Source organism: Mirounga angustirostris, unplaced genomic scaffold (genome assembly GCF_029215605.1).
Source record: "Mirounga angustirostris isolate CCGP_5_RB_7025 unplaced genomic scaffold, mMirAng1.0.hap1 SCAF_3, whole genome shotgun sequence".
NCBI lineage: Eukaryota > Metazoa > Chordata > Mammalia > Carnivora > Phocidae > Mirounga > Mirounga angustirostris.
The window spans coordinates 49,901,441-49,973,529 of NW_026991711.1; positions in this window are offsets into that span (position 1 = coordinate 49,901,441).

Genomic DNA, 72,089 nt, shown 5'->3' on the forward strand with positions numbered 1-72,089 from the left:
AAACCGATGAGGCCAACAACTTTATTGCCTAGTGAGCCAACTAAATGAAATAGGCTATATATTTAATAAGGAGTACCCAGGAGCCCACAGGTGCACTTCTTAAGGACAAGATGAGATGGCACTTTTGCAAAAAAAAAAAAAAAAAAAAAAAAAGATTGTTAGTTCTGTGTTACTAGATAGAACACTTAGTTTCTTTATGTTTGAATTGTCCAAACCACCTTCAATTCACCTCCAAGAAAGAAACAGATACAAGAAAAGCTATTAACAATGGTGTTCAGTGTTTAACATTGTTTCTGTCTAAATCTGTATCTCTGCTAAGATGTATGGCAAGAGTTCATGCATCTCTAGTACTGAGCACATAGTAGGCATTGAATCTGTGGAAGAAAGGAAGTCAATATGTTACTGATTTCAAAAGCATCTACTTTTTTTAGGATTCAGAAAATTAGCATAGAAGTCATTCATTATTTGACATGAAAAATGTTTGCTTAATGTTAGACAATTAATGGAAAGAGTGAAATTATGTTTGTTTGTTTTTTTTTTTTATTTGAGAGAGAGAATGAGATAGAGCATGAGAGAGGGGAGGGCCAGAGGGAGAAGCAGAGCAGGGAGCCCGATGCGGGACTCGATCCCGGGACTCCAGGATCATGACCTGAGCCGAAGGCAGTCGCCCAACCAACTGAGCCACCCAGGCACCCTGAAATTATGTTTTTGAAAAAATATAGTATATGCTTCATTTTTTTAAGAAACCATCTCCAGAAATAGTTTTCTAAAATTAATACCTACTTTCTCAAAGTCCAGATTTGTATTCAGATTCCAGTAACCATCACCACCATGCCATGTAATATTGGCTATAAATAATTATTGTTACTGATCATCTGATTTGTTTCAGAATCCTGGTGAACCAAATAATTTTTCAGGGTTTCTAAGTAAGAAGCACTTTTATCTTCTATTTATTTCCGTTCTTTAAATATGTGCTTCCATTTTTAAATTTAAAGGTGAAACTTTCTCAATTTGATATAGGTTTTCAATGTAAACAATTATGCAAATTTTATAGAATATTTAGAAAGAAGTACATGTCAGAGAGGACAGTGGGGAAAAGACGAGATAACAAGCAACCATGCTCAGAATTTAGAACAAAGAATACTGAACATCGTTAAAAATGCTCCATTATTACTCAAAATTGGTCATTTTTGTCCTTCCACATATCCATTACAGGGGAGATTTTCCACAAGATAAAATAAGGACAGAAAGAATTTTTGATGAAAAGTCAGGGCACACACTCCTTAAAGGTGCTCTTGGAAAAATGCTCATTTGAACAGGCAGAGAGTAAATGATTGACACTCTGCATAAGGGCTTTGAAAGTCAAGGCTTTGACGTGTCATTTGTTAGAAACCCTATTATAACAACTGACAGCCATACCCAGCAGATGCACCATAGAGATGTTGTGCCAATTTCTTCCCTAAGAAACATTAAATATTGTGAATTTTAATATGAAATATTCAACAGCAGAAACCAGTACTGCTATTTCTTGTTGACAAGGTAAGGACTAAGCATCATGCACAAAATTCTAAAAGGTGTAAAGGTTACGAGTGGTGAAAATCATATCAAAGAGTTACAAGAGCTCCACTAAGCCAGATGAGTTGAAAAGTGGACAGAATGAAAGATTTAAAAGCGCAGATATTCCTTTGATGCATAAGAACTTCTGTTTGAGGGACGAACCTTTAAATCAGCATTTAGAATTTACATAAGACTACGAGCTAATACAAAATATTTCATGACACAAGATTAGGGGTTCTGAGGAATGGGCACATGTTAAATATTCCCAGTTCCCTGCTTAAAATGAGAAAGTGACCATAGAGAAGAAATGAGACTAAATGTTTATAAAGGAGACCTGGGCAGCCGCCCCCATGACCCTTTAACATGTCCAAAACTTATACTCTCTACTTAAGCAGTTCATGCAGATTTGAAAGGGAAGAGGAGGGTGTGAGAAGATAGTTTATAAAATCCCGCTGACCACTAATCTTATCGTTGAAATGGGAAATGTGGGCATGCAGGCATGTACAGAAGGAGTCAGAAGAGGGCTGTGATTCTCTGCATGTCCTGGGTACAAATGTAAAAGCTTATTAGAACGCACCTGCTGTCCTCTTCCTTGCTCTATTTGCTCTAACTAGAGTGTCAAGAGCAGCATTTGGCATAAGGGAACATAGTACTTTGCTGCAAGATGGCATCACTGCCTTCCATGGCATAACTCAGGGATATTTTCCGCATTGTCAATTTGGAAACTGAGTCACATGATACTTAGGTTAGTGCTGGGACATGCTGGGATAACATATCCTGCTGGGCCTTGCCCCCGACTGTTTCTTTTTCTTTATCTAGAAGACTTTCTTACCCCACCACTTGGTTTATATTTGGGAACATAAACATCTGATTTACCATTAATTTCCTTTTGTTAATATCAATGCACTGAATCACTATCTGGGAGGTCAGCCACTTGCGTTCGATAAGACCACAAGACTGCTAAAAGGTAGAAATAATTCTTGCCCATCTGATAGCAGCAATTTAAATTGATACCTCGGATATTGGGAGGAGGGAATTTCCTAAGGATGACAGCTAGCCTCTGATCTAATTTCAAAACTTTTTTAAATGCTTCACTGTGGTTTCCACCTAATGGCTTCCTGAAGCCATTATGCTCAGCAGAAGAATCCTTAGACACTGGCACCCAGAATGCAAGTCTAAAAGGCATGTCTCCTATTGATTAACTAATGAATTAATTAATCCAAAGAGCCTGTGTTCCGTACCAAAGATCTATGTGTCTCAGGCTCAGGTGGCGTGGGGAGGGGGAAACAGACTATGAATACCTGAAAACATATGATCAGTACAAAGATTCAACTTTTTTTTTTCTTTTTTTTTGAAAAGCCTAACCTATGAAGATGACAGCATAACCTCTTTGCTGTGAAAGTGTTAGAGGTGATTTTGAGAACTTTATTAGCAGTCCTTGTGCTCCTCCCATCTGCATGTAACTTCCCCATTAGGGAATTACCTTACGATACCCCTAATTAATGCTAATTTATGCCCGTTTAGTGACCATAAAAATGTGTCACCAAATTTTAATTGCATGGGGAGGGTAGATAGATAAAAGTACTAAAGAATTAGTGTGTCATTTACTAAAGAGACCTTTAGGAACAATAAAGACCATCTGCCCTGTCAATCTTCATGCTCTGGAGACAACACTACACCTTACAACCCAATGATAAATAAAATTGCCTGCCGTAGCGATGAGGGTAAATGTTGCCCTTCTTCATTATTTGTGTCAAACCAGGATAGGTGGAACTTTGAGAGAGACAGCTTGTTGCAAATGCTGACTGTTCATTTTAAAATTAAGTTTTACGGGTAGCAAAGCATTTTTATAGAACAAAGGTGACATCTATTATCCACTTAGGTCTCAAGAGTATATTTTTCATAGGTTGTTAATTAAATAGTTCAGAAGGCAGTTTTTGAAAAGTATCAGGTGAATTCTTTATTTATGTATGCCCCAGATTCCCAATATTCATGTACTTAAATGAGAATTTCATGTCAGTAGGTTTTGCAGACTGCAGCAATGCTATTTCTAGATATATCCTAAACTTTCCTTTATATTTAACACTTTTGGCTTCACTAGCAACTGACTTCAATGCGTAACAACGCGCACTTGCTATTTCAAGTTTCAAGGAGATTCAGCAGGCAATACGATGCACCTTCGATTCCTTGTGCCTAGTAAAGAGTCTGCCGCATGGTATACGCTCACTAAGTATTTGAATGAATGGACGGATGGACGATTTCAATCATCTGCCCATGTGGCCTCTATTCTCCATAATAGTTCCTGACAACGTGACAATTCTTTCTGCCAGGTCCCTCTAAATGGAGAAAGAAAAATCAATGAATATGTTCAAAGTAATGGTAAGTACCCCTAAGACTCTGGCACAGACTCCTATTAGGCGATACAAGGCTAATAATATAATTGCTGAAACCTCTGGTACTCCCACACCCAAGCCTTTTTAACTGGAAGGATTCCAGATGTCTCAGCAGCTCTTCTGGCTTTAGCTATTCACAGAGAACCAGTCATCTCTCCATTCATTGCCACACAGGCTACTCTCCCACGTACAACTGTTCCTGAAGCACTCTTTTCTATGTCCCCCTGACACAGCCACTGCCTGCAGAGCCTGGACTCAGAGCCCTATGCTAGGACAATGCTCCAATCCCTGGTCATACTAAGAGCTAACATTTCTGTCCCATCCAGGATGACCACAGGTAAGCCTGTGAGTCTCTCGATCTTGGGATATAGCTCTGAAAGGCAGAATTATCTTTTTGATGAGTGGGGAAGAACTGTTCTAAGCTAATGCACATTTGTATTGAGGTCTGGTCACAGTATCAAAGCAGCTGGTAAGCAAAGAGACTCACAGAGCATGACCAGGCAGGGAGTCCCAGAGAAACAGGACAGGGACCAGGGTGGCAAGAGCACTGTATTTTTCTAATGGGAAGATCTGCAAATAGTGATTCAGAAAGACAGTATATATATATATATATATATATATATTTTAAATCAGCTAAAAGAGTATGCTTAATGTGAGCACAGTTTTGTCAAAAATAATATGCACAGGTGCAAATGTAAATATTTTCCTATCTTATCTATCCATCTACCTACCTACGGCATGTATAAGAATATGCAACCAAATTATAAAATGGTTACTTCTGGGTCTTAGAAATATAGATAAATTTTATTGTACTTACTGAACTTACTGTATTTACTGAAATTTTATTTTTACAACTAGCAAGTGTAACATTCCTCCAAAGAAGTTATTACCACATAGTTTCTTTGTATCACTTGAAACCAACATTTTATCGAATCAGTCATCAAACATGCATTTCATTCAGGTTATTTCTGAGACTGTTCTGGTTTGGAAACCATGAAAAACTTCTGTGTTAACGCAGAAGGGGGAATGTCAGCTCTCTCTGCCAGCACTGCTAAAACGGGAATGCCGGGAACAACTGAGGGCAAGTTCAGCCATTTCCCCCAAGTTCCCAAAACCAGTGTGTCTTCCCCGAGTTCATTCATAAAATGTGCTCTCTTTCCCCAGCATTAAGTTCTGGAAACAACTTGTCACCATCAACTCTGTATAGGAATGACATCAGAACGATTTTCTCTTGATTTTAAGGAGAGCCTTTTTTCCTGCGAGTTGAAGTTACAAAATGGCACAACTTGCCATCAGGAATTTTAAGGCCATTTAGTCCATTGTATTTATTCCCATGCGACTCTAGGGCTGGATCAAAGACACGACAGAAACAGAAAATGAAAAAGGTGAAACACATGAGCAAGGTAATCTCAAAAACAGAAAAGGAGAAGAAAACAAAAGGAAGATTTTCTTCCTCCTTTTAAACCATTATCTCTTGGGGATGTCTTTAATGCTCTAAAAGGTCTTAGGAAGGAGGAAAGGTTACCTTAGTGGCATCGGGAATGCTATCCTGGGGATTTTATTACCGGGGAAGTGAAAAGGAAGCCCTGATTCTCTGTCTGGCTCAGGGTCACCTCTGTCTGTGATGTGCCTTATGACTGGTTGGAAAGATAAACATATGGCACCTCAAACTATTTTCATTTGATAAGGACACAAATAAAACTGGGACTTCACAAAAATAAGTTACACTTAATTAGGAGGACTATTTAGAGGACATTTCACTGATTGGTCTCTTGCCTAAAAAATATTTTCTTCTTGCCCATAAAAATTGTTGATCTGTATTCTCTATGCTTATTTTCATTCTTTCTTTTCCAGCACAAGGTCAGTTTTATACAGACACTATATTGTTTCTCATAAAAATGAAACGGCCCTTCCTCATGTACGCAGGCTATAATTAAAATACATCCAGATCTGTAGCAGCGAACTTTAAGACACTCAAATGCTGCCAGTAACAACTTCCATCAACCCGTGAAGAGACTGTCGAGCAGAATCCCGCAGTGGCTGGCGTTTAGAGATTGTGCTGAGATATGTGTGAGGATGTGTGTCATAATGGAGTGATACGGAAGCTGAGTTGTGCAGCAGAGATATCCAGCTACCTTTCAGTTATGTGGGCAGGAACCACATTTGCTAAACTTGTTTATGGCTCTTAAAGGATTATTTGGGCATTTGGTACCTAATGATTACATTGGTTATCACACAGAGTCATTAAGGATAGATTGATGAAATAATATCACAAAATAGCCTGATAAGCACGGAGATATTTATGACTGTGAATACGCTGAAATTTGCTTTTTGGCTTGGTTGGAATTAAAGGAAACACCACTAAGGAAACTTAAAAAAGGAAACGAAATCGCATGTTTCAAGTACAAGGAAGAAAACAAGGGTATACATATGTAAACCATGGGCTTTTACCTAGTCGTGTATTTCATTCTTGATGGAGTGAAGATGGTTGAAGGAAAACTAGGAAACACTTCAATAGAAAACCTTAGTTGATTAGAATGCCAATGGCAGAAAGAGACAACTGGAAGAATTGAGTAGGATGAGATACACGCTATTGCAAAAAATAAATAATTTTAAATAATGTAGCACAGGCATCAGTAAAATGGTAACAGCTAAGAGCCCGCTGTTAAGTGTATATGGTTAGCTATTCCGTGTTTTCTCTCTTTCTCTCTCTCACACACACACACGCATCAAAATTACCATCTTGTCCTTCAAGCTACTGTTGTTGTGAATCACAAATACTATCCCTAGCCAACAAAAAAGAGACAGCAATGAAGTCCTAAAAATGTATTACACCCCTAGCATAGACACTTCTCTAAATAAAACTTTTGAAAGAGTTAGAAAGTTTATTTTTAGTTACCATAATAATTTCAACTCTTGTCCATGCACATGGTGGAATTATGGGATAGTCCAAAATATTAATTTTATTTTTTTCTATTAGATCTTAGCATGCATTCTGCATTTAGGTCTGAAAAACCAGAACAGAACCCTGATAATAAACATGCTTCAGTAACATAACACTAGACTTAGAAGGAGCATGGAAAGTGTTTACTTTTACTGCCAGGCCTTTCTACAACTTAATCTATATAAGAAAACAAAAGATCACCTCTTGGATGACTGTCACACATCATCTTAAGAAGATCTGCCTTTTCTCTTTCTCCAACTTTTCCTGGAAGAGGCATAACATGTTTACATTTCAAAGATTTTTTTCCTACTAGGAGATAGGCAAATAAATAGTAAAGGTGGGAGGGCTAAGCAATGAGTGAGGCAGAATACATGATAATGTCAATCCAAAAAGCATTTTTAAATGCCTACTAAGTACCAGCAACAGAAGAGCCCCAATAACAAATATGGTCTGGGTTCTCAAAAAAACCCCCAAAAAACAAAAATGAAAAACCTAGTAAAGGGGAAAAAAAAAAAAAAAAACCTAGTAAAGGGATAAGAAACATATAGTAATCATATGGAAAAGAAAGGAAAATAAGCACATAAAATAAGTTCAGATAGCAGACCTGGAATTTGTCTTACAAGATGAAGTCGATTCCCAGAGGTCAAACCTAAAAGAGGAAAATTACAAACACAAGGAAATCACGGGTTGCGGGAAGCATGGAAATGACTGGGTAATAGTTGGAAGAGCACTGGCATAAATATAGAAAATATAAAGAGGAAAAAGAAGATAGATAAAAAAGCAGGCTGAAAACTACAGAAGGTTTGGTCACACTGAGGATGTGCGTGCTAAAAATCATTTTTGCTTTTTCCATAGTTTTCTGACCGTTTTCAGTCTCCATACTGGGCTGTTATCATTCTGATATTCCCCAGGGTTATATCTTTGACCCAAGATTCATGACATTCTTTATGGGTTGCAGGGACTAGCCTCCTTTATGTACAATGCCAACCATCACTGACCCCCTGATGACTCTCAAATGTGTTTCTCCAGTTTCAATGTCTGAACCCCTCTTCTATGCCTCCAATCCACATTTCCATCTAACTTATGGGTTATTCATCTCAAATAGCCCTAAACCACCTCAAAATCAACATGTTGCCACTTGGTCCTTCTCTAGATTTTGTAAATGACACTATCATTTTCCTTTGATGAAAAGCAGTTTCCCTATTAAGTATACCATTTGCCCATTAGAAAAAAAAAAGAAGAAGAAGAAGATAGAAGGAGGGGAAGAATGAAGGGGGGGAAATTGGAGGGGGAGAAGAACCATGGGAGACGATGGACTCTGAAAAACAAACTGAGGGTTCTAGAGGGGAGGCGGGTGGGAGGATGGGTTAGCCTGATGATGGGTATTAAAGAGGGCACGTACTGCATGGAGCACTGGGTGTTATACGCAAACAATGAATCATGGAACACTACATCAAAAACTAATGATGTAATGCATAGTGATTAACATAACAATAATAAAAAATAACATACTGAAAAAAAAAGAAAGAAATGGAGGGAGGGAAGGAGGGTGGGAAGGAAGGAAGGAAGGAAGGAAGGAAGGAAGGAAGGAAGGAAGGAAGGAAGGAACGAACGGACCTGCTAAAGAAGCAGCCTGGGACAATTTATTCAGGACAGAGGCCCACTGAGTGAATCCTGCAAACCTCTCCCATTTTAACGAGAGATTAAACTAGAGGCCATCTGCCAAAGGGCAGCTCTTCTATATGCTGGGCAGTGGCCTAAGAGGGAGGCTGGTACAAAGCAAGTAAAGGAAATACTGAGCAGTTCATTCAGATAATCTCTAATCAAAATGGGATTTGAAATGTGAAAAAGTATTAAGCAAGTGACAATGTTAGCAAAAGTGTAAAAGACACTAAAAGGCAATGAAAATAGGATGGTTGAGTTAAATTAATGGTGATGCACTGGAGTAAAGACAAAGCAGCTCTTATGGTCGATCCTTCTCTAAGTCCAGAACAGTGCCTGGTATTAAGTAGGTATTCAGTAAATTACATGTTGACTTTTTCATTTTGCTTGAGATTATACAGCCACTAGAACTTTCTGACTCTCTAGATCCATTCATCTGAGAGAGAGGAGGAAAACTAAGAAGGAATTGACAAGATAGGAGATAAAAGGTAATTAGGATCTGGAATGGTCAAATAATCAAAAAAGAAGGATACATAAGAGACAAATAGGGGAATAGAATCCCAAGATTTACACGATATAGTTAAAGGAAAATGCAAAGCTGGCTCCAAGTGATTAGCTTGAGTATCCTGAGAAAATGCAAAATTGCTACTAACATCATGAAAATTTAGAGGACGAGCTGGTTTGGAGATGATGTGGATGAATTTGGTTTTGGACGTCAAGGATAAGACAAGGCTTAGGGGAACATGCCTCAAGAAGGAAAGGAGTATTAGTTGAATGACAGTATTCTTTATGATACTTCATTCTTAAGTATCATATCCAAGGTCTGATAAATACTAGTATTAGTAATAGTATGTAGTTTTTATTTAACAAGGTATTAAAAAAGCATATATTGCCTTTCATATCATTTCCTATATATTCCCAAGCAGAGAATCTAGGATTACTATTTGTGAAATAAAATATTGTTACAAATTCCACAATGCAGATTTTCTCCAGTAAATTCAGTTTCCTGACTGAATCCTATATGGCAATGCCCCACCATTGAGCAGTTTCCTTATCTAGATAACACTGTCAATTATTTATTGTCTCAGCTTAGTTGATCATCAGTTAGTAGTATTTCCTAAAATAAATGATTTTATGATTTGCTGAAATAATTCATATTTACTATTTATTAATTTGCTACCATATGTTCAATAATCATGATTATGAATCATCTTCTCAAATATTCTCCCCTCCTGCACACACCCCAGGGCTTCTTATTTCTACAGCTAGTTTGATTAGAGAGCTATTTATAGGTATTTTTTTATCATCTATATAAAATATGATTATGTATTTCTAATTTCTCTCATTTATTAGAATAGGCTTCTTTTAGGCACTGGTTCTTTGCTATGAAGTACATTTCTGAAATTAGCCTGTTGCCTTCATGTTTGTAATTATTACTTGTTTAAAAATTATTTCATAATTTTCCCTTGGGTTCCAGGTTCCTAACCTATGAAATGAGGCAGTGGTCTTAAGGTCTCTTCAGGTCTAATGTCAGTGAATTCTCTGACTCTTATCTAAGACATTTGTCTATGTCTAATAATAACGCTGCATAATTACATGATTCTCCTGGCTCATTCTATCACATTTGTAATGTCATTAATATTAAATATTGAGGCAGCTTGTATAAATAGCATAGCACTATGACCTACAGCACATGCATGAAAAACATTTGTTATGGATATTTCTATTTCTTCTTTTTTAATATGTGTAATGTTTGTATATATTGAAAATGCAGGTAAGAGACAGAGTAGGTAGAAAAGACTAGGGACAGGAGCATTGCTTTGAAGTAATAAGGATGTCCCTTATGAAGATGTAATAAATACATCATAATTTTATTTTTATTGCATTTTCATCTATTTTCAGTCATAGAGCAAATCACGTAATTTTGCTGGCAACTATTGCCCTCTGGAATGATTTCTATTGCAGAAAGAATGACATGCTCTCCATGGATATGTTATGTTTTTCTTTATGCACCATTCTTGAGCAGTTGAATGATGCTGCAGCTGTATAGTTATTAGGGGGTTATATCTAAACTCCAACTGAAGAAAAAACTAACTCAAATCTTCCTTTTCAGTCAATATTATAGAAGACTTTTAGATTCCTCTGGAAGCTTACTGTACTGCCAACCTTTGCCATTTTTATTCCCCTTCCATTTCCCAAAATAATGTATTTTTCATTTGTAGATTTATAAATTTGGTCCTAGCTTCAGGCAATGAAATGACATGTTTTTGATTTCTATTTTATAATGCCCATTCTGCAGGATTAGGAGATGGGAATAGGATGAGAGAGAATTAGGGGTTATAGGTGACAGAAGATAGTGACCTGAATGAGGGAAACTAAAGTAGGGTAAAAAGATTTAAATGGGTTTAGAAATTATTTAGATGACATATCAATAGAATGGAGGAAAGAACAAATTAAAGGTAATTCCATGTTTCTCACTTATGCAATCTCTTCTCACACCGTATCAACATTGGTCTGTGTGACTAATAGAATATGGCAGATTATATGTCACTTCAGAAGCTAGTTCATAAAAAAGCATCATAGCCTCTCTCCATATTCTGTTTTCAGTTACTTACACCAAAAGAAAATAGCAGCCATGTTTTAAGAAAAGAGGCAGCACTGAGGACAGCTCCACAGACAAGGAACTGACACCTTCTGAAAACAGTCATGTGAGCCATCTTGGAAGAAGATCCCCTCCAGCCCCAGTCAAGTCTTCCAATAACTGAAGCCCCTATCAACAAATTTCTTGTAATATTTTAAGACACTTTGAGCCTTAACATCCAGCTAAGCTGCTGCCAGATTCCTGATCCTCAGAAACTGTGTGAGACTATACATTCTTGCTGTTTTAAGCTTCCAAGTTTTGGGGTAATTTGTCATGCAATGATAGATAACTAATACAGGTCTCAATAAAGAGACCTAAACCAGAAATAAAGATGAGAATTACTGGCATCGATTCCATAGTTTTGGATGAGTTTCATTGATACATGTACAGGAAGAATAAAGGACAGGATTTCAAATACAGCAATATTTAAGGGCTAGGAATCATAGCGGAAAGATCCAAATGAGACTAGGAAGTGGCTAAGAAGGCATAAGGAAAATAAAAAAGGGCAATGTCATAGAAGCCATAGGAAGAGCATATTTTGAGATGGAGGTGGAGGAGGGGTTATGGAACTAACAAATTCTGTTAAGAGGTTAAGTCAAAGAAAGACAAAGTGACAGGAGGTCATCTGTACTGAAAGCAGTTTCAGAGAAGCATTAAAAATGGAAACAAACAAACAAAACAAACAAAAAAAAAAGAGCTGAAACTAGACCTTGTATTATTCTGAGGACAAATGCCTATTAGGATCACTACTACAGCTCACTGCTAAATTTTGGTACAGCAGCAAGTTTTAATTTTGGAAGGGAACTAAAAGTAGTCTCTCACATGCAATGTATTCTTCACTTACAACAGAAGAAAAATCTGTCTTCAGATTTCCAATGGGAAAGGTGTCCTAGCTATGAGCTCAAGTGAAAGAATCAACAAATACACAAGGATTAATCACCATGAATGAGCATTAGGGGAAGAAAACTGAATAAGACTCTCCAGAAATTCAGATATTAATATTTTTAGAAAGAATATAAAATGATATCTAAAAACATAGGGGCACTTGGAAGTCTCAGTCAGTTAAGCATCCAACTCTTGATTTTGGCTCAGGTCATGCTCTCAGGGTCATAAGATCAAGCCCCGCATCAGGTTCTGTGCTCAGTGGGAAGTCTGCTTGAGATTCTCTCTCTCCCTCTCCCTCTACCCCTTCCCCCACTCTCTCTCTCTAAATAAATAAAATCTTTTTAAAAAAATAATAAAAGCATAAAAATATGAATTCACAAAATGATAATGATCAAGCATCAACATAATTTCAGAAAGGAATGGGCAAAATTGGAAAAGCATAAAACAGAACTTAAAAATAATTAAAATTATTCAATGAACAAGTTAAACAGCCAACTGGATATGGGTAATAAAAGAATTAGTTAACTGCAGTAGGCTCTTTCAGTAAAATATTGAAAATTGTGACCAAAAGGCAGGGGATTGGTGGAATCTTGAAATGAATGCAGGTTAAAAAAAATTGAAAAAGTTCTTTAGAAATGATTCAGGGTTTAGGGTGCCTGGGTGGCTCAGTTGGTTAAGCGACTGCCTTCAGCTCAGGTCATGATCCCGGAGTCCCGGGATCGAGTCCCGCATCGGGCTCCCTGCTCAGCAGGGAGTCTGCTTCTCCCTCTGACCCTCCTCCCTCTCATGCTCTCTCTCTCATTCTCTCTCTCAAATAAATAAATAAAATCTTAAAAGAAAAAAAGAAATGATTCAGGGTTTAGCACAGAGAGATACAAATATGGGAAATATATCTTTTTTCAAAAAAAAAAAAAGAGACATGGATAATAGAATGAGACCAGTGAAAAAGAATGAAAAGGAGACCAACCTATATATGAAGGAAAATAATATATGACACGAGTGACTTTGCAGATCACTCAGGACAATTCCATAAATGATACTGGGACAAATTATGTTCACACGGGAAAAAATAAAATTATATTGTTACCTCAAACTATTCAAGATACAGTCAACAAACTCTTACCGAGCAATTACATGCCAGGCAATGCATTTATTATTAGGCATTCAACAATGATAGGTACAGTATTTCCATTCATAAATATATTATACCCATGACTTTTTCTCTCTCCCTCCCTCCCTTCTCTCTTTCTCTCTTTTTTTGCCGCCTCCCCCCCACTCTCCCCCTCTCGCTCCCCTTCTGTCTTTGGAGTATTGAGCCATTCTTCAGGATGGTATTTCTCTTTCACTGTGGCTTTGATCTCTACACTTCTTCAGAACAATCTTCATATACTGTAGATCTGATTATGTCTGTCTTGCTTTAATGACTTCTACTCTCTTTGGAATAAAATAAACACTCCATAGCATGGCATGCCAAGAGCTTTTTCATTTTTATCTACCCAGCTTCCTGATGTATCATTAAAATGTGTATACAAGGTCTTGAGTATTCTACTATTTTTAAGCTCTCTGAACACAATGTTCTCATCTTCTCTCATCCCTCTATGCACCCATCAAGAGATGTACCACTACATAGAGCTTTGTTCCTAAGCAGAAGTTTTTCTCATTTTTATTAGTCACCGTCTCTTCTACAAGGTAAGGAGGGACTACTTCCCCTCACTGTCTGTACAGCTTTCTGTATAACACTTAAAACATTAATTTATAGTATTTGCTTACTTTTCTAAGTCCCCACTAAAATATAAGTTCACTGAGGATAGGAAATTATATACATCCTTAAGGTTTAGAGCAATGACTACATATTTTTAGATGGAATTTAAAGGCAGCAAAAAATCACCAGAGCCAAACACAAACTTATTAAATGATTCTTTTTGAAATTATTTTAAATCATAGACATTCTGGACTTGTTAAATAGTACTGTATCAGAGGAAACTATAGAAACATAAAAGACCAGAATACCAGAAGAGTAATATGTAAGAAATTATTATAATGAGAACCTTTGACTTCGGCTTGGTCATGTGATTTGCTTTGATAATATGTGCTGGAATGGTGGGTGTGCCTTCTTGTGCTAAATCTGTAACCACTAGAAGAAAATGTCCTGTCTAGCTCACTGGTGGTTTTTTATTTTTTCGTTCTTGTCCTTTGAAAATGCAAGTGCATATGTAATAATTCCTTTGCAGGTAATAGGATTCTGATTAAAAGGCTCTACTGAACTGTGACTTATCTCTCTACTTGGAATTTGCAAATGCTAATGAACTTACATATTTTTCTTATATGCCATACAGACATCCTGTTCACTTTGCTCCCACCTGATTTCCTGAAAAAGTAACAGTCTAGATCCATAATTGTTCCAATGTAGGGCTTATTTACTTAGCCAAAAATGTTCACCTCTGACAGTCACATATAAATCCCAAACTGAAGCCATGCCAATCAAGATTCTAACTCAGCGGTAGACTATGCCTCCAAGACTAGCACCAGATTTGCTTTTTTATTGAGCAGAATTCTATAGACAGGCAGAACTCACTGAAGCCATTTAAATCAGCCTGTAAAAAAAAAAAAATTGGAAAAGTTGTCTAACTCACTGGAGCAGCATAAGGAAAAAGACAGCCCTGAGTGGGGAAAAAAAAAAAAAAATGAGGTCACAGCAAGAAAGGAGTACTCTCGGGTTACTCAAAAATCTCAAATACCATAAAAAGTAAATCAAAGAGCCATAACAGGATTTCTGGAGACACCGGAGCCTCAGCAACTTGACAGCTCAGTTTATTAGAGTGGAGTGATAATGAAGCCATGCTTGAGGATCCTGAGTGGACCACTTACTCTGGTCGTGCTCCAAGCCCATGGACTTCACCCCTAACCCAAATCAGAATCCGTGAAACATCTGCTGTCAGTTACAATGGGACCTGGGTGAAAGAGTTTTGATGGAACACTGCAAATCTATCACCACCCACTGAAAAGGCAGGTCAAAGTACAGGTCCTATTGATGGAGCAGGTGTTAGGTTGAATAGACTCATCTCAGGACAGAAATACAATGTTATAAAGCTGAAGATTTATCAACTGTCCATTTTCCTCATGTTCTTTGTTCATGTTGTTGTCTTTCATAATTCATTTAGCTACAAAAGGGCAAAGGGTCACTCATGGTGGCAGGTTACCTGGAGTCCTTAGTTCCGACGATACCTGAGGTCTGACTAACCCACAGGAAGAAAATGAGCCTTTCTAACATAAAATAAGTATACATTCTTGGAATTCTAGCAACACTGTCATAGCTATATTTGAGGCTATCAGCTAAATAAAAAGACATTACATGGGAGAAACACAGGAAAATAGTTTTAAATTTATTTTTAAAAGTTAGGTCTTATTGATACATCACTGTGGCTGCAATAAGTTTCCTAAGAAAGGTGGTCATTCATATTCCATATGAAAGGTCTCAGAAATGGCTGTTTAACAGAAAATACTATATTGGTGAGGATGTTATAATGAGAAATGTTACTAACAAAGAGACAGATATTCATTTCATATATCAATCAAATATTTACACACCAAGTCTTTTTTTTTTTTTTAAAGATTTTATCCATTCATCTGAGAGAGAGAAAGAGGGCACGAGGGGGGATGGGGGTGGGGGGAGAGGGAGAACCACAGTCCCCGCTGAGCAGAGAGCCCAACATGGGGCTTGATCCGAGGACCCTGAGATCATGACCTGAGCTGAAGGCAGACACTCAACCATCTGAGCCACCCAGGCGCCCCACATACCAATTCTAAGTATTCTTCTACTTTGCTAATTTTATGCATAACCCCATAAAAAAGATATTACCTATGGTAAAATAGCCCTTCATTTTAAGAAATGGGGTATCACTAAATGTGAAGTAAAACATGATATAACCAGGTAATACCACTTGGTAACTTTTGGAAATGTTGGTTGTTCTTTACAAAACTAGCAGTTCTATGACTGAGACTTCAGTGGAAAAAAATGAATTTACACTAGGAATTCATGATTCCATATTTTAAAAAAATAAGGGTATTACATAAAACAGTACTACAAAAAGAAAGAGAAATTGTAAGAGTTTTAATACCAGTGAAGATAAAGAACTCAAATTGCTTTCTCAAATAGTCTTCCTCCAAAGTGGTACTGGCCTGACAATCATGATACCCTACACCCAGGAAATACATACATGTATTCAAGCAGACAACACACATTTTCAAGCATTCAGTGAGCAAAATGCCCCAAGGAAAGTGAGCCAATAAGAAGGAAAATGAAATTGACACAAATTAGCATTATCAAGCTTCATAATTATGAGTAGTTATGAAATCAAAAATTGTTAACTCATGATTATAAATTAGGAAATGGAGATAAATTCTAGATAGAGACAAATAATGGCTGTTAAAGAATGAATAGAAGTTATCATGAGCACCTGAAAGGTTAAAATCCTAATGGACATATTTACATCAAAGACACCTGTACCAGAAGAATACATAATAGGTAAACATTAGAAACATGTTCATGTGTCATAGTCAGATTTATCTCATTCTTTACATTCCTAATTTGCTTTCAGTTAGAGCAAAGTGGTAACAAGAGAACAAATAAGGCAGGAAATATTCTCATCGTTAGAAACTTAGAAAACTTCCAAACTATAGTAAAAAAAAAAATTTTTTTTTTAATTTAAAAACATAAAAATCACAACTTCTAAGTACCAGTGTAGACATTTAATAAGCACTGGTTAGGGGATATATAGAACATATATGCCTGAAAAAGAAAGGATTTTTTTAAATCCCATATATATAAAAAGACATGATTTTTTATTTAATATAAAAACAAGAAATGATCTAGACTGAATAATTGCCCAGGTAATTAATCTCCATAGACTTCCATGAAAATAAGTTAATGAAATTATACCAACAAATTAAAAACACATTCAAAACAATTAGAGAAAATAAAAGCCATGACAAGAAAAGTGGCTTCTCAGTCATAAAACAATAGTGGGAGACTTTTCATGGTAAGACATAGAGTACTTATAACTCAAAAAACATTTGGGGGTTCTAAGTGTATTTCAAATGAGAGACATAAGACAAATATAGAATAACTGTACAAATATGAAATATGTAGGGGTAGAATTATAGTGTCAATTTTTAAGAATATTTTAATGGAGGGGCACCTGGGTGGCTCAGTTGGTTAAGCGACTGCCTTTGGCTCAGGTCATGATCCTGGAGTCCCGGAATCGAGTCCCACTTCGGGCTCCCTGCTCAGCAGGGAGTCTGCTTCTCCCTCTGACCCTCCCCCTCTCATGCTCTCTCTCTCCCTCTCTCATTCTCTCTCTCAAATAAATAAATAAAATCTTTTAAAAAAAAGAATGTTTTAATGGAAATATTTTACTCACATTTTTGAGACTATATTTTCATAAGAATATAAAACCAGTTCATGAAAAATTCCATGAAAGATTTGAAAAGGTATAACTTTCTATTTTAAAAGGACTTCAGCATCTAGTTAATAGAAAAGAACAAGAAAAAGAATAAAAAGGAACAATTTTGAAGATTGTTCTCTTCTCTCATTGATCCGTGAAGCCAAGCAATGACTTGGGCAGATTTTTTTCTTCTTTACATGATTATTCTCATTTCTATAGAAAGATGTGTCTTGACCTTCTTCACAGGAGTTTTGTGTAGACAAAGTTAGGAGCATCATTTATTGTGGTTGTTCTCAAAGATTTTGAGGTCACAGTCAGGCCTGTGCAGTCTCCCTGCCAGGCTTGTTGACTCCTAGGACTGTGCTCTGCCTCCCCATCCAGAAATATCCCCCATATGCTTCTCTTACAAAGAGGGACTCAGAACTTCAGAGGGTGTTATGAATCTAGCCATATGCTGCCTCCAATCTGAATGACCCCCTTACAAACAGAGCTGAATGTTATTATGGAAGGACAGGAGTCTAAGTCAAGGCCAGAGACTGCGTGCATTGAATAGCTTTTAATAAGTCTGGAGAGAAGGAGTCAAACCAGATGGGTGCTGCTAAAAACAAGTGTGCAAGAGGAGGTGCCCATTCAGTCGTTTTAAGATAAAAGAATAATTTGCCTAGGGCGGTCACAGCCGCATTTTTAGAATAGTGTATCTACACCAATTCAGAAGATTGTATTGTTTGGCTTCATTATAGATGATTTCTCTGCAAATCAAGTGAAAGCAACCACTCTGCTTTATCCTATACTTTATAATTCTTCTCCTCACTCTGTCCTTTTGGAGAATATTAAAACACAATTCACTCTCCTTCAATTTGTGTGGAGATGAGACTGGATAGAAGTGCCACAGAGCTGACAGGTCATACTTTAAATTAAGTTTCCCAAATAAGAATTTAATCTAGTTTCAATAAAAGAGTTATTAACCACTTTTAATTAGGAAAAGCAGGCCTGAATCTGAGGTACTTTCTTCAGCTCCCAATGCAAGGATTGATCATTAGTCACTGATGGTCTCAGGGCTTATCTTCAAAGGGCTGTGGTACAGAGGTCCAGCAAACAAACTTCAGGAGAAAGGAGAGGATTGAAAGGCACAGGTCTGGGGATGTGCCACAGTTGGACTTGATCTGCAAAGGCTTTCTCTTGGTGTCAACACAGAGTCTCCTTCTAAATTGACTAAAACTTTTGGCAATCACTAAAGACGATCAACCAGGGCAAATCATCCTCATCACCAGAAAGCAAGCTGTATTCACTGAATACATCCCCATACATTTGCAGGCTAGAAATTTTGTGACTGCTTAATCCTATCTTTCATCACACCTGCTTGATATCCAATAACAAGGAGTTTTGCTCTTGTCACATTACAAGTCAATAGCAGACAGGGGCATAAATGGGGTCATGTGACCACAGGCAGTCGACATTTTGGCACCCACCACAAGTGTCTCTTAAGCCCTATACATGTGAGCAATGAATTACAAAATTGGGAGAGGGCATGTGTCAGTGCTGAAAAGTTAGAAGGATAACCACCATTCACATTTCATACACCTTAAGGCACTTCCGCCAGATTAGGTACAGACTGAATTGATGTAAGGATAAAAGAGTCAACTTGTTTCATTAAAGAGAGTAAGCAGAAGGAATCTTGATAAAACCTCAGAGCTACATCTTAACTTGAAAGGGAGACGGCAGACCATGAATGAACGCCAGTGTGATGTTAAGACTTTCCAGTATGGAGGTTGTGTAAAATGAACAGAAAGTCACCTATCAAAACTTCTTCTTAAAGTAACAGAATAGAGCTTCAGTAGGGTATCGTTCGCGTCAGATGAGTAGCAAAAAGTCTACACTGTCAGAATTCATCTTGTCTGGGGCTACAAGCCTGCAGAGTCCTGATGCCTTTCTGGCATGGGTGATTGCAACACGAAGAAACGAGCAAGCAGTAAAAATTATCAGACCTGTGAAAAGATACAAGGTGGAAGAGGCCACTCTGCACAATCAGAAGAATCAAGAGAAATGTCACTCTCTGAAACAGATGTACTGCAGAATGTTCCAGGAAATGCTGCTTTGGGTCTGCAAAACTTGCATAGTCACAGTGAAGGACTGATCCAAAATCAGGAAAGAATACTAAAGATGGAAATCATGGTTATGACTTAAGCTCTGTTACAGACAATGAAATACACATGGAACACTGCAGAACTGAAACAGTGAACTACATCACCCAGAACTGGGGAGGCATATGAACATTTGAGAAAGAAGATGGGCAGATACAATACACCCAGGATTTCCAGTGTATTAATAATTGGAATTCTGGAGTTCAAAAGCCTTAAAACAAAGGAAAATATAACATAGGAGAAAACACACACACACGCACAAACACACTATTTTCCAGAGTTGAAGAAATAACTTAATCTGCAGACAAATTGAATGGGTTTACGAAGTAGCAGGAGAAACTGATCAAGAGACCAATATGTATCAAGATTAAAAAAAAAAAAACTATAGTAGAAAAACATACAGATCCAAGGAGAAGGGAAATTTAATAATACATCAAAAATTTTAAAATGACTTGTTTACTTTAAATATTTTGAGATGTATGAAGATAAAATTTTAGGAAAGAAGAAGAAAATTTATCAGGAATTCTCTAGAAAGTTGTCTTTATGTGTGATAGCTACATCAAGACAGCCACAGACATAAAGAGATAAGAACACCATCTGTATTTATGCTTAAAATATACTTAGAGATTGAAGAATTAAAAGAAAGACTACAAGAACAGGAAGGTATAGATATAAGACCATGATGATGGACAACAAAGAAAACCTGGAAATATTAGAGTTGTATTTTTAAAGCATTACTATTTTGGTTATAACAATGCAAATTAGAAAGAAAACTTTGCCTTAGAATATGTAACATATAACAAAATAAAATTTTATAACAGTCAGGGTTTAAGTGTAAATTATATCAGTAAAAACTATAAATTGAGGGAAAGTCGGAAGAAATTAAACATTAAAATCTTAAACAAGAGAATATATGCTGTTGTTTGTAATTAGAAAAAGATGTTTTTCTAAACATTTGAAGGCAACCACTAGTAGAAAAAACATAGATATTTCCCAGCCAAATCAATACATCGAAAGGAGGAAAATAGGAAATGAGAGAAAGCATAAGGCAAAGTTAATGGACAAGCCTATCTATTTCCTGATAACCCTAAATTAATTATAAAAACACAGACACTTAGAATGGGGGAGGGGATCAAAATTCCATGATACACTCTTGACAAAATACATACCTAAAATGAAAGGGTTAATTTGCTGAATGAATTACATGTTTAAATGCTGATCACCATGTAATTGACAACAGCAAAATCCTCAATACAAGTTTAATCAGTCTATAGGACACTCTTGAATAACTTAAGGCATTTCCATCTGAAAGGATAGTTAGCATGCTATTTGAGCATTTTGTAGCATGCTATTGAGATATAAAAAAAGTGTTAAAAAATGTCAGAAAAGCAGATTACAAGCTGTCACTCAGACTGCTCTTAGATTTACACAAATTTCTACATCTCCATAGTTTTATGTGGATCATGGGAATATGGGCCATTTTATTGTTTCTTATATTCTAAATTTTCTGAAATATATTTAGAACACATCTTATTTTAGTAAGAAAAAAGAAGAGTAAAGATGAGTCAATGAACTTTGCCCATCCCAGGAAGTGTGGAAGTTTCTCATAAAGGTTTCTGTGATGAGCTGTGCATCTCTTCCGATGAGCGCAGCTTCAAACAAAACAAATATTAAGGTTTTATTTAGAGGTTTCTAAGTTCCAGTCTCATTTTCTCTCTTTCATTAATGTTATATTCAGCCACTAAAAGTGAAGGAAATTGAATAAAGGCAAATTTGAAATACACAGTAGCGCACACAAAATAGTTTAAGAACCACCATAAAAATTGCTTTACATAAACACCTAACACTTAATTGTCTTCTGCCTCTTAATGTGCAGCTTGCACTATTAAAGCCAATTGCTTCCTATATCCCTTATAAAATAGAGATGTCACTTTCTCCTCCCCAGAGACTAATATGATTAAAAAAAAAAAAAACTTTCTGACTTCAAAAATGTTTATGCCTTTTTCTTAAAAAAAAAAAAAATCCCTCTTCTTAAACAGTAGACATCACTTTACCACATAGTAAAATAATAAGAATCAAATCACTAAATCTGAACAAGGTCCATACCTACTGTTTCTCTTTATATTATTTAAAACACATAGATGGTAATGAGAAGAGATAATGCAGATAAACCACACATAGTGATGTAATTGGAAAAAACCTTTCCTTTTGCCTAAAGAATTCTGGGAATTGATAAGATCATTTCTGTGAATGTTCAGAATAACATTTAATAAGATAATTAATAACATAATAAGAATTTCCTTAAGAGTTAACATTTATATGAAATATTTTGTGAAATTCAGAATTATCAACATTTGTATTGTGATTTTTCTCAAATTTTATAATCATATATACACAGATAACCATATTCTCAGTTGACAGCATACATTTGCACCAGCTGTTACGGCCATGCGTTTTTCTTGCGGTTTTTTCCCAGTTTCATCCCAATTTCTCCTTGATGATGACCAGCGTACTGTATTCAAGTTACTACTCTAAATATGTAGACATCTTTGTATAGCATGTAGTGGTATTGTTCTTAATTTATTCTTTTTTATATAGTATTATTTTCCAATTCATTTCTTTCTTACAAGTCTTTTTCTCTTGTAGTGGATTCCTTGGATACTGTTTCTAAGCTCTTTCCAAACTGCTATAACTTAAGTTTTTGCTTTTAACTGCCACATATTATTCTACATTTTTGTAGTATATAACTTAGTGGTAGACATCTCTCATTCTTAACTCCTAGCAGTCAGAGACAACATAAAGATGAATATAATCATATCTTTTTAGAGACTTGTGGGTAATTATAAATATATAATGAATTGTAAGAGTTCTTAAAAGTATTCTAATTATGTGTGTGTATACACAGCCATATGCACACATCCAGGAAAGGAACTGCTATGCTATAAGGAATAGACATTCTTCATTTCAGTAAATACTGCCATATCACTTAGAAGCATGGGGATATTATTTGCATTTACAATGAGGGTTGCTGAGTTTCTCTGTACATCCTTGAAAATTCTGAGAACTCTTTCCAATTTTTGTGACTCATGTATATAAGCGACTGCTTAATTTGCATTTCTCTGATTATTATTAGTAAGTTTGAGCAAATCTTCATACAGTTCCTAGCCTTTGAGCACCCCTTCTGTGGATTCACACCCCTGTTCAATGCACTTTCCATGCTTTACTGGTACTCTAGTTCCTGTATTTTTTATTTGCCAGAGTTCCCCTATATATTCTAGATATTGACCTGTTTTAGACATGGAAATATCTTATAGTATATATCTGCAAATTTAATGAAGTGACAAATTTTTAATTTGGATGTAATAAAATGCATTATCTTAAAATCTAGTTTGTGCTTTCTGAGTCCTGTTAAAGGAGTCTTTCAGGCCTAGGTCATTAAGATATTCTTCACCATTTTCTCCAATTAGCTTTATTATCTCAATCCATTTGATATTCACCTTTACATATGGTAAAATAGGGATTCAGCTTTATTCTCCATGGAAAACAATTTTCCATATGTCGTATAAATAAGCTGCCTTTCCTCCATTGCTTTGTAATGTCACCGTATTTCAACTTCTTGTATGTATGTAGCTCTATTTTTGAGCTTGTTAATACTTGTTAATCTGTTACTATGCCAATACTAATTTTTATGGCAATGACTTTGTACTATGTCTTAAGGTATGGTAAGATAAGTCCTACGCTCTTTGTTCTTCTAACATGCCTTAGCTCATTGTGTACCTTCTTTAAGCCCAAAATTATAGAATGATTTTGTTAGGTATCTCTAAAAACCCAGTTGAAATACACCATGTTCATTGTGAACCTCTTCCTTTAATTTAAAATCAGTAATAAACTTAATTTTTTTCTCTGAATAACTTTGGAATTCTTGGTTAATTCTTAGAAAATTTTTGTTGTGGTTACTATCAGGAACAGTACTTTCAGTTTGGTCTTATTAGTGCTATCATTCCTGGGTGAAAACTATTATTTTCATATTCAATAAGCTTACTAAATATATTATTCTAATAGTTTGTTGAGTCTGCTGGATTTTCTATTAGTTGATTACAGCACCTGAAAAATGACAGATTTATCCCCTCCAAACATTGCAATTGTTTCTTCTGGCCTTATAGCATTCACCATATTTGCAATTCCATCTTAAAAAGCAATAATGAGGGGCACCGGGTGGCTCAGTCAGTTAAGCGACAGTCTTCTGCTTGGGTCATGATCCCGGGATCCTGGGATCAAGCCCCACATGGGTCTCCCTGCTCGGCGGCGGGGGGTGGGGGGGTGTGGGGGCTGCTGCTTCTCCCTCTCTCTCTCTCTGTCGCTCCCCCTGCCTGTGTTCTCCTGCTCTCTGTCAAACAAATAAATAAAAATCTTAAAAAAAAAAAAAAAAGCAACAATGTTGGCAGACATCATCGTCTTATTTCCAATTTAAAATGAATTGGTTGATGAGCACTGAGGGCACGTGACCTGATGAGCACTGGATGTTACACAACTAATGAATCATTGATACATCAAAAACTAATGATGTACTATATGTTGGCCAATCGAACCTAAATTAAAAAAGATAAATTTCAGCTCTAAGTTAAAAAAAAATAAGGAAAAATAAAATGAGGATTGCTAAAGTCTCCTGATTTGGCTATAAATTTGGGGTATATAGCTTTTAATAAATTAAGGAACTTCCTTCTTTATTTCTAGATTATGGAGTGTATCTTCAGGTCATGATCTCAGGGTTGGGAGATCCAGTCTCACATCAGGTTCTGTGGTCAGTGGGGAGTCTGCCTGAAATTCTTTTTCCCTCTTCCTTTGCCCCTCCCCCTATTCGTGCATGTTCTCTCGCTCTCTTAAAAAAAAAAAATTGTTCACATAAGAAAGAAATTAACTTTTTTAAACTTTAAAAAAAAACTATTCAACCATATGCTTTCCCTCATATGTGTAATCTAATAAAACAGATGAATAAACAAAATTCAAGAAGATCTATAAATACAGAGAACCAATGGTTGCCAGAGGGGAGGGGCTGGAGAGGGGCAAAATGGGTGAAGGGGAGTGGGCAATACAGGCTTCTAGTTAAGGAATGAGTAAGTCACAGGCACAGAAGGTACAGCATAAGGAATACAGTCAATGATACTGTAATAGTGTTGTATGGCAACAATGGAAGCTACACTTGCGGTGAGCATAAAAGAACATACAGAGAAGCTGAATCACTATGTTGTACATCTGAAATTAATGTAACATTGTGTGCCAACTACACTCAAATAAAGAAGAAAAACTGTTAAAACTTATGTATAAAACTGCCTGAGTCGGAGATTTTTAGAAGGTGGAGGACAGGGTTGGAGTGAGGTGAGGTGAAATTTCCTTTTTTGATTATTGGAATATTTATTCTCTCTCCAATTCTAGTATTATTTTTCAGAAATGAATCCATTTTTTTCTAGATGGTAGCCTACCAAATTTTTACTTTATTATATATTAAGTCTCTATGGTATCTATAGTTGTTCTCCACAGTTAGTGGATTCCCCATTCAATGTCGTAGTGAACTCATAAGAAAAAGATCATTAATTTTCAATCTCCTTTCAATAGAAATATTAGAAATTAGCGGTTCTGTTTTTATTTCCATAACACTAATTATTAGAAGCATATCTTCCAACCTAATAATTGTGTAAGGTATCCAAAATGTTTCGGCATGACACAATATAAACAAACAGGTGTATTTTTAATAAAAGCACAATGACATGCAGTTTACTGGTTAAATAATATTTATGTGCCACTCATTTCATATAAAAAGCTCATCGACTCAGGGTTGCCTCGGTGGCTCAGTCAGTTAAGCGTCTGCCTTAGGCTCAGGTCATGATCGTAGGGTCCTGGGATGGAGCCCCGCATCTGGCTCCTTGCTCAGCAGGGAGCCTCCTTCTCCCTCTCCCTCTGCCTGCTGCTTCCCCTGCTTGTACTCTCTCTCTGTAAAATAAATAAAATCTTTAAAAAAAAAAAAAAAGCCCATCTATCCCTCCTAAAAATCTTGGGGAAAGCATTTTTAAAATTACAATAATGGAGGATCAAAAAAAGCAAAAACATTTCTAATATCATACTGCCTCTATGTCTTGGAATTAAGATTGTAACACATTCCTAACTGGTTCTAAACCAGTTCCTTTAATGACACAAATACATCCCAGATTGTGTTCTATTAGCTATTAATAGGTGTGACATGAAAGGACACAGTTTTCGCTGTCTCTTCTTCTTGAGCACAGTCCATTATATGGCTTCCCTCTTCTTGGTTTCAACTCTTCCTTATCTTGCAGCTCAGGTTCATAACAATATGGTAATAAATTCTGTTTTTCACTTCAGTTTTAAACAGAATGATTCACTTTAACCAAACTTATGGCTAAGTTACCCTTAGATCAGATTTCTACCTGATTTCCATTAGGTTTCAATCTCAAATTTAATATCAGTAAATTTAGGCCTGGAGAGTGGAGCCAGAAGGATAAGTTAGCCGGTGAAGTCCAACTGATCCAAAACAATGTGATACATTATACCTGGTTGCCTGTGATGCACCACTGGTGCATACAATTCTAAATATTTTTCATATATATATAAAATTTTATATAATATAATTTCATATATATATTTCTAATACATATGTTTTTTCACATACATATGTGCATGTGTGTGCACATGCATGTGTAACAAACATCCCTAGTCTGCTCCAAAATGGATATGTTTGAATCAGTTGTTATATTCAGAGTGATGTCATGGGGCCAATTAAAGAGCTATTTGTCAGTCCATCTGAGATACAGATGAGAGAGAGGGAAAATTTTGGTATTATGTCAATCCATTTAATCGATACCTACACTGATACTAGGTCTAAGAAATACCCTAGACTTGGAATGTAAACTTTTTGTCATGTAGGAAAAAATAAGTTACTTATGGATAATAAGGTATAAAAACAGAATCACTGTCTCTATTCTCTAAATTAGCAATGAAGTTTGTTCTCTGGTGAGATTTGATTGCTGTAATTCCACCCATTAGGAAAAAAAAAAATGGATGGATGGATAGATCTATCCTCCATCTATCTATCTCTTTCAACTTTTCTTTCAGAGCCATCCTGGAAAAAATGTCAAATTTCTAGGAGGGAGATAAATGGAAATGGCTCCCTTCACACTTAATGAAGGTAAAAATAGTTGGAGATATATATATATATTTTTTTTTTACTTCTAAGGATACTATGAAAAAGTGAAAAGTCAGCCCACAGAATGGGAGAAAATATTTGTCAATAATTCATACAAAAGTTCCAATATTCAGAATATATAAAGAACTACCACAACTCAAAACCAAAAAATAAAAAAAAATTAAAAATAGATAAAGGATTTGAATAGACATTTCTCCCAGGAAGATATTCAAATGGTAGATAAGCACTTGAAGAGCGCTGTATCATTTGACATTAGTCAAATGCAAATCTAAACCACAGTGAGATACTTCATATCCACAAGATGACAATAAAAATAGTAACAACAAGAAATGATGAGGATAGAGAGTAAATGGGACCCTCATAAATTGCTAGAGTGAATGTAAAATAGTGCTGCCACTTCGCAAAATAGGTTGGCAGTTACTATATGACCCAACATTTCCCATTCCTAGATATATACCCAATATACTTGAAAACATATGCCCATACAGAACTTAAACACTAATGTACATAGCAGCAGTATTCAAAATTGCTAAAAAGTGGAAACCCAAATGCCTATGAATGGATGAATGGATAAACAAACTCTGGTATATACATAAATAAAACATCTATTATCCATCCATAAAAAGGAATAAAAATGCTAATACATGCTATAAGCATGTATGTACCTCAAAAACATTACACTAAGTGAAAGAAGCCAGATATAAAAGGTCACATACTGTATGATTCTATTTATATGAACTGTCCAGAATAAGCCAATTTTTAAAGACAAGAAGTAGATTAGCTGTTGCTGGATAGGTCAGGTGGGAGGAATGGGCAGCATTTGTGTGTGTGTGTGTGTGTGTGTGTGTGTGTGTGTGTGTGTGTGGTGATGAAAATATTCTAGGGTTAGACGGTTCTGATTTTGCACAACATTGTGAATATAATAAAACCACTGAATTGTACACTTTAAGATGAATTTTAGGATAGTGAATTAAATCACAGTAGAAGAAGGAAAAAAACATTCAACCATTTAAGATGTATAATTTGATGTCCCTTCTATTGCTGGGTAGTATTCCACTGTATGAATATTTTACTCTTTGTGCATTTACTACTTGATGAGCATTTAAAATTCTTTTTAGTTCTTGGCAATTATCAATGCTGCTGCTATAAATACACATGTAAGTCTATGTGGATGCGTGTTTTCAATTTCTCTTGGGTAAATATCTAGAAATACAATTTTGGGATCATAACAGAAGTATATACTGTACTCATAGGAAATTGTCAAATGATTTCAAAAGTGGTTGAACCATTCTGCTTTCTTACCAGCAATACATGGCATCACCAGTGCTCCAATTCTCTGCCAACAGTTGGAATTGTCAGACTTTTAAGTTTTAGCCATTCTAGTGAGTGTGCAGTAGTAACTTCTTGTGATTTCAATGTGCATCCATGACAGCAGTCTTCCTGTGGGCTATTCTAACAACTACTGTAGACTAGGTAGCTTCCACAACAAGTATTTATTTCTCACAGTTCCAGAGAAGTCTTAGGTGAAGGCACCAGCAGATTTGCTTTCTGGTAAAAGTCCTGTCCCTGGTTTACAAACAGCTGCCTTCTAGCTGTATTCCCCAAATGGTAAAGAAAGAGATGGTCTCTCTGTCATGTCTCTTCCTACAAGAGCACTAATCCTATCCAGGAAGGCTCCACCCCTCTATGACCTAATTGCCTTCCCACTTCCAAATACCATCACATTGGGAATTAGGACTTCAGCACATAGATTTTGGGAAGATACATAGTCCATAGAAAACACTAATGATATTGAACATCTTGAAATAATAATTGCTATTCATATATTTTGATAAAATGTCTAAATCATTTGCCATTTTCTTTTTAATTAGATTGTCTGCATTGCTCTTAATAAGCTGGAAGAGTAGTTTATGTATCCTCTGGATAGGTCTCTTTCTGACATGTTTTGCAAAATATTCTCCCAGTCTGTGGCTTGAATTGTCTTTTTATTAACTGTTTTTTTTTAAATATAAAAAGTATTTAATTCAAATAAAATCCAATTAATCCATTTTCTCTTTCATGGTTTGTCCTCTTTCTAAACAAATCTTTGCCTAAAAGTTACATAATTGTATCTCTCACATTTAAGTCTATAACCAACTTTGAATTAAAGTTTTTATATGCATTAGTAATAATCAAGCTTCATTGACACATTGCTGATTCTCAGCTGAAGTATATGTGGGTCTGTTTCTTGATTATCTGTTTCACTAAACAATATATCAAACCTTACACCAAAACTACATGGTCTTACTGTAGATTATATAAGTCCTGAGACCAGATAATATATGTTCTCCAATATTTTCTTCTTTTTCAGTATTGCTTTTGGTATTTTAAGTTCTTTGCATTTATATTTGAACTTTATAATCACTTTGTCAATGTTTATAAAAATGCCTGTTGAGATTTTGAGATTACATTGACTCTACAAATCAATTGGGACAGTCATGACAATTTACCATATTGAGTCATCCAATATTGTACTTTCTCTCAGCAATTTTTTGTAACATTCAGTACATATACATATTTTTTGTAAAATTTATCCTTATGTATTTTGTATTTTATGCTATTATGAATGGTATTTATAATTTTGCTTGTTGACAAGAATAAAAATAAAATTTTTGAATATTGATCTGAATCTTAAAACCTTGCTAAACACATATATAATTTCTATTACTTTTTGTTGTAGTTTTGTTTTTTTTTTGAGACTTTAGAGAGTACATGTGCATGAGATCAGGGGGAGGGGCAAAGGGAGAGGGAGAGAGAGAATTCCAGCAAACTTCCCACTGAACCCAGAGCCTGATGTGGGGCTCAATCCCATGACCCTGAGATCAGGACCTGAGCCAAAATCAAGAGTCAGATTCTTAACTAAGCCACCCAGGCACCCCTATTCTATAGTTTTCTGAAGAGATGGCTCTATCCTTTGTCAATAGAGATTTTCTTCTTCCTTTTCCATCTCTATATCTTTTTTCTTTCCTTATTGCACAGACTAGAACTTCCAGCACAATGTTAAGTGGAAACACAGAGATAAGTTATCCTTGTCTCATTCCTGAATTTAGGTGGGAGCATTTAGTCTTCCAGTGTTTAAATGTGGTATCAGCTATGGGATTTTCACAGATACACTTCATTAGCCGGAGATTTTCATCATGAAGTGCTGTTGAATTGTGTTTCTCTGCATCTACTGAGATGACTGTATGTACTGTTTTTTTTTTTATTGTTTGTATTGGGAATTACATTGATTGACTATGGAATATTAAACTGCTTTTGTGTTTCTGGAATTAAATTCATTAGTTTGTGAGACACTACCCATTTGGTTAATCACTAGATTCAATTTGCTAAGATTTAAACGAATTTTTGTCTACGTTTATGTCGTATATTTGTATTTTCTTTCCTTGTAATAGGTTTCTCTTATCTGTGATTTTGTGTGCTGACCTTATCAAATAAATGTGTGAGTACGCATGCCTTTCTGTTCTAATTTCTGGATGAGTTCATGTATAAATGGTATTATTTCTTCTTTAAATATATGCTAGAAATCAGTAAAGGTAGTTTATGTGTGGTTATTAAAAATGAATTCAATTTATTTTATAGCAGCATGGCTATTCATGTTATTTATTTATTCTTGAGTGAGCATTTAAAGTTTGTCCATTTAAGTTTTTTTGGTTACTGGCAAGAAGTTTTTCATAATATTCCCATATTTACTTTTAATGGATGTAGGTTCTATATTGGTTCGCCCTATTACTTTCCTAACATCCTGGCATTATTAATCTGTGCTCTCATTCTCTCTCCTGCCCTCCCTCCCTCATATTTTTTTTCCTTTTAAGTCTGTTTGCAGGTTTTTAGATTTTATTGATCTTTTCAAAGAATTAGATGCTATTTTTTTCTGTTTTCTGTTTTACTGTCTTCTGCTTTTATCTATAGTATTTCCTTTCTTTTGTTTAATTTGCATTTAATTTGCCTTTCTATTCCTAGTTTGTTTTAAGGTGTAAGACTAGATCATTGATTTGAGATCTTCCAAGTTTTCTTATGTGTATTTGATTGTATAAATTTCTCGTTAAATAAGCTTTAACTGTATCCCATAAGTTTTATGTTGAGGTTTCATTTGCTATATCTTCAAAATATTTTTATTTCCTTTATTTTTTTTTTACCCAAAGGCTAGTTAGAGTGGAACTTTTCTATTATTTAGGAGTTTTCTAGTGTGTGTGTGAGAAAGGAGGGAAGGAGGGATAGAGGGAGTACACTCACAAGAGGGATTTCTAGATTAATACCATTGTGGTAAGAACATATTCTGTAAGGTTTCAATCTCCTGAAATCCACTGTGATATGTTTTATTACATGATAATATTGTCTATCTTGGTTCCATGTGTTTTCAAAAGTAATGTGTATTCTGCAGTTGTTGGTTACAGTTGAGTATAGTGGTTAAGGAGGTCATTTCGATTTTCTGCATGCTTATTTTATTTTTATTTGGTCAATTACTGAGTAAAATATGCTGAAATCTCCAAAGTTCAGTTAAAGTTTGCTCATTTCTCCCTTATTTTCCCATCAGTTTTTGTTTTCTGTATTTTGAAGCTATTAATTATGTGAATATTTATAATTGTTTTATATATATTTTTTTAAAGATTTTATTTATTTGAGAGACAGAGAGTACGAGCGAGAGAGTACAAGCAGGGGGAGCAGCAGAGGGAGAGGGAGAAGCAGACTTCCCACTGAGCCCCGATGTGGGGCTCAATCCCAGGACCCTGGGATCATGACCTGAGCCGAAGGCAGACGCTTAACCAACTGAGCCACCCAAGCACCCTGATATAGTTGTTTTATATTTGATGTATTCACCCTTTCATCATCAGGATGTGTCCTTCTTTTGTCTTAACACTCATTACCTTGAAGTCTACTGTATCTGATATTAATATAACCACTTCAACTATCTTATGCCTCGTATTTTCATAGTATATTCTTTTCCAACCATATTTTCAATCTGCCTCTGTATTTAAAACGTGTCTTCTGTAACAACAGGTAATTGATTCTTGCCTTTTTAAACCAGTCTAAAAACCTCTGCGATTGGATTTAGAAAACTTTGTAATTTATGTACTTATTGCCATAGTTGTTTTTATGTGTACCAAATTGCTATTTATTAATCTCCTTCAACTCTGTGATTTCATATTTTTTTCATTCTTTGATTTTAGTTGTTCATTCTCCATTTCTTACAACTTTTGATTGAATATTAAACATTTTAATATTTTTAGCAACTCTATATTCTATTGTATTATTGTGATAATTAAAAAATAATCCTAGTAGGTAGTGGACTTGCTGATTCAAACTGCAAATGGAGTTTCTTTCACGGCATGTAGCTGCTGATAATTCCATTTTTGTGGCTTCCTACTGCTGCTGTCTTAGCTTGAATTCCTCCCAGTCTCAAAATATGGTAGTCAACCAAGGATTTGGGCAAAGATGTAATACACATTTTCTATGATTTCCTTGCTTCTAGCACTCTCTACAACTCCAAATTGTTATCTATTCTCTGTACTTTGACACTTACAGTTATCAGGATTCACCATTCTCCCACTCAGGCTATACACTGTTGAGGAATATAAGTATTTAGAAAAACATTAAATTCACAGATATGGTTCTGTGCAGGGATATTTTTCAAAAATCAAATGTTTTCTGATCCTTTGATTTTTCAATTGGTCTCCTACATGTAAATAGTGAAGCCCCTGCTATTCACATGTAGTTTAGCTGTCAGCTATGGATTTGGGGCAGTTTATGCTTTGAATTTAGATCCCATTTCTTCTTCAGGCCTCATGCTACCATGCTTTCACTTCAGTTTCTGGAAGCTACCACTGCCCTGTTTTCTGACCTTTGTAACTTTAGCTGGTAAGACTCTAGCTTTTCTCAATGCTATTTTTGGTAACATATACCCAGTACACCCACTCTCACCTTCTGATGAGAAAGTCAAAATCCTACTCTTCTTTTGTTGCAGTTATTTTGGAATTAAACTCCTCTGCCTCTACCTCCTCCTTTTTGACACTTTTCATTCTTCAAATAGCTCTTATTATTCTAGTGCTTTTGATAAGTAGTGTCTACACTGGGTTCCTGTAACTATTTCACTGTTGTTTTATTAAAGTAAATTCTCCCCCGGTCAAAGTTTGGGGGAATCGTATGTTCCCATAATATCTTTCTAGGGCTGGAAAAGGGCTGGGATAACTGCAAGGGTGTCTGTTCGGGTGGGGATGGAGGGGGCAGGCTGCTGCAAAGGGTGACAGAGCGACTGATAATCATCCTTGGAACCATGCAATATTACAACCTTGCAAAAAAGTATCTTCTCTCCCAAACACTGCTTGGGAAAATGAACCTGAACTGAATAGCAACTCTAGTCCTGCCTTGTATGAGAAGGGAATCACCCAATTTCTTCACTAATGGTTGTTGATTAGGCTTGGCAGTATATTGGAGAGTGCCATGAATTCTTCAAATGGTCCTGTTCCTCCAAATACTGACATTCTAATTATCAGAGTGTATAGTTTTGCCAAAAAGCAAAAATACTAATTAAAAACACCTGGTATGTCAGCAAATTTGGATTAGGCACAGAAACTGACCATGAGTACAGAAGGGCTTCCCTGAGGAGTTTATATATAAATTTTGTCCTTGTCTGTGTTCACTTCCAAGTATGCCTGGTACCATGGAAGTGGAATCCACCAATCAGGTATGTGGTATGAGTTCTAAGAGCCACAGGATATAATGAGCTATCTCACTTCTGTACATTACAGACTCACAGATTTAGATTCTAAGCAGAAGAGTTCTCACTGGCCCCCACTACTATTTCCTATCTAATTCTGTTTTTGTTTGGTTGTTGGTTGGGGTTTTTTGTTTGTTTGTTTGTCTTCATGCTACTTGTTATCCCAAACTCCTCTATCTATTTCAGTGTGAATTACAGTTTCTATACTTGCAAGGTTAAAAAAAAAAAAATCCACTCATGGAACTCAGTTGAAAAGGGAAGGACCATCCTACCTTCTAGGTATTAGAGCAATAAATCAAAAAGTTAGAAACTGAAGTTCTTGTGGATATCAAATCTCTGACTTTCTCACTCATCCTAAAATATTCCATTTATTTTCTCCATTACCTCTTTTTCCAAGTCAGATCTGTATGCATTAGCCTTCTAATAAATAAGGCTATCCTAGGCCAAATTCTCTATGGCATAGATTTTTTTTGAGAATCTCTTAAGAATCTACACCAAGTGGGACTGAATAATATGGAAGGTAGGGGAGCCTCTTCTAATCGTCTGGGCAGAGATGTTTGTCTTACCAGGTAAGTGAACTAATAGTCTGTCTATTCACATCAAAAATAATAAATGGCAAAAACAGAGAAATAGTAATAGCTCCAGGAACGGGAAATGGGTTTTGAAATAAAACACTGATTAGATATTTTCTTGAGATCACGATCACAAATATCTTTTCAATAATACTAATCGTAAGTTGTCCTGAAACAAATAATTCCATTTCACTGTCTTCAATGTACTTTTCTACTTCTTTTATAGTTGAATATAGCATGCTCTATCTATTGTGTAGGACTTTGTAAAACAAAGGCACATTATATAAATGTGAGAAGTCATTATCATGTACTTACTATGCAAGACTGTACAATGCCCAGAGCAGTGAAGGGAAGGGAATTCTCTGAACAGAGCAATTTTTTGCATATTGCTGATACATTTCTCAAATCACAATCATTTCCATGGAAACAGTCTGTGATATTGAAAAGACAGCCACTGTCTTCTAAGATCCAGCAGAAAAATAATTTTGTCTCTAAATGTAAAAGCTTCTTAGTCAATCACAAATATTTCAATAATTAGGAATAACAGCAAGGGGAATTCAATTACAGGCAAAGCAAATTGCTTTTTATTTAAATGTTCTCTTTTTAATGCATCTCAGTGTGAAAGTCCCTCTTTAAATTAGTGAAAGATGTGTAATCTCAATACCTCCACTGGGGGCTATAGGAATATAGGTAGTCTCGCTCTTTTGTTGAGTGTTTAGAGGCTTGGACAAAATTATACTGCTGTTGGTACTTTGTAATGATAGATATTGATAGTAATTTAGATAATTAAGTGTATTCCAGCCTTATTTCAATTTTCTCCAGTTGTAAAATTCTTGTCTGCTAGCTTAATATATTCATGTTTATGTAAATTTAAATGCAATCATAACCATTCTGTAGTCATTATCAAAACAGGTTGGGCCATCTTCATTTCATTCCCTGATGCTTTTTAACCTTAAAGAAAGGTCCAAAAAATGTTCTACTCGAAACCAACAAAGAGGCCTCATCTAATCTTGGTTCCTGTCAGTTCAGTTTAATTTTTACAGTAGGTATCATTTTAGCCAAAAGTAGAAATGTGAAAAATTTATGAACAGGAACCATGGCATCTGGAGGAAGAACCTGAGATGTCTACCCTTCAGCAGCTTCATTAAGGAGACAAGAATAAAAGAATTCAATTTTGGCATCCTGGGGAAATTTGCCTTGAGGTCAAAGTTTATCAACTGGTTAGAACTCTTAATTATATAGTCCTTTGCTTTTCCTCTCTAAAAAGGTGTCATATTCCTAAAAATGACGGTCTTACCCACTGAACTGTAGCATGGCACAGAAGCATTGGATATGCAAATTAGAGCACTTAGTAGGCCTGAGAAATTTAAAGTACGGGGAAAATATAAGCTATAAGTAATTTCCTCTCCCGAGGTTTAAATGCCAGTATTTTCATCTGCTCTATTTCAGGGCGACATATTTCTAGTTGATTAATCTATATGAATATTAGAAATCAGTTTGTGGTCACAATGCAATTTTAGTGATGTTAACTGTAAGCACTTAGGTGATTTTGTATATTTACCCTTTGGGGTTTTGCCTTATTATATGTTATGTCCCTCTCAACAATTATAATTCTACCAAAGCTAAGAACTATTGCTGAAAATTAACCCATTACCTAATTTAGAGTACACTGTATACAGCAAAAGATGAATGTAATAGATCAAAGATGGTTAAAAATTCTTGGACTCTCCTCCCATTGAGCTCATCCCTCTTGCCTAGAATCCGGGCTTAAATTTGTGATTTGCGGACACGTGGGTGGCTCAGTTGGTTGGGTGACTGCCTTCGGCTCAGGTCATGATCCTGGAGTCCCAGGATCGAGTCCCACATCGGGCTCCCTGCTCGGCGGGGAGTCTGCTTCTCCCTCTGACCCTCCCCCTTCTCATGCTCTCTCTCTCTTAAATAAATAAAAAATCATGGGGCACCTGGGTGGCTCAGTCGGTTAAGTGACTGCCTTCGGCTCAGGTCATGATCCTGGAGTCCCGGGATCGAGTCCCGCGTCGGGCTCCCTGCTCGGCAGGGAGTCTGCTTCTCCCTCTGACCCTCCCCCCTCTCGTGTGCTTGCTCTCTCTCATTCTCTCTCTCTCAAATAAATAAAATCTTTAAAAAAAAAATTGTGATTTGCTTGAGTAATAAAACACAACAGAAGTAATGTTCTGGGATTCATGAAGCTAAATCCAAAGAAGTCTTGCAGCTTCCACCCCAGTTTTTTGCAACACTCTGTGGGAATCCTGAGCTTCCAAGTAAGAAGTTACTTGCCCTGAGACCACAGTACTAGAAAGACCATTTGTGAGACCTGCAGTTGCCTGTCCCAGCTGAGCCTAGCTTCAGTGTGCTCCTGCCAAGATGTCATGTTTGTGAGTGAAGCCATCCTGAACTCTCCAAACCAGATCATCCACCAGATGAATACAATCCAGTTACCCTGGTTGGTGCCATGTGGAGTAGAAACATTTGCCAGCAGACTCCTGAACGAATTCTTGACCCACAAAATCTGGAAACCTAATAAAATGGTTAATGTTCCAAGACTCTAAGTTTTGGGATGGTTGGTTATGCAGCAATATATAAGCCAAAATAAGAAAACAAGGTGTCCATGTTGTGTTTTTTGTTTCGGTTTGGGTTTTTTTCTGTGTTTTTTTCTGTGTTAGACTGCAAAATGTTTATTCTACTGTTCAGCTACAAATCTGTTTTTGTCAGTTTATCTCTACTAGTAAAAATAAATGTAAATTTCATCCATCTAATGATTACCCACTTTTTTTTTCCCCTCTTCAGCACCATCCTTACCACTGACATTCTGTATTTAATTCTTTCTTTTCATTCTAAAACTCATAAAGTAAGTAATGATCTTTTCTCAGGCAAATGAAATGGTTTTGAAATCACAAAAGATCCTGTACTATAGATCTTTGAAAGTCATGTAAAATAGGACATTTACATACTATAATGTTATAATGTATTTAAGAGTAGATAACTTATAATAATAAACTGGTTTTGCATTGCCTTTTATTGAGGTATAACTGAGATATGGCATTATACTACTTTCCAATATACAACATAATGATTTGATCTTTGTAGACACTGCAAAATCATCACCACAATACATCTAATTACCATAGAGGTACTGTCACCATACAAAGATACTTTTTTTTTTCTTATGAGAACTTTCAGGGTTTACTCTCTTAGCAACTTCTAAGTATACACTACAATATTACTGACTGTAGTCACCATGCTGTACTTTACATCCCATGACTTACTTGTTTTATATTCGGATCTTTGGACCTCTTAGCCCACTTCACCCATCTTGCCCACCACCTAACACACCTCCCCTCTAGCAACCAGCACTCAGTTTTCTGTATCCATGAGTCTTGTTTTGTTTGTTCAATTTTGTTTTTCAGATTCCACATGTAGTAAATAATATGGTATTTGTCTTTCCTGTAAGACTTATTTCACTCAGCATAGTACCCTCTAGGTCCATTTGTAGTGTTCCAAATGGCAAGATTTCTATTTTAGGGCTGAATAGTATTCCTATGTGTATGTGTGCATACACATCTTTTTTATCCACTCATCCATCAATGGACACTTAGGTTGTTTCCAAGCCGCAAGATACACAGTGCCAATTATATATCTTTTCAAATTAGTATTTTTGTTTGTCTCAGATAAATACCTAGTAGTGGGATTGCTGGGTGATAGCTCTAATTTTCATTTTTTGAGAAACCGCCATACTATCTTCCAAAGTGGCTGCACTAATTTACCTTCCTACCAACATTGCACACAAGGTTCCCCCTTTCTCCATCTTCTCACCCACACTTGCTTTTTTTCCCCATCTTTATAATAATAACCATTCCAACAGGTAATATCTCATTGTGGTTTTGATTTATATTCCTCTGATAATTAGTAGTGTTGAGCATCTTTTCATGTATCTGTTGGCCATGCGTATGTCTTTTTTGGAAAAATGTCTATTCAGATCCTCTGCCCATTTTTTAACCTGATTATTTATTTTGCTACTGTGTTATAGGAGTTCTTTATATACTTTGGACATTAACATTAACTTTGGACATTATTGAATATATGATTCATAAATACTTTCTCCCATTCTGTAGGTTGCCTTTTCATTTTCTTGATGGTTTCTTGTGCTGTTCAGCAGCTTTTTGGTTTGATGGAGTCTCACCTATTTTTGCTTTTGTTGTGTTTGCTTTTGGAGTCAGATCCAAAAAAGCATTGTTAAGACCGATGTCAAGGAGCTTACTGCCCACGTTCTCTTCTAGGAAGTTTTATGATTTCTGGTCTTATATGCAAGTCTTCAATCGATTTTGAGTTAATTTTTCAGTGTGATATAAGATAAAAAATTCCGAGAGGCACAGGGGATTCAGAACTACTATCAAGAGGGTTAGGAAATAAGAGAACATACACAAAAAGAAACATAACTGGGAGAAATTCAATATAACATATGCCTTCCTAAGAGATGAGAAGTTCCTCCCATGAAAGATCTATGCATCCTAGCTAAAGACACAGCATCCAACATTCCATATAAAAAACAGTAAGATGAACATAGGTATAAAATACAAGAAATCCTTTTTGAGTTCCTGATAGGATAAAATTATAGTGGTGTATATGGATAGGTCTCTGAGGCACCAGGATGAACGTAGTAAAAACAAAGAACTTGAAGTCAATCAGATCCATGTTCAGATCCCAGTTTCTCCGCTTTCTCAATTTTCAGCAAGTTACTTTGCTTTTCAGAGATTCAACTTTATTAACTCCAAATGAAAAGAACATGTCTTTCATTAGTTAATTACCCAGTATCTGCCTGAGATATAACAGGTAGGCACCCAAGAAATGTTACTTTCTCCTTCCTTTAAGGGATACGGAGACTACCTCTAACCATATATCATTCTAATGTAGAGGTAAGCTATTTTTTCTCTCCTGGAGAAGTTAAATTGAAAACTGTCTCTAACTATTCAAGCCACATTCCCATTCTCTTTTTCTGCTTATTCATGTGTAAAAGAAGGAAAATTAAAAACAACAGCACATACCTGCTATGCATTTCTACCTTTCAGTCTTAGGAGTATGGTTAATGTTTTCCTCTCTTTTTGTTAATTGAAGATTATGATTTTGGAAAATAGAAAATATGCTAAATAATTCTATCTATTCATCTGCCTAAAAAATAAATCAAAGATTCCCAAAAAGAGCCTGCATTAAATAACAGGAATGAGGAAGATAATTTTGAGTCAGTAGAATACCCAGAAATCATATAAAATAAGATATTACAGAGTTCAATAAATATGATTTAGAAATAAGCATCATGGAGGTATTTCCAAATAATTCTTAGATTAAACACGATGAAATGGCAATGAGATTTCTGGCATTAGATATCTGAATACTGTTGAGTAATAATCAGAGCTAATGTTGATGAGCCACTTATAAACATACAGTTACTCCTTAGAATCATTACTCATTTTTTTAATTAATCCTCAAAGCAACTCTAGGAAGTAGGTAATATCTCCATTTTTCAAATGAGGAAACTACGTCACTCAGAGATTTAGGGACCTTTCCAAGTCTTGTAACTAATGAAAGGTGGAGATACAAATGAACTTAAAAATCTCACATGAGGGGCGCCTGGGTGGCTCAGTTGGTTAAGCGGCTGCCTTCAGCTCAGGTCATGATCCTGGAGTCCTGGGATCGAGTCCCACATCGGGCTCCCTGCTCAGGTCTGCTTCCCCCTCTGCCCTCTTCCCTCTCGTGCTCTCTGTCTCTCATTCTCTCTCTCTCTCTCAAATAAATAAATAAAATCTTTAAAAAAAAAATCTCACATGAGGAAGTAAAACTGCCCTCCAGATATTAGCTCTTTTTGTTGAAATGGAATATTATAGAAAATGCAGTAGATGCTTGAAAAGAATCAGATTCCAAGGAACCAGCAGGAAAGCAGCTCTCTGTTCAAGCATATACTTCAAGTTTACTGTGAATTTACTTGACGCTCCCATCCCATTTCTGCAGTTACACTTGTGAGTTCTGTTGGAGTGACACACAAATTCTAGTCTGACAGATGCTGTCTAGAGTCAATACTGATGCAATCCAGCAACACAGTAGTTGTTAATTGTCTATGTACAATCAGTCTCCCCATAATCCCACCAGTGTATACAGGATTTTCTTTGTAAAATGACCCACCTCTTATTCTCAGCTGTATAAAACAACTTAGGTGAAAGTGACCAAGTTCTTAATCACAAACTGATTCAGAAATGTGATACGTGTGACACAATTCTGGCCAATTGGAATCAAGAAGCTATTTGCTGGCAGGTTCTGAGAAAAAAGCTGCCGGAAAAATAATTCTTCACTAAATGTCTTATTGCATGTATGTAAAAAAGTGGGAGACTAACAACTTGGTGCTGTCTTGAGGAAGATAACTGGAGAATCTAGATGGTGAGAGAGCCAAGGCAATTACAAGTACAGGCAGAGTGTGTAAGACTTTGCAAAGACTTCTAGATCAGTTCTTGCCTGTGGCCAGATCTAATTCCATATTGTTCAGTTATACAAATCATCAAAGTTAGTTTTTAAGTTTAAACTAGATCCCATATGATACAATCTCATAAAACAGGATTTCTTAACCTTAGCATTGTTGACAATGGCCCAGATAAATCTTTGTTGACTATCTTGGGCACTGCAGGAGGTTTAGCAGAATTCTTGGCCTCTACCCACTAAATGACAGTAGAACGCCTCCAGTCATGACAATTAACAATGTCTTCCGTCATTGCCTAGTGTCCCCTGCAGGGCAAATTCACTTACTGTTGATAACTACTAATATAGAGCATTAATAGACATTTTGGGCATCTCCCTACCAACCATTCCCCCTCTCTTCATCCATCCTGATTTTCATTCATGCATCCACGCATTCCTTGCTTTGGTGACTAAACTAAGCCATGCGATCCTATTCTTTGGCCACCAATTTGTTTGGAGGCTGGAAAGTAATGAAATTTGGGCTGATGAATTTCAGGAGAGGTCTGTGTTTACATCTAGAGGAAAACTCTTCCTCTGTTGTCTGAAGATAAGTAATTCTACTAGATCTGTAGAACTACCTAGATGTGGGAATCATGGGAAAACACCTTGTGATCTTGTTGAGAAGATAGCCCTTAGACTAAAATGGAGACAGATCAGAGTAAGACAAAAAATCCCAAGCTTTTGGAAAGTCTATTATGCAGTTGAATCAGACCAATGCAGAAACCTTCCTGCTTCATGAGTGAATATGTTCCCTTTATTGATAAACGCGTTTGAATTACGTTGGTCTGTTACTTACAATCTAAGTGCCCTAATTCAAAGAATTTGCTTTGCCTCGGCATGTAAAAAAGCTCCAAAGAGTTTAGTCAGTACTGTCTGATACAAGTTTCTATAATGATGCGAATGTACTATATCTGCACTGTCCAATAGGACAGGCATAGCCACATACGGCTATTGAGCCCCTGGAAGTTGGCCAGCATGACTGAAGAACTGAATATTTTATTATTAATGGAAGCACATGTAATAAAAGATCCACCGTCTTAAAATTTTAAATTGTTAACTGTACGCACAAAGATGTACAGAAGAACTCTAGAATTTGTTTTACATAACTGAAACTTAATGCTTGAGTAGCAACTCTGTTTCCCTCACCCCCCCCCAATGCCATTCTACTACTTGCATGTGTTTGACTATTTTAGTTAAAGCATATTGAAGGCTGAATTTTCAATATGATTTAACTTAATTTAAATCACCGTATGTAGACAGTGACTACTACCACTGGACAGCACAGGTCTAGAATAAGTTTTTTTTTTTTTAAATGCTCATGCAATCAGAGCTTTAGTTAGCAAGAAGCCACAGCTTAGAGAAATGGTTAGTGTCCCCTTAACAAAACCAACATATCAGGGGCACCTGGGTGGCTCAGTCGTTAAGCGTCTGCCTTCGGCTCAGGTCATGATCCCAGGGTCCTGGGATCAAGCCCCACATCGGGCTCCCTGCTCCTCGGGAAGCCTGCTTCTCCCTCTCCCACTCCCCCTGCTTGTGTTCCCTCTCTCACTGTGTCTCTCTCTGCCAAATAAATAAATAAAATCTTTAAAAAAAACAAAACCCCCAACATATCAATAAATATTTTTTTATTTTATTATTATTAAGGTAAGCACACGTAACAAGAGATCTACCTACTTAACAGATTGTGGGATGGAAAAAACAAAGGAACAGGACAATTTGGCAACCATCAGGATTCCAGAGAGTGCCAAAGCTGGCGTTGCTCAGAAGGCTAACTAAAGCACATGCAGAATTTTAACCTGCACAAATCTAAAATGCAATCTACTTGGTCTTCCATTTAGCCAAGTGGGGAGCACCTGGATTGGAAGACCTTGAGTTAGGTGCCCACCAAGACCCAATCATCTATGGCCAGGGCGCATGGATCACATATCTGTGTTCATGACAACATTTGTCTATCATTTCCTCAGTGGGCATTATAGGCATTAATAACAACAAATATTCTTGTCTTTTAATTTGGATTTCCTCAGCCATGTAATAAGATGCATGCTGTTATCCTCTCTCTACAGGTAAATAGAGAACAAAGCTGGTAAGCAAGTGCGATTTCTCCTGAGTCAAGATGTCCTTTAGAAACTTCAATAAGTTACCACGGGTCGCTCCTCAGAGATCCTTAAAACTCCTCTACTTTCTCTTTTAGCCTTTTCCCCATCTTCCTAGGAAACAATTCTAGAATCACTTAGATCAACGTCTAAATGCCGTCCTTGCTCCTGTATTTCAGTTGTCGGTCTCTATGCGGCATGCACCCCCTGAGGGAGACACAGCTTGTGTCTGTGCAGGTCCCAAGTCATTCTGTCTTTACTCCCAGATCTGAAGTCCATGCTTGAAATTAAATCACTGGCTGCTCCAGCAACTCACAAGCAACAGGTTGCCTGTGTGTCTTTAGAGTGGAAGTGTGGTGATGTACTTGGATTGCAAAATACTTAACAACTGTGGAGTCAAGCCTTTCCACTATAGAGCTCTCCAAGTCGGAGCCATTTCAAAAACTTTGAAACCAAAGGAATCAGTGGATGAGTCCTGCTCTGTGTGTTTTCTGCAACATGAAAGAGCCTCAGTACCATGGGGGTTTGCCAGCATGTCTGAACAGCAAACCCAGCAGGAAAGAAACTAGCTGGGGGCAGGGGGGTACTGACAACAGGTGGGGCATGCTAGCAACTGCAAGACTCATTCCTGACACAAATAAGGAGTTGCAAAACCAAGAGGCATCAGCAGCCTGCAAGTTCCACGTACCAGGCCTCGTGCTGCTTTTCCCTGGTACTTTTCTGCCCATGGCATAACATATAAAATCTGAAAACTCAAAAATCTGCATTTTTTGAACAAACTGGGTGACACTATTTCTGGGTGCATATTAAACATTGCTCCCTCTTTGGGGAAAGAGGAAGAAATAAAATAAAGTCTGCTACAGACTGAATTTATAGGTTGCCATGTCTTTGGTGCCTTACTAAGTGGGTGCTACAATAATCTTTAACAAAATGGCCAAAAGAAATATTAGTATCTCCGCTGAGAAAAAGTATTGTACTCTGCCCAGCATTGTTGGAACATTTGGCAAGATCATAAGCAAATATTTAGGTTAGGGAAACATCTGCCAAGGTAAAGGTCTTTCAGTGAAAAGGGCATTGGAAACTTCTGTCTGGAATATAATACTTTGCCAAATCAAAGTATCAAAAGTGAGAATAAAATATATCAGAAGATTGATGGTTGGTTCTGGGAGGATGAGGGGGAGGATTAAAGAAGAGGAAAATAGTGTCTGCTTGAGCATCCAAATATAAAAAAAAAAATTAAAAAACCGAACCTACATAAAATTATCCATTTTACTAAATACAAGTATATAAAATGAATGAATAATTAATAGGGAAAGACGAGAAAGGATCTGAGGTTCCTGGAGAGGTAAAATTCCAAGCTTGAGCTAAGTGTTCTTTCCAGACTATTCTCTTTGGAAGTATTTCCTGCCAAAAGTATGCTCCCAGGCTCACCTCAGGTGATGCATTAACATTCTGAAAGCTTTTACCTAAACCAATAAATGAAACTCCCTGATTAACTATAAGCCCTGTAGACTCGATAACTTTACCCATTAATTAACAAAGGGACAAGTGAAAGAAGGAGAGAAGTATAGGGCAAGAAATCTTGCCATTTCTATTAAATCTTAGGAGAACAACAACAAAAATGAAAATGAATGATTTATAGCCACTTTTCTCTGGGCAATATGTTGAAATATCTAGATTTTGGGTTTAAATAACAAACTAGCTGATTGCTGATCTGTATATGTATAGGCTTGCATGTGTATGTGAATGTATAGTTTTCCACACATATAGATTCAGAATGTTTACTTATAAGTATAAATATTTATGACACATTTGTAAATTCTGTCTAAGGAAATGTCGCTATGGGTAGTTTCACTTCAAAACTTGTGATGCTGGAACTTTTAGGAGATTACAAATACATTTCCTAATAGAAACCAAGTACACATCCTGTAATAAGATGAAAAGCCACCATAATGATTTCCCTTTCCACTGAGAAATTAAAGTGATGCCTGGATTTTTAAAGATACAGAGGATACATGGCAATGAAATATTTATTGACTTAACCAGAAATATCACACACAGGTAAGTTTTCCTTTATAAATAACTGATCCATTTGGATAGGAAAATGTTACATTTTTGAAACACAAAAGCACCAGGAGTGGGGATAAAGTGAGCGTTGGTTGCAGAAATTCTAGATGAGTTTCCAAGTCACAAATCAGCCCCTGACAAGAGCAGCATTGAAGAGTCTCATAGTATAAATATGCAGACATTATACTTCAGTCTGGAGAAGATGTGTAAAGCAACACTATCTAAACCTAATATGATTTTAATATAAGCCATATGTTTGCTCTCTGTATCTCTATAGAATCACCAAATTTAAAAGAGCAAATTCCACCTACACTAACCTGATCATTCTTTTCTCTAGAAGGTGACAAACAGTGTCTCTTAGGAATTGTTAAGCTGACTTCCCTAGTGATCAGAAGTTAAAATTAAATATGCTGACTTTTGATTTTAATATAAAACTATGCAGTTATCAAAATTTAATATTAGGAATGTCTAAGTGAATATTCAGTGAATATTATATCCAAATACAAGAATAAACAAATATATTAAAGCAGTAAATTTTCATTAAAAATGTGACTAAAAATCAAGACATTATGTATGGTAGTATTATCAAAAATAACTTTTGAAAATAGAGACTTTTCAGTCAGTTAATGAGTAGTCTCTAAGATGGTTTATTTACTCTACAAACTCATGCTGATTATGCTAAGTGATTTAGGAGCTATCACAGAATGAAAAGAGCTCTGTATTTAAGGGTTTCCTATTGGAAGACTAAATTATATGATAAATACATGAAATTACCTGCAAAGACAAAGTTGCTAAGAGAAGAAGCTGGGATATGATAGGACATTTTGTAAAAAAAAAAAAAAATATATATATATATAGAACTGGAGCATGTCTGGAAAAATGGGGCTTTTTATAAGTATTTGATAATGGGATATCCAAAATTTGGAATAAAGGGAACAAAATTAACTGAACATTAATCTTAAAGATAGAAATCTAGAAATTACAATGAGAGTGAATGATTTTTTGCCAGATCAAACTGTGTTTGAATTTATCAGTATATTTAAATAAAAGATGTATTTTTTTCAGCAAGGGTATGGGTTGCTAAGGAACCGTAAAGAAGAGTCTATCAAAGGGAAATGACAGTGCCCTGGCTTCCCAGGGAAAGCAGCTAAGATATTCATTGGCTATGAAATATAGATCCATTCAACCTCCCTTTGTCTGATCCCTGATCTCTACACAAGCTTTCAGCCCAATGTCTCTTTCCCTCCAAAAGAATGTGATAAAGACTAAAACTAAGGATAGTATAGAAGTAGTGCCTCTGAAGACAGGCACCCTGATTCATAACCTGACCCCACCACTTACTATCTGTACAACTTGTATAAGTTACTTGAACTCTCTGTGACTCAATTTCCACACCTATAGAATAGGCCTAATAATGGCTAGTTCATAGAGTTTTGGGGAGGATTAAATGGATGTAACACAGTGGAATGGAAAGGCATGTAGTAAGCACTCAAAAATATAATTTATTATAACGATAATTTATATGGCCCCATGCAGTGGTTCCCATGATAAATTAATAAATGATCTCCTCTTACATAGCTGATATGCATTCAAGCTACATATATGCCATTAAATAATCGCCATGAAGTGCCACATTTCTAGTCTGTGTGCGAGAGCTCCTCCTGCCAATAAGTGGGCATTTTGTTGCTATTCCTGTTCCATAGGTTTCTTTTTTTTTAAGATTTTATTTATTTATATAAGAGAGCACAAGCACACAGCACACACACAAGTCGGGGGGGGGGCAAGTTAGGGCGAGGGGCAAAGGGGGGGGGAGTGGGGCAAGCAGACTGCACTGAGTGTCTAGCCTGACACAGGGCCCAATCCCACAACCCGGAGATCACAACCTGAACCAAAACCAAGAGTTGGATGCTTAACCAACTGAGTCACCCAAGCGCCCCCCCCCCAATATGTATTTTTTTAATAAGGTTTCATTTTCTGGAGACTGCTTCTCCTTGGGTCTAAGAGTTGAGCATCAAAGCCATTCCATGAGAGGTTATATCCTGTCAGATTTCTTCAAAATTAACATTTTTCAATGTTTAGTTCTGTGAAATAGTCTTATGACATGCTGCGAAAATAGAGTAACTTTGTCTAAAAAGATTGAGAAATGCTGCATACGGTAGCCTTCTCTGAGCTTCACAGAAATCCCATTCCGTATTCTTATCCACTAGGTCAATACCAGCTCCTTATTGGTTCTTTCCTGTAAGTATATTATTTCAAAAACTGGGCTTATCACTTATTGGTTTATTTCCTCAGTAGCCAGTGGTGAAGTACAAACTAGATCAAAACATCAGAAAGTGAAAGCAGCATGCTTTTTCTTGATAGTGTTTTTATCCAGAACTTCCTAATTTTTGCTACTATAGCCTCCCAAGTAGTGGCTTTGTTTCTATTTTAAACTTTCATCTAATTTATGTCCATACTGCCATAAATGACATCCTTCTGAAAAAGTGTGTGTGTGTGTGTGTGTCTGTGTGTGTCTGTGTACACAGTCATCTCTTAAAATTATTTATGTAAGAGGTAGTAAGTACATTCCAACTTCCACGCTGTTATGAACTGAATGCGTCTCCTCAAAATTCCTATGTGAAAGCCCTAACTCCCAGTGTGGCTATATTCAGAGATGAGGCTTCTAAAAAAGTAATTAATGTTAGGGGCACCTGGGTGGCTCAGATGGTTAGGCATCTGACTCTTGATTTCAGTTCAGGTCATGATTTCAGGGTCATGGGATCGAGCCCTGCACTTGGCATAGAGTCTGCTTGAGATTCTCTCTCTCCTCTCCCTCTGCTCCCCCCCCACCCCCTCCCCCTTTCTCAAATAAATAAATCTTTTAAAAAAAGTAATTAAGGTTAAATGCACTCATAAGTGTGGGGTCCTGATTCACTAGGATTAATGTCCTTTTAAGAAGAAACACCAGCGAGCTCACCCTCACTTTCTGTGTGCCTGCACTGAGGAAAGCCATGTGAGGACACAGGAAGAAGGTGGTGGTCTCTAAGCCAGGAAGACGGCTCTCACCAGAAACTAAATTGGCTGGACTCTTGATCTTGCACTTGTAGCCTCCAGAACTGTGAGGGAAAAAAAATCCTGTTGCATAAGCTACTCATTCTATGGAATTTTATTATGGCAGTTGGAACTGCCTCCTATCACACCATAGACATGGATTTTATTTGTGACTGCCTGGTGTTACAAAGCTCATAAGGGCAAAATACAATGATTTATAAGCAGTATTAGGGAATTATAGTATATTTACCATGTGGCTGGCTTATGACTTATAGTACATATTTGAAATTACTTAGCATGTTATCCCTAGCCCTTCCTGGCTTGGTCCCAACATACCATGGACTAGCAAGCAGAATCTGCTAGAGGAAAACATTACAGTGAGTTGATCAATTTCTCTTTAAAATCATGATCCCAAGCACAAGGGCACTCACTAATCTGGCAACCTTCTAGAGTTCTCCTGATGACCTTCCAATCTGAGCCTTCTCTTCCACTTTCAAATATCTGAATACCCTTCCTCCATCTTCACTTCCCTCTCTCACAGCTGATGACCTTGCTGAATGTATATTATCCTGCTACTATATCCATCTTTTCTCTGGTCACAGTTGTGACAAAAATTTTTTTTCCCCAAAAAAAGGCCAGTGCTTCCACAGGAACTGCAAAACTATGCTAGTTACTTCAAGGTAGAGAATTTAATATAGTAAATCAGTTAAACACATGCTGGAGGACTAGAAAAGGAGAGAACACTTAGGTCAATATTACAGGAGGCAGCTTCTCTACAGTTGAAGAAGATAGGACAAAGCCTGGGGTTGTCAGAACCTCAGAGAAAAGCCCTGTTGAACTGGAACCTGGCTCACTGAGGATGGGACACTTCTCAGCTCTGAGCTCCACATGAGTTTCCAGCTTGTGCGGGTTCAGTGAGACTGTTTGTGAAGGTATAGCAGGAAGATGGACACTGGAACCTGCTGATGCTGGGAGAGCACCAAAAGGAACAACAAATAAACACAGAGGAAGTCCCTTCTTCCATTAGTCCTACTTCCAAGCTTCTTCTAGTGCCTCCAATTGGTGGAACCTAACAGGAAACTAGCAGGTAAATGGAAATGTGTCTGCAGCATCACTGGTCAAACCTCAGAGTAGAACAAGGAAGAATGGATGTGGAGTTCAGAGAAAACAGATTTATAACCAGAACATTCTGTTATTTTATGTCTTACACCTTAAGTCTCTTTCTCTCTATCATACAATTCCATCAGCATTCCAACATATTCTCAAATTGTCCATAAGCTCCTCCTAGGACCTCACATGCCTCTCTACAGCTACTTTCCCATATTGTTAGTTCACTGCATAACAAAAATCCTAGAGCTCCCCAGAAGTCTACTTCCACTCAATTTACCACCATTCAAATATGAAGTCACTTCAATTGGCCTTCACTCCCATCCTTTGGCACAATTCCATAAATACTGAGTCTCACCAGTGTTACCAAAGCCAAGGATCCTGCTTTGTGCAGACAACTTTTATGCACTTGCCCCAAGTGGCTACTTTCTCATCTGGGCACTTTCCTTTGTGGACTCCATGAATTCCTGTTCTCTTCATTGGCTTCTTTCTCAGTCCTTTGTACTTAACATCTCTTATTTTACTTCACTTCTAAATGATAGTATGTAATAGGTTTTGGTCCTGGTATATAACATTTCTGTAACTTCACTCATTCCATAAAAATCTGATGTAGGCTTAAGTTGTTTTTTTTTTTTTAACAGTGTCTATATGCTGATAAACTCCAAATTCAAATTATCAAAATGATATGTGATACTTCTGAACTCCAGATATGCAATAAATTAATATTTCTCCTTCGTTGTTGTAAAAGCAACACAAACATGATGTGGCTCAGATGATGTTATTATATTTTTTAAACCTGATACCTTCTTGTTTTATTCTTTTAATAATCTCTACACCTAATGTGGGGCTTGAACTTATGACCCTGAGATTGAGTCACATGCTCTTTCTACTGAGCCAGGAAGGCACCCCTTATTTATTATCTTTTAAAGCATTTTCCTTCTTTAGCTTTCTCCAAGACAGGAACTGGAATCAATTCTTACCAGTTGGTCAAGTTAAAAACTAAGAAATTATCCTTAATGATCCCATTTGTTTCCATATCCAACATAGGGATGTCTTGCTTTTACTTCCAAATAGATCTAAAATCTGTTTGCTTCTTGCCATTTCCACTTTTAGCACTAAGAATCCAAGCCACCATTACCATGTAGACCATTCTCGTATCTTTACTGGTTATCCTGCTCCTATGTTCTCCCATTCTAATTCATCCTATCCAGAGCAGCCAATGATCTTAAAAAAAAAAAAAAAAATCAGATCTGGCTATTTCCCTTTAAGACAATTTAATGGCTTCCTATAGCACTTAGGATAAATTCCAAATGATATTCCATGGCCTATAGGGCCTTGCCTAACTATCCATATTTACTGTGTATAAGTGTCCTACCAACAACTCACTATATTCCAACAACACTGATCTTTTTTCAGTTACCTCAATTTTTTAGCATTTACTATGTGCTACCATTATGCTAAGCAAAGTTCCTGTCCTTATGAATACAGAGACTAATAGAAAGTGACGCAGATACAGACACATACACACAACTACAGATTTCAATACTATTGTGTAGGAAATAAACACAAGGATTTAGGACAGAAAATAGATTATGGTTGGTGACTTAAGCTGAAACAAACAAAAAAATGAATCAGCCATTCAAAAGGTAACAAGAAAAAAAAAATTCCAAGCAGAAGAACACCCTAAAAGCTTAGTGTAGACAAGTACTGGCAGAAGTTCAAGACAGCCTGAGTGTAGTAAAGAGAAATAGGCCAGAGATATGTTTAGAGGAATATAGCAGCTTGACCAACCAGGACATTATGGGGTTCTTGACCATCATACTACTGACAGATTGCTCATCTTTGCTGTGGGTGGCTGGCCAGGGTACTGAAAGGTGTTTAGCAACATTGCCGGCCAAGAGATGCGAGTAGCACGTGCCCCGTTGTGACATTAAAACTGTCTCCCAATAGGGCACCTGGGTGGCTCAGTCGGTTAAGCAACTGCCTTCAGCTCAGGTCATGATCCTGGAGTCCCGGGATCGAGTCCCGCATCAGGCTCCCTGCTGGGCGGGGAGTCTGCTTCTCCCTCTGACCCTCCCCCTTCTCACGTGCTCTCTCTCTCTCATTCTTTCTCTCTCAAATAAATAAATAAAATCTTAAAAAAAAAAAAAAACTGTCTCCCAATATTGTCAAATATTCCATGGGGAACAAAATCATCCTTAGTTAAGAATCACTGGAATATATATAGTAAGAAGTTAGAATGACATTCCAAACATGAATCATTCACTTAATGTTTTATTCATTTGTTCAGTATATATTTCTTGGGAACCAAATATGTGTTAGCCACTATGACCAAGTGATCAAGACAAATCCCTGTCTTCAGTGATCATATAATTTGGTACAGAATAAAGTTTCTAAACAAATAATAGCAATTGTCTAATTACATTTGTGGAAAGCACTCTGGAGAAAAGGTATATTTTTCTGTTGCACAATCACAGTTAAAAATAGTCATTTAGTATCCCTTCACAGACCAAATATCCTTTGTCTAACATCCAACTGATGTCTACATTCCATCTTCAAGTATGTTTGTTGATATATTTTACATAAACATAAATTTTTAGAAGTTTTAATATAGTAGAGGATAGCATTTTGGTACTGTATGTTAAATGATCCACACTGACTATGAAAATTTTATGAACAAAGAATGCAAGGCCTGAATACCTGATTTGATAATAAGAGCCCAATGGGATGAAAATTCAATAATTTTCCTAAATGAAAGAGGCTATGTTGACAAAATGATGAAACAAAGCAATGAAATAAAATAAAATTTGAAAAAACTATAAACAGAAAACAATAAAAATATGTGACTGTAAACAAGTGATATATCCAAATGAGTGGACGGGACAAACTTCTCTTAGCCACATGGAGTTAATGGTGATTCACAAAGACTGTTTAAAGGCAGACTCATAGGTCAACAGTAATATATAATAGTGAGAGATCATCACCATCACCTTCATCCTGGTCATTCCTCATATGCCTAACTGCACAAAGTGCTTAATTAAATGTAGTGCAAAGTGAGTGAAAAACTGTTCCTAACCTCCACCCAAGGAGGAGGATATAAGATATAATAAGAATATTGTTAGTTCTTTAATATCTCCAGTCTAACTGGTATTTGAATTTTATCTTTAAGACTTAAGAGATAGGGTCCACACAAGTTTTGTACAAGATCATCTAAGAGATCTCTAGTAGTACATGACAAAAAAAAAAATTAAGCCTTGTAAGTATATTGTGCATAACAGCTGATCTCTGGGGAGAGTCTCCAGGCATCAGGATTTCTCTTAATAATCAAACACGTGTTTGGCTTTGGTGATAAAAGCAAGCATTTCCATTTTTAAATGTTGAACAAAGAAAGCGGTGATTTGCTTTAGAAAGCAACCTTTCAGTTACCAGGGTATGTCTAAACAAATGTCTGTTTACTGAATACTGACATAGACTTATCTCCTTGGGAACATTGCCAATATGAAGGTGACTGCCCCAAGCATTAGCAGATAATATATGTGGTTTTAGTTATTACCACCCATCTCAATACATATAATGCTTCATATTTTTTAAACTGTAAGGTACCTGTTTTATAAATAATTGCATTTGATTGACAATATCAGAACAATCTAGCTGTATTTTTTTAAAAAGCAAAAATGTAAATTTTGTAATTTACAAAAAAAACTATAATCTGTTAAACTGTTATGAACTGAACTATGTTCCTTCAAAATTCATTTTTTGAAGCCCTAACCCCCAATATATACTTTAGGGACCTTAAAAAGGCTAGAAGGGGGGGCACCTGGGTGGCTCAGCCAGTTGAGTGTCTGACTCTCAATCTCAGCTCAGGTCTTGATCTCAGGGTTATGAGTTCAAGCCCTATACTGGGCTTCACACTGGGCATGGAACCTACTTTAAAAAAAAAAAAAAAAGGCTAGAAGGGAGTGGGTTAATATAGCCAAAGTGCTCAAAGGAAAAATATCAACCAAAAACACTGTATCCAGCAAAACTATTTCTCAAAAATGAAGGAGAAATTAAGATTTTCTCAGAAAAACAAAAGCTGAGGAAATTCATTGCCACTAGACCTCTTCTACAACAAATACTAAAGGGATTCCTTCAAATTAAAATGAACCAATGATAGACAGCAACATGAAGCAATACTACAATATAAAGTTCTCCAATAAAAGTGAACACATGAGCAAATATTCTAGCCTGTAGTACTGTAATTTTAGTACATAAAATTTAAATGACAAACATAATTTTAAAAACTATAAATCTATGTTAAGGGGCATACAATATATAAAGATGTAATCTGTGACATCAATAATAAAATAATATAAAGTGTGTCTGGGGACTGTAAAGTGTTATCATATTAAAAATAGAATCCTATAATTTTAGGATGTTTTATATAATTGTGATGGTAACCATAAAGAAAATATTTATAGAATATACACAAAAGTAACTAAGAAGGAATTCAAAGTATATCACTATGAAAAACAATGAAATGCTAAGAAAGGCAGAGTGAGAGGAAAGGAGTGACAAAAAAAAATAGAAAAAAAAAACAATTATTAAACATACAGAAAACAATTACACTGGTAACAGTAAGTCCTTCCCTATAGTAATTACTTTAAATAGAAAGGGATTAAACTCCCAATCAAAAAATACAGATTGGCTCAATGCACTTAAAAAAAAAAAAACATTAGGGCGCCTGGGTGGCTCAGTCGTTTAGCATCTGCCTTCGGCTCAGGTCATGATCCCAGAGTCCTGGGATCGAGCCCCACATCGGGCTCCCTGCTCCCCAGGGAAGCCTGCTTCTCCCTCTCCCACTCCCCCTGCTTGTGTTCCCTCTCTCGCTGTCAAATAAATAAATCTTAAAAAAAAAAAAACACACATTATTCAACTATATGCAGTCTGTAAGAGATTTACTTTACATCTAAGGACTTACACAGGCAGAGTGAAAGGACAGAAAAAGATATTCCATGGTAAACAAAAGAGAGCAGATTTACTTAGGTCAACTAAACTTTAAATAAAAAATGATTACAAGAACATTATATAATGATAAAAAGGCCTATTCACCAAAAAGACGTAACAATTAGATTCATGCCTCAAACCTCAGAGTTCCTAAATAGGTGACACAAGTATTGACAGAATTGAAGGGAGGAATAGTATCACAATAACAGGAGGATACTTCCAAACCTCAAGTTCAATACTGGATAAAGCAATTGGACAGAACATCAGTAATGAAACTGAGAACTTGAACAATACAATAAACCCATTGGACCTAACAGATATATAAAGAACACTCCACCCAACAGCAAAATGTACATTCTTCTCAAGTGTACATGAAACATTCTTCAGGATAAGCCATATGTTAGGACACAAAACAAGTCTTAAGAAATTAAAGATTTAGTTTCATTCCACTGCGATCAGAAAAGATATTTTGTATGATTTCAAGCAACAGCACAAAGAAAATGGGAAAATATACATATGTGTATAAATTAAACAACACTTTTTTAAACAACCAGTGAGTCAAAGAAGTCATAAGGGAAATTAGAAAATACCTTAAACAAATGAAAATGAAAACATAACATACCAGAACTTATGGGATTCAGCCAAGGCAGTGCACTAATAGGGAAGTTTATAGCTGTAAATGTGTACATTGAGAAAGAAAAAAAAAATCTCAAATCAACAATATAACTTCACACTTTAACTAAAAACTAAACCCAACGTTAGCAGAAGGAAGGAAATAATAGAGATTAGAGCAGAAATAAATGAAACAGAGAATAGGAAAATAGGGGAAAAAAAATCAATGAGAGAGAGAGTCTCACCTAAACTCAGAAATAAAAGAGGAGATATTACAAGCAATGCCACAGAGATTAAAAGGATTATGGGGGCACCTGGGTGGCTCAGATGGCTAAGCATCTGCCTTTGGCTCAGGTCGTGATCTCCCGGTCCTGGAATCAAGCCCCAGGTTGGGCTCCCGGATCAGGAGGGAGCCTGCTTCCCCCTCACCCTCTGCCCCTACCCCCACTCCTGCTGTCTCTATCTCAAATGAATAAATAAAATCTTTATTTATTTATTTTAAAGATTTTATTTATTTGTCAGAAAGAGAAAGAGAGAATGCACAAGAAGAGGGAGCCTCAGGCAGAGGGAGAAGCAGACTCCCTGCTGAGCAAGGAGCCAGATGCTGGACTCAATCCCAAGAACCCAGGATCATGATCTGAGCTGAAGGCAGACGCTTAACCAACTGAACCACCCAGGCATCCTTAAATAAAATCTTAAAAAGAAAAAAAAGAAAAGAAAAATTAAAAGGATTATAAGAAAATACTATGAGTAATCATATGTCAACAAATTGGATAACTTAGAAGTAAATTCCTAGAAATACAAAGCTTACCAAATTGAATTATAAAGAAATAGAAAATATGAATAGACTAATAAATAAAAAGATTGAATTCATAATTTAAAAAACTTCCAATAGGGGTGGCCTGGGTAGTTCAGTCAGTTAAGCATCTGCCTTCAGGTGAGGTCATGATCCCAGGATCCTGGGATTGAGCCCCACATTGGGCTCCTTGCTCAGCGAGGAGCCTGCTTCTCCCTCTCCCTGCCACTCCCTCTGCTTGTGCACACGCTCTTCCCCTCTGTCAAATAAATAAATAAAATCTTTTAAAAAACAAACAGAAAAACCTTCCAATTAAAAAAAAGTTCTGGACCAGCTATCTTTATGAGGCCACTCTCCCAAACATTTAAAGAATTAAGACCAATTTTCCTGAAACCTTTCCAAATATTTGAAGAGAAAGGAACACTTCCAAACTCATTCACCATGGTACTGAAGCCAACAAAAACAACAGAAGAAAACTATAGACCAATACCCCTGATTTCATGCAATAATCCTAGCAAATAAAATTCAACAGCACATTAAAAGGACTATACACCATGACCAAGTGAAATTTACTCCTGGAATGCAAAGATGGTTCCATATAAGAAATTCAATCAATGTAATGCACTATGCTAACAAATGAAGGACAAAAACCAAATCATCATCTTTTGATGGAGAAAAATCATTTCACAAGATTCAACACTCATGTGATATAAAACTACAAAGTAGGAATAACATAACAAATATAACATAATAAAGGTCATTTATGATAAACCCATACCTAATAAACTCAATGGTGAAAAACCAAAAACTTTCCCTCTAAGGTCAGGAACAAAGCGAGGATGACACCCTTCACCACTTTTATTCAATGTAGAATGAGAAGTTCTAGCCAGGGAAATTAGGCAAGATACAAAGGCATCAAAATGGGAAAGAAAGAAGTAAAATTATCTTTATTCACAGATTATATCATCTTATAATGCAGAAAACCCTAAAGATGCCACAGAATAAATGTGAGAACTAATAAATTTATCAAAGCTGCATGATACAAAATTGACACACACAAATCAGTGTATTTCTATATACTAATATTGAGCATTCAAAAAGGAAATTAAGAAACAATTTCATTTATAATAGCATAAAAAAGAATAAAATACTTGGGAATAAACCTAGCCAAGGAGGTGAAAGATTTGTACACTGAAAATTACAAAAGCTGTAAGAAAATCAAGAAACAAATAAATAGAAAGATATCCAGTGTTCATAAGTTGGAAAACATAATAAAGTTAAGATGTTCTTAGTACCCAAAGTGATATATAAATTCAATGCAATGGCTGCCAAAATCCCAATGACACTATTTGCAGAAATAGACAAATTCATCTTCAAATTCATATGGAATCCCAAGGGACCCAAAGTAGTCAAACAATCTTGAACAACAACAACAAAGTTGGAAGACTCACACTTTCTAGTTTTAAAACATAACACAATATTAAAGTAATAAAAATAGTGTTGTACTGGCACAAACACACACAAATAGCCCAGTGGAATAGAGGACCCAGAAATAGAGAACCCTTGCATATCTGGTCAAATGATCTTCCACAAAGGTGCCAAGGGCACTCAATGGGGAAGGGACAATTTCTAACAAATAGTATTTGGAAAACTGGGATATTCACATACAAAAGAATGAAGTAGTTTCTTTCTGTTACACCATGTACAAAAATTAACTAAAAATGGATTAAAGACCTTAAAGTATAATCTAAACTCTAAAACTCCTAGAAGAAAACAGGAAAAAAAGCTTCATGGCAATGGACTTGACAATGATCTCTTTAATAGGACACCAAAACTATAGGCAATGAATGCCAAAATGGACAAATGGAACTATATTAAACTTAACTTTCGTGTGTCAAAGGACACAACAGTGAAAGGCAACCTATGAAATGAAACATTGCAAATCATATCTAAATTGTCAATTTACAGAATATAGGAAAAATTCTTATAATGCAACAACAAAAAAAAACAAGTAACCCAATTAATAAATAGGCAAAGGACTTGAATAGACTTTTCTCCAAAGATGGTATATAAATGACCAACAGGCATATAAAAAGACGCTAACATAACTAATCATAAGAGACATGCCAATCAAAACCTACAATGAGATATCACCTAATTGCCATTAGGATAGTTACTATATTAAAAAAAAAAAAAAAAAAACAGAAAATAAGTATTGGCAAGGATGTGGAGACATTGGAACCTTTATGTACTGTGGGTAGAATTGTGAAATGGTGCAACTCCTATGAAAATAGTATGAACTACCATATGACCGGCAAACACACTTCTGGATATATATCTAGAATTGAAAACAGGGTCTCAAAGAGATATTTTTATACCCATGTTCATAGTAGTACTATTCCCAATATTCAAGACATGGAAGCAAACCTCCCTCACTTCCCACAAGATCTCTCAGGGACTACATGTGACAGATGACTAATTGTCTGACCTAACAACCTTTGAAGGCACTAGGGTTAATCAATGTACTAAAACATGATAAAGCTTAATTTCATTTTTAGGTGGAAAATGAATATAAATATTTTAATATTTCCTTCCTGTACAAGTTTCAAGGCCTACCATTTTTGTCAATATCAAAGACATTTTTAATCTAGGCTCATAATTTCTTTAGCAATATTGTACCTAAAAACAATGATCAGGCTTTTTACCTGTTTGATTTCCATCAGTTTCATTCCTATCAGTAACGACCCAGAGTTAGCTCTTACCTACAGTTCTCAAATCTGCAGGGGTTTGTCTTTTTTTGTTGTTGTTCTCAAACTACCCCTTCCCCATTATGCCCTCTGCTTTCTCAACTTAACATCTGAGACCTTGAAATCATATGAACCAGCTGGTATTGAAAGGATGGAAGCAACTTAATCCGATCTTTGCTGCAAAGTCTAATCTTTTTTCAACAGAAATCTTAGCGGGTATTTGTGTCTTGAAACCATTTTTAACCATATCTCTCACTCTTTTAAGTCCAAAAACAATAGCTTTGCCTACCCCTGATATCTGCCCCCCTTATCACCCCATCTCTGCCTGACACCACACAATTCTTACTTGCGCTCATCTCTTATAACACATTGGCAAAAATCAGCCAATGATGGCCAAAATATCCCAAAACTTTGTTTTCTCTAATTGCTTCCTAGAACTATATGCTTAGAGATAGGTGATTTACCTTCTACATTTCTCATGGGAGAGTTTTACCAAATGTTTTCCCACTACATAACATGAACCATCAGCTTCTCAATCTCTGACATAAGTCTCTTTTCCATGCCACCTGTCCCCTAATTGCTAACCCAATGCCATAGATTAAGCAAAACCCTACTTCCATGTACCATTTCTGTATTAGGTAATGTAATCCTAACAGCCAAAACTAACGAACCCCAAATCTCCACAGCTAAATTCAGTAGAAGTTGATATCTTACACTAATTACGTTTGGTGGCAAGTTTGGGGAAGGGATACTATTAACTCTATGCAGTCACTAAGAAATCTAGGCTTCTTGTATCTAGTAAGTCCTACTCTTGGCAACTTCCCCATTCAGCTGGCAGATGGGAAGGAAGTGGTTAGTTACACGTAATTTGCTATGGACCAGACCTAATATGTGTATATGTTACTTTTACTCCCAAGCCATAGCCATGTTAACTGCAAAGCACGCTGAGAAATGTAGTCTAGCTGAGAATCCAGAAGAAAAGGCAGTTTGGAAAACAATGAGCAATTTCTTCAACACATGGATGATTAAAATAGTCCCTAAACTGGTTCCCTGCCTTTACCTTAGCTCTTCTATAATTCTATTTTCAATACAACAGCCTCCTTTAAATATAAGTCAAATCTTTTCACACAGTTCTTCAAAACCCCACAATAATGCCTCATTTTATTTGAAGTAAAGGCAAAGTCATTACAGTGGCCCTATAGTGCCTAAGATGTTCTGGCCTCAGTACATCACTGGCCTCATCTCCAATCTTCTCTCACTCAGTCTGCTCCTGCCACATTGGACTCCTAAATGTTTTTAAATGTCCTCAAATAGGGCAGGTGCAGCCTGGCCTTGGGATCTTTACACTGGCCTTGAGGACTCTTCTTCCAAATATCTGCATTACTAAGTTCAAAATTTCCCTTAATTTTTCTCAAATGTCACCATCTCAATGAGATCTGTGTCCTCCAACTCCCCACGGCTTAATAATCCCTGAGTTCTAGCATCCAATATACCTGCCATGGCAATTGTTAGCACACTAGACCAAAGAGCTCCCGTTCTCCCTGCTACAAAGCAATTGGCAAGACTGTACTATTTGGTTGGCTCTCTAATGGTTGGATGGGACCACAGGACAAGTTCTTGTCAATAACCTTTGAATGGAAGGGAGGTGTGGTCCTTCCAAGCCAGAGTAATTAATCACCTACCCGAAACTCTGGGCTCTCTTTTCTTCTGGCAAGACGATGGTGTGATTTAAACCATGGCACTTCTAGCCTTTCTAACCTATACTGCTTATTTGTTAAGTTTACTACTCCTTGTCTGTCTTCCATAACAAGATCATGAGTTTAAGGGGCAGGGAACCTTTATTGGTTTTATTTGTTACAACATCCAAAGTTCTCAAAATAATATCTGTCATATAAAAGGTGTTTACTAAATACTTACCAAATTAATGAATAAATAAGTAAAAGGCCCAAAATTATATTCTACTTAATGAAGAAATCAAGAAAAAGAAAAGACACAGAATGGGCAAGAAAAGGCTCCAAGGGATAATTGCAGACAATGAAGAAGCAGAGCATAAAAAGTCTACATACTGAATTATCTTACACATGGACTATAGAAGTATATACAAATATATTTTATAAAGAACACTGGAAATACATCCATGTGTTTGACCATATTTATTTTTATGTGTGCAATAAATTGTGTATCTTTTTCACTTCTCTAATTTTACCAAATTCTAAATGATTAACACGTATCTGTATAAACCTAAGGAGTTGAGACTTCAAAGCATCTAGGTATTCTTCATTTCAGTAAAGGGATTCCCCTAGTTTTAGTTGGACACCTACATACAATATTTCTCAGTTCCTGTTTTAGTTTGATTTAACCATGTGCTTAAATTTGGGCCAATGGGATAGGAGTAGAACAATGGGTGGGAACTCCAGATCATCCCCTTAAAGAAGCTTGTCCAGGACTCTGTGAATCCCTCCTAACCACTGGGTGAGAAATGTTAAACACTGGAGTGGCTGCTTGAAGTTGACAGAGCTGTCCTGCCATCCTGGCTCAGTTATCCTTTGGATCATGTGGTATAAGAGACACATCAATCTCTAACTTATTTTACTCACTATATTTTGTAGTCTATGATAGCAGTTTAGCGGTTTTCTAAATATCAATAAATTCAGGTAGGAGGTGACTACAAAATTGGTTTATACTATTTGTTTGATATAAAGGCAAAAAGATAGTTCCCCATTTTTACTCATCATATGTATTTATAAAAACTATCATAAAGTGACTCTTTTCTGAAGAATAATATTGGTTAAAAATAAAATCACGAAATTTTTAAAAATCTTGCCTTATTAGGCAGATGCAATATTTTAGTATGTTTAAATATTTACATAAACTTATATGCATCTTTACCACAACAAATCTTCAACAGTTGACACAAAAATGTCTAGGCTAAATTTGATATGTAGGGAAATATGATACAAAGAAATCTTATTCATACTAGTTCTCTTCATCAACACCCAACACAAAAGTAATGAACATCTGCATAGATAAAAACATGGCATTTCCTTCATCACAGCAGAGTAACTTTTTAGGCAACAGTGTTAGTTTTACTTAAAATATATCCTTTGTTATACTTTAGTAGAACATGGGAAAATGCATATGGGGAATTTCTATAAAAGCATAGTCAATCCATACTTTGTATGATTATATTTGTAAATCTTTATTTTAGATCAATTTGGCACAAGTTATTCTCACTTGAGTAGGACAGGATATGATTAAATTGGTTTTGTTCTAAAAATGTACAGCTTGGTTTATTTCCTGAACTCTGTCTATGATTTGCATTCTACTATCCCTGCTGTTCACTGACACCTACCATAATATAATCATATCCCTCTAGTTTTGTTCTATTTCTTTTCATACCTCCTCTTAATTACCCCTTTTGTACCCCTTGTCTATGGTCTCTGTGCCTCTAATACATGGAGGTACTAATTTCACAACCCCCAAGGCTTGTCAGGTTAAAGATTAATGAGCAGACTATACTCAGAGGCTTTGGAAAGGTTAAGCATAATTACAAATGGGTATTTTATGCAATGCTGGAGATGTGCAAGCTGTTTTTTTAAAAAGGGCAAGAAAAAAGGTAATAAAACTTATGGGATTCATGTCAACCATTGTATCTCAAAAAAAAAAGTCTTGTTAAAATGAGAAATTAACATGCTAAAGGGATTGTTAAATTATACTCTTTGTTTTATTCATGATTAAAACACACACACACACATCCGTGTGGTACAAATTAGGTACAATTACAGGGCTGTACTGTCATTGATTTCTAATATTACCTTCTCTTTATTATGAAAAATCACTTTTTAATATTTAGGGTAAAAAGAAAAGTTACGGTTTGGAATAAATACAGTGGCTGAGCATTGCTACTGGAAAAATTAAATAGCATTTAGAGAGGGAATATGCAGTTTCCACTTGAAATTTTAGAGCTCACCATGAAAAGAGCTACCTTCCATGGAAAGAAATAACTTAAACCTTCTTTAGAGGTTCAGTTACACAATTATTGTAAAATATAAGCTGAACATCTGGCCATCCTAGCACCATGGGGATGGTAGTAGGATTATAGTAATTAAAAGAAATCCAGTCAGTGTTTTACTAATTATAAAGTGTTACCACGGTTAAAACATTCGTGTTTAAAAGTCAGAAAGCTGTTGACCTAATTGGAGGTGCTTTTTCCCAAAATGTTTCAGAATAAGGGAGTATGTTGGAATTAACTTTGCTCAAAAGGGAAAAAAAAGGGAGAGAGAGAGAGAGAAAATATTGATCTCTAATTGTTGAAAAGTGAGAGTGTTTGATTTTTTAACAAAGAGATTAGACATGACTAGTGTTAATTTATTTCCTTTCATTAGTCAAGCTCCTACTAAGGGCAGCCTCCACATGTCTATCATCTCTCTCCACTTACCAAAATCAGGTTGCAACTGTAGTCTCTCATACTTGCATCAACATTTTTCTCTATCAAAAAATTTCTGTTAACATGTGAGGTTTTTTTCATCTCATTTAAAAAGGGGAAAAACCCACTCTTTTGACTCCATTACCGATCTACCACCCCATTTTATTCATTTTCTTTATAGCAAAATTCCTCAAAATAACTTGTGTATTTTCCAAGTCTGACTCCTTGTTTTCAATCTACTTTAAAGTCACTCCAATCAGGCTTTCAAAAGCACTCCAATTCCCTGAACTGCCTATTGTCAAGGTTATCAAGGATCTCCCTAAATCCAACATCCAATCCCTGTCCTCTTCCATGGCCTATCATTATTTGGCATATAATTCCTCCCTTCTTGATACATTTCCTTCACTTGGCATGAAGGGCATTTACAAGTAAATGGTTTCAAACTTACCTCTTTGGCTGTTCTACCCCATTCTCTTTTCTAGCTCCTAATCTTCTAAATTCTTACTGTTGTTTAGGAATGGCCCAACACACTCCTTGAACATTTTCTCTCTGCTATCAAAACTCTCTCCCCTTCAGTGAGCTACTCCAGTCTCATGGCTGGACTGATGACTGTTGGGCAAGAATTTTTACTGTTGACCAATTATCCAAGTTCTCCCTCAAATCACCCAGACTTCTTGCAGTTAGGTGAGTCTACTGGGATTGGCCATCACCAAAAGGTAATGTCTATCTCTTCCGGGAAAAGCACCTAAGAACTGGTATGAGACCTTCATACACGTAATGATGGTGATGGTGATACCTGGTGATAGTGAAGGCCTCATGGAAATAATGGAGTCCTGAGATGGGATCAGCTTTGATGTCTGAATCCAGTGCTTGGAAATGAGCTGCTATGGGAAGAGTGTTTGGATAACAGACCTTGCTTGAAAAAGAAATAAAGCATTTTTGCTTTAAGCATGAGGTCAGCAAACTTTTTGTGCAAAATATATATTAAGCTTACAGGCCATACCATCTCTGTTGCAAATACTCAATTCTGTAAATGAATGTACGTGGCTGTGTCCCAATAAAATTGCATTTACTGAAATGGGGGGGTGCTACATTTGGCCTACAGGTCATTGTTTGCCAACCCCTGCTTTAACCCAATGTGATATGGGGGTTTCTTTGTTATCACAGCATATAACCTTGTCTATACTGATTAACACAAATTTCAAATTTACGTGTTCATTCCAGATGTCCAGGTACATATGATTGCCATAGGCTCCTAACTGCCCCCCTTTCCTTTTTAAAAGAATCCTTTTCTCACCCTCAAAGGTCAGTATCATATTATCAAAACATAAGCTATATCATGTCATTCTTTTGCTCAAAATTTTCCAGTGGCTTTCTATTTAGCAAGTGTCCAAAATTCTTATAATAGCCTGGCAATAGGGTAACCATTTGTTCCAGGCTGCTAGGGCAGTATCCAGATGTAATCATTAGGTTTCATCTTTCACTTTCAAAAGTGTGATGTTATATTAAACATAAAACTTATGAGGATTTAGCCCCTCATCACTTCAATGACTTCATCTACTACTATTTTCCCATCTTTCATAGTGCACCAGCCATACTGGCCTCCTGGCTATTTCTTGAACACATAAGACACCATTCAATTTTAGGACTTTTTGTATATCCTATTCCCATTTTTTGTATGTTCTTCCCCAGAAATACACTTAGATTCTCATTACTTTTACATCTTTCCATAAATGGCATATTCTCAACCTTTTTGTTTTAAATTGTACACCATCCACTTTCTATCCACCTCCCTGATTTATTGTTCAACATAACACTTATGACCATCTATAATATATAAGATCGATATAATGTCTTTACTTATTTTGCTTATTGAGAATGTTTTTACACCAGAATATACCCTCGATGAAGACAGAGATTCCCTCCCCAAACCTACAGCAATGCCTTTATATAGTAGACACCCTGTAAATATATATATTTTTTAATGAGTAACATCTATGATGAAAAGTAATTTAAAAAGGGATTGCTTCTCTTCAACTTAAAGTTGCATTCAACTGACTTAGGGATGATCTGTGTCGTAGCCTGGATCTCCTAGAACAGAGTCTTAGGAAAGCATTAAGTGACCATACTTTGCTAAGAAAGTCTAAATCTTCATTAAGAGTGAGGAAAGTCTTAAGTGAATGAGAATATTATAAAAAGCAATATAGGGTGATGCATTATAGTGCTCTCCATTGTTTCACAAAGAGCTGCTGAAAGACCCAGAAGACTGGTTCACAGGTGATTTTGCTCAGGCACATTGAACATCTCTTGAAAGGCCAAATGGGGAAATCTTACTTTGGCTCAGTCTATTAGAGGGAGAAAGGAAAGCAAATAGATCTACTCTGCTCACTCCTATCTCATGTTTCCCAATGGTCAAAGTTAGCTGCTGGGGGATTTAATGCCCCTGAACTTCCTGGTTTGCATTATTTGGTTCTTTGGCAATTGCTGGAAAGGTCAGATCTTAAATCCTATGGTGTGGTGTTTTTTTTAAATTCGTTAGTATTTCAGGGAGCCAAATATATGAGTCTGGTTGGCCTCAGGCAGAGACGCCATGTACACCGAGAGGGTTAGGAGGTCAGGGTAGCTGCTGAGGAGGAGCAAGAGGTTGAGTGTCTAGGAGTCAGGGAAGTCAGAGGAAATTTGAAAGGGTACCTAGGATGTGATTTTTACAACCCACTTTGTAAAAAAATGGTCACATCCATATTTCAAGCCACAATTACTACATACATTTCTCTTTTTCAGGAAAACACATGTATTGATTTTGTTTCTTCCTTTTAATTAGCAATATAATGCTAACTTGTGGAGAGATTAGGTAGCTGCCCTAGGATGAATGTTCAGCTTTGAACAACAAATTATTAAAGACCTGGTAAAAGTACAGGAGAAAATGCTATGTTGTGAAGAAATCTTACAACACTTGAAAATGGACTTGCACAAACTGCTCTATCAAAGGCTAAATTGTGAATTGTGAGGGTGTGGTCAGGTGGTCAGCAAATAACTGATTTCTATTACCAGCTACTCAGGGGACAGATAACCGCCAATGACAACGATCCCCTCCCAGACAAAGTTGAGGTTCTGCCTTCATAACCATAGTGGTGGAACTGAAGATGGGCAACGAGGAATACTGACTTCTTCAGAGGTAAATGTAGCTTAGAACAAAAGGGAACATATTCCTTGCTTAGTCTTTGGAAAACATGCCATCTAAGCTGTTTTCAGGGGCATGCGTGCTACGTTTTCTCCCATAAAGTAAAAGAAAACCTGCTTTTATATTCCAAATTACTGCATGGGGCTACCATTACTTCCTAGGTCCTCATACAACTCTGGACACAGAGCTGACCTAAGAAGAAATAACCAGATAGCTAGATGGTTGAATATGCAAGTTCCGCTCAAACACGTTAAGTCCAAACAGTAATGCTCCAACTTTCAATATCTATGCCTATTCAGGGGCGCCTGGGTGGCTCAGTTAAGTGTCTGACTCTCAGCTTCGGTTCAGGTCATGATCTCAGGGTCCTGAGAACTAGCCTCTCATTGGGCTTCACGCTCAGGGGTAGTCTGCTCTCCCGCTCCCTTTCCCTCTGCCCCTCCCCCTGGCCCCTGCACTCTCTCTCTAGTAAATAAATAAATCTTAAAAAAAAAAAAATCTATGCCTATTCAGTAAACAGAATATTCCCTAACACTCCTACATCTGAATTAAAAACATACTATTTGAGGGACTTATGAAGGATCAGTCTCCACATTTTTAAGTCATGCCTCAGTACTGATCACTCCACTGTTGACACAGGAACAGACCCTAAAGTTAAGCCTACAAATCTATTTTACGACATCACTACCAAAGCTAGTTTTTCAGTATCTCTGGGCATCAAAAGGAGGGCTTTACACAGCTGATCTCTAATTTGGATAGCTGGTGAATGCGCCTACTAAGTGTTCATGACACCTTCTCATGATTTCAAAGTTAGATATCAAAATAGGAAATACCTCATTTTTATTTTTAAAGATGAAACTATTTAAAACAAAAATTAGAACTTCTCCATTAACCTGCAACTAAGTTTCTGCTCATGTCCTTAAAAAGTGATGTTATGACTATGACTTCTTTGTCATTTATTAGTAATTTAGCACTACTACTCATTTATTAGTTATTGCATTTGTGTTATGGCTATTTAAGTAATACTTTGATAAAGAGTAACAAATAAACCTTTACCTACCTGATGTCCAGATCAGAATGCATTTACCAAGACTTCCTTACCAAGGAAACTTCAACACAAATGATATCTACAAAACTAACAATATTGGAGCAGAAATCAGTTAAGAAACTAATGTTTCTGAAGGCTTGCATAGTTACTGTCCCTTATTCAAAATTTCTCTTTCCCAGTTTTGCTCTCAGTTGGGATTTTTGCTGGTGTTTTCCTGGGTACATTTCTAATAATCGAACAGTCTTTCAACTGAATAGCTTTAGAGATATAGTAAGATTTTGTCCATTAAAAGGAGTTATTTTCCTATTAATATGGAATAGATTAATGACTGAAAATGGAATATGACAAGGTCAAACTGAGAATAAAGGACAGGTATAAAAAAATATATAATACGAAAGCCTGACAAGGTGGGACAGGACCATGTGTCCGGCTTGGGTATGTGTGTGTATGTATATATATTCAAGATCACATTCAAGCTATAGGGTGGCAGAAAAGAGAACATGTCACCTTTTACTACCTGTTTACATTATGTGATCTTATGTGGCCTTCCCAACAACCTGATCAGTATTATTTTCTCCAATATCCCACAAAGAAACGAAGATTCAGAAGGTTTGGAAACTTGCCCCAAATCACACACATTGATAGTTCTCAAAGTCCTGAGTGCAGTAGAGTTACTTGTAGAGGTGTTTAAAATCCAAGCACCATAGTTCCAGCACCTAAGCTTCCAGTTAAGTGTTTCAGTCTGCAGTTTTCATAACCTCTCCACTGTTTACCCTGAGTACGAGAAACACTGATTTGACAACAAGGAGCAAAGCCAGGATTCCAAATATATTTTCTTATGTCCACAAAAGAGCTAAATCTCAACCAAAACCAGCACTGGACAAGAAATAAATTGGTATAGTTTATAATAACCCATGTCCCTGCTTTTCTGCTCATTTGAATATTAACACTGGACATGACATTAACTTTGGACACAGGAACTTCCCTTCTTTTCAGATGAAAGAGGAAGTCTTCCCTGAGGTCCACCCCTTATTTTAGGGTTCTATTCTGCAGATACACTACCTCTACCAATTACCTTGGTTACTGCTTTGCCTCTACATTTAAATTTAGGTAGCTCCAAAGTTTTGTCTGGTAGCGGTATTAGAGAGAAAGAGAAAATGTGGCCAGTGTTCTGTCCAAAGAAGTAGGAACTACCATTGATGTGACTGTCTGCATGCAGGAGGCTTAACGGGAACTGAAGCTTTGAAGTTTTATGATGTTGCCTATTCCCTCACTGTACATATTGAACTCAGGAGCACATAGATCTAGAAGCATGGCTAATCTTCAACACTAACGAGTGGATGCATGGCAGTCAAGTAAATTCTGCTATCGGAGTTTTTCTTTTCTCAGTATTTATTAAATTATGAGTATGCCTTCCCTTTTTCAAATGAGAAAGGAGACATGAGTTTTTCAAAAACATTAAAGCACTTAACTTCATGATCCCTACACTGTTCAAGCTGATTTTGCAGCTTTAGGTATGTTTGGTTTGGCCAAGATAAATCAACAAATAAGAATGGACTCATATCACATTTCTATACTTTTTGTACTAAGGGAGAAGAGAAATATTCTAAATTCTTTTTATTTTTTTTTACATACTCTGTATTTTTTTTATTCTTATGTTAATCCCCATACATTACATCATTAGTTTTAGATGAAGTGTTCCATGATTCATTGTTTGTGCACAACACCCAGTGCTCCATGCAGAATGTGCCCTCCTCAATACCCACCACCAGGCTAACCCATCCTCCCACCCCCCTCCCCTCTAGAACCCTCAGTTTGTTTTTCAGAGTCCATCGTCTCTCATGGTTTGTCTACCCCTCCGATTTCCCCCGCTTCTCTAAATTCTTTTTATTAAGATGCATTAGTTCGCTTTAGTTTTCCCTTGAGTCAAAGACCTCATGATTATAAGAGCTGGCCTTGCACTTATTTCCTGTTTCAACAAGCACTGACTGGGCACATTTGCAAGATTTTCTATTAGGTGTTTTGGGTCTTTCAAAGATGAACAAGAAATTATCCCTTTCCACAGAAAGTTTACAATTCACCACTTAGGTCAATTTAGTGGAAAAGCTGTATCCAAACAATTAACTGAAAAACAAAAGGCCAACACTAACTCGCAGTACTTATAACATGGATCTAAGACAACTGATACATCCATTTCACCACTGGAGATCAGAGCTGAGGCCAGTCAAAATATTTGGCAAGGAAAGATCAGAGACAATGAAGGAACAGGGACAGATCAAGGGGCAACACCTAAAAAATAGGCAAGAACAGCTGGGGACAGAAGAAAGGGCAGAACAAAGGAAAATGGTGGACAAAGAATTAGTACATAAATACAAAAATTAGAAAAGAATAATATGCACAAAGAAAAACAGATTTACTCTAAAATGTTAATGCATGAGAAACTGATGCTCAAAAAAAGTGGTACTGAGGAATCCCCACACAAAAGCAAGCTGAAAAATACCCAACTGCCTCAGAGGTTGCTCATTTGATGAAGGAATTGTTTACTATTTCTTGCCATGAGCTGGTCTGCATTCACAATTTAATAAGACCACTGGGAAGAGCAGTTGTCAGGAGACCTGGATTCTAGTTCCATCTGGTCAATAGCTATCAGATGTGCACATGTCACAACTCTTCTGAGTTTTAGTTTCCTCCTCTGTAGATCGGTACCAGGACAAGCTAGGGTAGAGTCAGATGAGCAGAGATTTCAACTCCAAAAATTCTGTGACACGGTAACATAAACATATGGTGACGACCAAATAGAGAAAGAAAGTACAGAACACCATAAGGGCATTGTATACATTCCATAGAACAGAGAAGCAGAGAAAAAGTTTATTGTGTGACATTTCATGGAGGCAGCAAGATTTAAACAAGTGTTATAACAGTTTGCAGTGCAGGGTGTTCGGGGGACTTGAAGGGAAAGGCATGAGGAAAAACAAAGACAAAATGTGTTTAGGTAATTGCAGTGCCTCAATCTGGCTTAAGAAGAGAGAAGTTATAGGGAGGCAGAAGAGAAAATGATCATCAAGATCCCAAGAGTGGGCATGAGGTGCACGTCTTCTGGCTGAGGGCTATTTAAGTTTTCTTTTTAACATGATCACACCTGCGATTTAGGGTGGAATCCCATGGTCACATGGGAGGTCACATGGAGCGAGAGGTGTATCATTGGACTGGGAACCTGGGGAGCAGAAAGAAATAAAAGAGGAGACCCACTGCAGAGGCCTGCCATCTGTGAGGTGCGACAGGTAAGGGGAGGGGAGGCCACCAAGGGAACCTTGCAAGACTGGTAGTGTCCTTTAGGGAAAGGAGAAGGACAGTATAGGAAGGAGGTGTGAGGAGCAATGTGATGAGGGCTTGCTGAATTTAGGGGTGGGCAGGGCATGTCTGATGAGACTGGGCTTTGTGGTACGTGGTCAAATGGACTGGAAAAGGAGCAAAGTGTTTTAGATAGAAGCAAAAATACAAAGATGGAAATCAGCTACCATGTGTAGAGAAGTGAAGCCAGGTAACTCTGAGAATACTCTTTTTAACGGAGAAGAGAAGGATGCAAGGTTGTCTAACACAGTGGACCTGATGAAGGATGTCTCAGTCTCTTCCTATTCTCCCAGGGCTTGGCTGCCTTCCCTTCTAATCATCATACTGAGAGTGGTCAGAGAAGCAGGAGGCCTTGTTTAAACAGCATGAAAAATCAGGGAGACACAAAAGCACTAGCATAAATCAGGACAAAAAGAATGCACACACAGGGAAGGCTGATGCACAATCCCCTAGCCTTCGCTGAAGGATCCGTACTTGATAATATGCAATGCCTACTCAGTTATGCTTCAGTAAAGTACTCCACACGCTGTGGCAATCAAGCAGACATCATGCGGGATACAAGGGCATGTTGCTGAGTGGTGGTGTTTTGGTCTTGGTTTTATATTTAATCCTCGCAATGTATAACAAAACCGTGGCCCTCTCCAGCCACTCTGCAATCAGAGTCTGCCATCCCTGCCACTGGAGACAAATTCATTATGTTCAGAAATTCGGGCTCCTCCATTCTCAACTCTCAGAAAGGAAAAGAGGGGTTCACCATATCTCTGTCAGCACTCACCATCAAAAAGTGGTTGCAGATGAAAGTGGGGAGGCCGCCTTTACCCTCCCCTGAATCAAACCCTCGGGCCTCACTGAGATCATCCCTGGATGGTTTTGTTGTATTAAAGCCCAGAAAAGGTATATCTGGTGCTACAGTTTCTAATTCATTTTCATCTCCACACGTGAGTTTGTCTTGTGGTCAGGCCATGGAATAAAAGTACAGAAACAAATAGCAACTAAAACTGATGTGCATTTACCACCGAAGGTGGGTATTTGGTGATGTTCAATTCCCAGCATCTTACACTTATTTTTATTGTAGGTCTTCTGTTTGGGAAATGCGGCCAGGAGAAAAAGCATTCATGCCACTGATCTCTGGTTGTACCTGGTGCTTCAACATGGGTGATCTGGCTTCAAAAGGTTTATAATGACAGATGTGAGGCGAGCTGCCCTGACAGTGATCATCCCTATGGAAATAGGCTGTAACTGGTCTCGGGGTGGAAATGAATAAATGGGTTTGAATGCTATTTGCTGAAGCAAGGTCACCACGGCTGAATAGCAATTTAGGATGCATAACAGTCAAACAGAGACATTTGGTCCTTGGTTGTCTGTAAATTAAGGTATTAAATTTGTAAGATACTGTTTTTAATTCACAGTTTTAATATAATTGTGTTTACTCAATTGGAGTTGCTGGACATTGTAATTTCTGAGCTCTAATCTGTTTTTTAAAAAGGCAGAGCATTGATTGTCCTCATTAAAGTTTGAACAGCAGCTATAAAAGGAGCATGACGGAGTGGAGTATCAGCTTAAGAAGAAAAAAGAGAAATGATGGAAGCAGGCAATGGAACAGGAAAAACGCTTAAATTTTCACACCTGTTCCAACCACCCTCCTGGGCTCTTTACTGTGGGGTAGAAGGGCTCTGCAAAATGGTCACAGGACAAGGTGAGGCATGGAAATTCACCATGGAGGATTTATCCTAAGCATTCCAAGGGCGGCAGGAGTGTGAGCAGAGGTTGCTCAGGGTCCGCAAGCAGGACAGGCATGAGCATACACACGTAGAAGTGTCACAGAAGTTTAGAGACCTAGACAAAAAGCAAGAATGGAAAGCAAATGTTGGCATCAGGAAAGAACCGTGGAACTGTGAAACACATTTTAATTTGAAGGCT